Source organism: Lolium rigidum, chromosome 6, assembly GCF_022539505.1.
Source record: "Lolium rigidum isolate FL_2022 chromosome 6, APGP_CSIRO_Lrig_0.1, whole genome shotgun sequence".
Classification (NCBI taxonomy): Eukaryota; Viridiplantae; Streptophyta; class Magnoliopsida; order Poales; family Poaceae; genus Lolium; species Lolium rigidum.
In genome coordinates this window covers 193,699,923-193,772,011 of record NC_061513.1, presented here as the reverse complement: position 1 = coordinate 193,772,011, position 72,089 = coordinate 193,699,923, and the positions used below count along the sequence as shown (strand labels likewise).

Below are 72,089 nucleotides of genomic sequence, written 5' to 3'. Positions count from 1 at the left end.
AATGTATGGAAAAGACTCAATGAACTCAACCCACTTAGCGAGACGCTTATGCAAAGTAGATTGGGCTTTCAGATATTTTAAAGCTTCATGATCAGAATGTATGATAAATTCTTTTGGCCACAAATAATGTTGCCAAACCTCAAGAACTCTAATTAAAACATACAATTCTTTATCATAAATTGGATAGTTCAACTTAGCACCAGAAAGTTTCTCAGAAAAATATGCAATTGGGCGACCCTCTTGCATCAACACACCACCAATTCCAATACCACTAGCATCACATTCAATCTCAAATTGCTTATTGAAATCAGGAAGTGCAAGCAACGGTGCAGAAGTTAACAATCTCTTCAGTTCATCAAAAGCATGATCTTGGGCTGCGCCCCATTCAAGGACAACACCCTTTTTAGTTAAATCATTCAAAGGTGCAGCAATAGTACTAAAGTTGGGCACAAATCTTCTATAAAACCCAGCTAGACCATGAAAACTTCTAACTTGACTCACATTCATGGGAGTAGGCCAATTTTGAATAGCTTCAATTTTAGACACATCTACTTCTACGCCATGCTTAGAGACAACATAACCCAAAAGTATGACCTTATCTTTGCAAAATGTGCACTTCTTGATAAGGGGTTGCCCGATCTTCTCAGTAAGCGACGGGTGGTGATGAACACGTGATGGTAGCAGCGGATGAAATCGTTGATGATGAGGAGGATAACTTGTATGACGCCGACGAAGTCTCTCGATTGATTCCTGATGCCAATGCAACAGCTCTCAACCCTGCAAGATATTCGCAACTCCACACACTTGCGCACGTAGCCGCCGACCACGAAGCGGTAGATTGCAATCTTCTAATCCCCAATGGAACAAAGAGATCACACAAACTTTCAGTAGCATAAAACTCCAGATCGCAACGAATTGGAGAGTTGGGGAACAATAGTTTTGCTTAGCAAACAACTATGAACTAGGGTTTATCTTAAACGTGGTCTAAAGCAGCTAGGGGGTCGTCCAAGGCACTTATATAGGCGTCCGGGACGAGTTCCGGTCGAAAAATACAAGTAAAACCGACCCGGAATAGATCCGGTCGAGACAGACTCGGACCGGTCCGGTCCGGGATCCGGCCGACCGGGCCGTGGACCGGGCGGGCCGGCTCGTGGTCCGGTCAACCGGCCGGAAACCGGAAACTCGCGAAGTTTCCGGCTTCGCCCCGTACGATAAATTTCCTCCGGTTGGCGGCCGGTTGTCGACCGGTCGACCGGGCCGAGGACCGGGCTGTCCGGTCCGGGGCCGGTCTCGACCGGGTTCCGGACCGGCCCGGACTTCTTCTTCTCCTCTCGCGCATGCCTCCCGCTCCTCCCTCGCGCGTCCATGAGATATCTTCATGTCCAGCCTCCATGTCCAGCCTTCACGGCCCTCTTGACGTCCGTCTTCATGTCCAGCTGCTCCTCTCCTCGTGCGATGCTTGTCTCCTCTTGATACCCGATGATACATAAGTAATAGGACTTAGGCAGTATAAAGTTCTCATCAATCAAAGTATCGTTTAGGAACAAGTTCACCTGTTGTTTAAGTAGCTTCGCACGAGCTCTTGTAATTGGTCCAATCCGAACTTCATTGGACTTGAGCTTCACAGCGAGGTTCATCTTCATTTGCTAATGACGGAGGTAGTAGTGAGGTAGGGATGTCCTCATCATCTCCCCCCTTCAAAAGGCGTCGACCCCGACGCTCCAAGGTCTTCTCCGTCATATGGTGTCAAATCAGCAACATTGAAAGAATTACCGACACCAAACTCATCAACTCGGAAGATCTATCGAGTATGCATTATCATTGATCTTGGCAAGCACTTTGTAAGGACCAGCACCACGAGGCTTCAACTTAGACTTCCGCAGCTTCGGGAACCTATCCTTGCGAAAATGTACCCGCACCATATCACCAGGCTTGAACAACATCTCTTTGCGCTTCTTGTTCATCCTTGCAGCATTGCTCTTGCCTTTCTTCTCGATCAACTCTTTAGTCTTCACATGGATCTTACGCACAAAATCTGCCCTCTTGGATGCCTCCATATTAACTCTCTCATGTATGGGCAAAGGCAACAAGTCAAGTGGAGTAATGGGTTTGAAACCATACACCACCTCAAAAGGACACAGCTCCGTGGTAGAGTGTACCGCCCTGTTGTAAGCAAACTCCACATGCGGCAAACACTCTTCCCACTCCTTCGAGTTCTTCTTGATCATGGATCTCAACAATTGTGACAAGGTTCTATTCACCACTTCGGCTTGACCATCGGCTTGGGGATGACAAGTGGTACTGAAAAGTAGCTTTGTCCCCGCCTTTCTCCAAAGTGTCTTCCGAAGTAGCTCATGAACTTCACATCACGATCGAAACAATAGTCTTCGGAACTCCATGTAGTCGAACAATCTCCCCGAAAAACAGAGTTAGCAATATGCGACGCATCGTCGCTTTTGTGGCAGTGCAATAAAGTGTGACATTTTAGAAAATCTGTCCACTACCACAAATATAGAATCATGGCCTCTCTTAGTACGCGGCAAACCCAACACAAAATCCATACTAATATCCTCCCAAGGTGTAGTAGGTGCCGGTAACGGAGTATACAAACCGTGAGGCTTCAGCTTGGACTTGGACTTGTTGCAAGTAATGCACCTCTTCACATACCTGTCCACGTCCCGCCTCATCTTTGGCCAATAAAAGTGATCAGCGAGCATGAGTAGCGTCTTCTCACGCCCAAAGTGACCCATCAAACCTCCAAGCATGTGATTCCCGCAATAAGAGCAAACGCACGGACGATTCTCGGAACACATAGTTTGTTAGCTCTAAACAAGAACCCATCGTGTATGTGATATTTTTCCCATGCTTTACCCATAACACACAAGCGGTACGGTTCAGCAAAATCATGATCAGTCGCATATAAATCACATAACACCTCTAATCCAGGAATTTTAACATCAAGATGAGTTAATAGCATAGTCTTCCTAGATAGAGCATCAGCAACAATATTATCTTTTCCCTTCTTATGCTTAATAATGTATGGAAAAGACTCAATGAACTCAACCCACTTAGCAAGACGCCTATGCAAAGTAGATTGGGCTTTCAGATATTTCAAAGCTTCATGATCGAATGTATGATAAATTCTTTTGGCCACAAGTAATGTTGCCAAACCTCAAGAACTCTAATTAAAGCATACAATTCTTTATCATATATAGGATAGTTCAACTTAGCACCGGATAATTTCTCGAAAAATATGCAATTGGGCGACCCTCTTGCATCAACACACCACCAATTCCAATACCACTAGCATCACATTCAATCTCAAATTGCTTATTGAAATCAGGAAGTGCAAGCAACGGTGCAGAAGTTAACAATCGTTTCAGCTCATCAAAAGCATGATCTTGGGCAACGCCCCACTCAAAGACAACACCCTTTTTAGTCAATTCATTCAAAGGTGCAGCAATAGTAGAAAAATTGGGCACAAAACGGCGATAAAACCCAGCTAGACCATGAAAACTTCTAACTTGACTCACATTCATGGGAGTAGGCCAATTTTGAATAGCTTCAATTTTAGACACATCTACTTCTACTCCATGCTTAGAGACAACATAACCCGGAAATATGACCTTATCTTTGCAAAATGTGCACTTCTCAAGATTACCATAGAGTTTACTATCACGCAACACTTGCAAAACATGTCGAATATGTATAATATGATCGGATTCATTGCGGCTGTAGATTAATATGTCATCAAAATACACAACCACAAACTTGCCAATAAAATCACGCAAAACATGGTTCATCAGTCTCATGAAAGTGCTAGGTGCATTAGTTAAACCAAAAGGCATTACTAACCACTCATATAAACCAAATTTTGTTTTAAAGGCGGTTTTCCACTCATCCCCTTCTTTCATCCTAATTTGATGATAACCACTACGCAAATCAATTTTAGTGAAAACAAGCAGCACCACTCAATTCATCTAGCATATCCTCTAAACGGGGAATAGGATGACGATATCGAATAGTAATGTTGTTTATCGCTCTACAATCTACGCACATACGCCATGTACCATCTTTCTTAGGAACAAGAATAACACAAGGACTAAGGCTTATGCGGATATAACCTTTGTCGAGTAGCGCTTGTACTTGCTTCTGTATCTCCTTCGTCTCTTCGGGATTCGTTCTATATGGCGCCCTATTGGGCAGCGATGCTCCGGGGATCAAGTCAATTTGATGCTCAATACCTCGCAATGGTGGAAGTCCTGCGGGTACCTCTTCCGGAAACACGTCGCTGAATTCCCGCAAAACATTAGAAACACCAAGAGGAAGAGGGGTCATGTCGTTAGAAACCAAAACCGTACCCCCGTACATGAGCACAAGAGGCATGGCTGTAGGATCCTCACTAAATTCTCTCATGTCTTGTTTGGTGGCTAATGAGACTAAGGAATTCACTCTCTCACTTTTCGTTATATCACTCACGGCATTACAATTCTCTCGCCTATCTATGGATGCATCCTCCAAGTTCACTTCAATCTTCTGACGAGACTCATTGACAATTTGCTGTGGTGACATAGGCTGTAAGTTAATTTTCTTGCCCTTGAACTCCAAGTGATATGTATTGGCGCGGCCATTGTGTTGCACGGAACGGTCATAGAGCCATGGCCGGCCCAACAGCAGGTGACAAACCGTCATAGGAACCACATCAAAGTCAATGGAATCCTTATACGGTCCAATCTCAAAATCAACTCGCACCATGTGGCTCACCTTCATCTCACCATTATTGCTCAACCACTCGAATATAATATGGATGCGGGTGCGGTAGATACTTCAGTTTCAGCTTGGCACATAACTCTTTGCTTGCTAGATTGCGACAACTCCCGCCATCAATAATGACCTTGCAAGCTTTATCAGGACCAACTAGTGCCTTTGTTTGGAACAAATTACAGCGCTGTGTAGATGCACTTGATCGCACATTAAGAACACGCTGCGAGACAACAATAGTTTGAGCTTCAGAAGGAAAAGCATCAAAACCATCACTATCATAATCATCCTCATCCGGAGCATTTGGATCAACATCATCTCCAGCTTCATACTCATTGTCCTCATTAATGATCATAACTTTGCGATTAGGACAATCCTTCTTGAAGTGACCCTTGCCACCACATGTATGACAAACCATATCACGGTTGCGCGCTGTCGACATGTTAGAACTAGTTCCACTTGCTGCAGGAGCGGGCTTCTTTGTGTTGGTGACACTAGAGACCGGCTTGCTAGACGAAGAAGGAACATCCGCGGGGCGCGTAGATGGCGCCATGGAGGGCGGCGCGCGGGGTGTGTAACGCCCGGCGCCCGTAGCACGGCCCTTCATTTGCGCTTCTTCAGCCAACCGTGACTCAGCCTTCTCTTGCATGATGTAGCAACTCATTCATAGTAGCATAAGTGTGATGACGCACAATGCCCTTGATGTTAAATCCGAGACCATTCGTAAATCGCTGTAGTGTCATCTCAAGGGATTCTCGGACACGGGCACGCTGCATAAGCATCTCCATCTCCATGTAGTAAGCATCAACTCGTCAACACACCTTGTTTCAATTGGGTCAACTTGTCAAAGACGGAACGCAAGTAATTGGTAGGCACAAAACGAGCTCTCATTGCCGCCTTCATAGCACGCCATGTGATAATAGGCAGCTCACCATCTTCTTCTCGAGCACTCACAAGTCCATCCCACCAACGCAATGCATAGCCATCAAACTCAGAGGAAGCAAGCTTGATCTTCCTATCTTCAGTATAGTCAGGATGTAAACGCCATAATCTCTCAATCTTCAGCTCCCATGTAAGATATTCTTCAACATCAGCACCTCCTTCAAATCTGGGAATTGAGAACTTGGGCTTACCCAAACCATCGTCTTGTTGTTGTAGAACACGTTGGGCTCCGACGGGGACAAAACCACGACCACGGAACGCATCACCAACGCCACGTCCAAGACCACGACCAACACCACGCCCTTGAGCATGTGCAGCTTCGGCATTGTCACCTTGCACACCGCCATCTTCATCAAGTGGTGGTTGTTGTTGCACCATTGTACGTATCTCACCAACGGCGGTTGTCAAAGCTTGTATAGATGCTTGAAGAGTCGTCACCGATGTTTGAACGGTATTAACCGCCGTAGTAGTCTCATCGACCTTCAAGTGAACACTCTGAATATCCTTGTCCAACGCTTCATTGGCAACACGGATTTCACGTTGTAGGTGATCACGTAGTGCCTCATACTCCAGCCAAGTAACTCGTCGCTGCTGGATCCTTTTTCTCGCATCACATCAACATTCTCGGTAGAAGACATGATTAGTAGGTTAGTGCACTAAACAAAAATCTTTGGTGGTACTCTCACAACTCACTCAAAACTGATAAGAAAGGTAAATCTTACCGCTCCAAAGTGAATTAGTATTGCTTACCAACTTGGATTGACTGGACTAGTGCACGGATGTAGCGAAGCGAATATCAAGGGTATAAGAACAATCACACGACAAAGCAGGATATATGTGGGGCTGTAGGTGGGCTACCTATTTGCACCAATAACAAGCTCTAGCGCTGACCGTAGACAACCAATGATACTCACACAAGGCGATATAATGGGGCAATGCAACTATATGTGGGAAAAGTTGCAATGCACTAGAGAGACGCTAGCAAAGCTCAACGAGACAGGCACAAGATTGCTCAACTACGAGTGCAGGAAAGTAAACTTAGGCCTTCACTTGATTCAACTAGCACAACACTTTTCTTTTTGTATTTTTCTTTTTGTAGAACACACGCAGCTATGTAGCTCTTTTTGCTTCTTTTCAATTTTCTCTTTTTTTTTTTTGATTTTTTTGACACAACTCCTTGATAACACGGCCAACAGAAATTGCAAAGCACCAAAAACCTAACGAGCAGCCTGTCGAGCGGTAAAACTAGTCTCTTCTGGGGAAGTTCCTAGTCACTTTATATCGATAGGCTGTGTCTATGGTTGGGAACAAGCACACTGTATGCTATGTGGACTCGGAGTAACAAAACTGATACCACTAGATATAGTAAAACAAGATGATAGAGTAAACACAAACCCTAACAATTCTACTAGATGAAAGATAAAGAGACGCAAAAACAACTACGAAAAGCAACTAAAACTCGAAATTAGTGCAATCTAAGGCTATGGCAAACCCTAACCCTAACTTTTTATGGCTTTTTCTGGATAGGAAAACACTCACAACTCAACTATGGGGTGGATTGTGGATGGCTTACCGAGGAAAACTGGAAATCTGATACCAAGATGATAAGGGGTTGCCCGATCTTCTCGATAAGCGACGGGTGGTGATGAACACGTGATGGTAGCAATGGATGAAATCGATGATGATGAGGAGGATAACTTGTATGACGCCGACGAAGTCTCTCGATTGATTCCGGATGCCAATGCAACAGCTCTCAACCCTGCAAGATATTCGCAACTCCACACACTTGCGCACGTAGCCGCCGACCACGAAGCGGTAGATTGCAATCTTCTAATCCCCAATGGAACAACGAGATCACACAAACTTTCGGTAGCATAAAACTCCAGATCGCAACGAATTGGAGAGTTGGGGAACAATAGTTTTGCTTAGCAAACAACTATGAACTAGGGTTTATCTTAAACGTGGTCTAAAGCAGCTAGGGGTCGTCCAAGGCACTTATATAGGCGTCCGGGACGAGTTCTGGTCGAAAAATACAAGTAAAACCGACCCAGAATAGATCTGGTCGAGACAGACTCGGACTGGTCCGGTCTGGGATCCGGTCGACCGGGCTGTGGACCGGGCGGGCCGGTCTGTGGTCCGGTCAACCGGTCGGAAACCGGAAAACTGCGAAGTTTCCGGTTTCTGCCCGGTACGATAAATTTCCTCCGGTTGGCGGCCGGTTGTCGACCGGTCGACCGGGCCAGGGACCGGGCTGTCCGGTCTGGGGGCCGGTCCGACCGGTTCCGGACCGGCCCGGACTTCTTCTTCTCCTCTCGCGCATGCCTCCCGCTCCTCCCTCGCGCGTCCATGAGATATCTTCATGTCCAGCTCCATGTCCAGCTTCACGGCCCTCTTGACGTCCGTCTTCATGTCCAGCTGCTCCTCTCCTCGTGCGATGCTTGTCTCCTCTTGATACCCGATGATACATAAGTAATAGGACTTAGGCAGTATAAAGTTCTCATCAATCAAAGTATCGTTTAGGAACAAGTTCACCTGTTGTTTAAGTAGCTTCGCACGAGCTCTTGTAATTGGTCCAATCCGAACTTCATTGGACTTGAGCTTCACAGCAGGTTCATCTTCATTTACTAATGACGGAGGTAGTAGTGAGGTAGGGATGTCCTCATCACTTCTCAAGATTACCATAGAGTTGATTATCACGCAACACTTGCAAAACATGTCGAATATGAATAGTATGATTAGATTCATTGCGACTGTAGATTAATATGTCATCAAAGTACACAACCACAAATTTGCCAATAAAATCACGCAAAACATGGTTCATCAGTCTCATAAAAGTGCTAGGTGCATTAGTTAAACCAAAAGGCATTACTAACCACTCATATAAACCAAATTTTGTTTTAAAGGCTGTTTTCCACTCATCCTCTTCTTTCATCCTAATTTGATGATAACCACTACGCAAATTAATTTTAGAGAAAACAGCAGCACCACTCAATTCATCTAGCATATCCTCTAAACGGGGAATAGGATGACGATATCGAATAGTAATGTTGTTTATCGCTCTACAATCTACGCACATACGCCATGTACCATCTTTCTTAGGAACTAGAATAACAGGAACATCACAAGGACTAAGGCTTATACGGATATAACCTTTGTCGAGTAGCGCTTGGACTTGCTTCTGTATTTCCTTCGTCTCTTCGGGATTAGTGCGATATGGCGCCCTATTGGGCAGCGAAGCTCCGGGAATCAAGTCAATTTGATGCTCAATACCGTGCAATGGTGGTAGTCCTGCGGGTACCTCCTCCGGAAACACGTCGCCAAATTCCTGCAAAACATTAGAAACACCAAGAGGAAGAGGGGTCATGTCGTTAGAAACCAAAACCGTACCCCTGTACAAAAGTACAAGAGGCATGGCTATAGGATCCTCACTAAATTCTCTCATGTCTTCTTTGGTGGCTAATGAAACTAAGGAATGCACTCGCTCACTTTTCGTTATATCACTCACAACATTACAATTCTCTCGCCTATCTAGAGGTGCATCCTCCAAGTTTACTTCAATCTTCTGACGAGACTCATTGACAATTTGTTGCGGTGACATAGGCTGTAAGTTGATTTTCTTGACCTTGAACTCCAAGTGATATGTATTGGCACGGCCATTGTGTTGCACAGAACAGTCATATAGCCATGGCCGGCCCAACAATAGGTGACACACCGTCATAGGAACCACATCAAAGTCAATGGAATCCTTATACGGTCCAATCTCAAAATCAACACGCACCATGTGGCTCACCTTCATCTCACCATTATTGCTCAACCACTGAATATAATATGGATGCGGGTGCGGTAGATACTTCAGTTTCAGCTTGGCACATAACTCTTTGCTTGCTAAATTGCGACAACTTCCGCCATCAATAATAACCTTGCAAGCTTTATCAGGACCAACAAGTGCCTTTGTTTGGAACAAATTGCAGCGCTGCGTAGATGCACTAGGCTGCACATTGAGAACACGCTGTGACACTACAATAGTTTGAGCTTCAGAAGGATAAGCATCAAAACTATCGCTGTCATAATCATCATCTTCCGGAGCATCCGGATCAGCATCGTCTCCAGTTTCATATTCATTGTCCTCATTAATGATCATAACTTTGCGATTAGGACAATCCTTCTTGAAGTGACCCTTGCCACCACATGTATGACAAACCATATCACGGTTGCGCGTAGTAGACATGCTAGAACCACTCGTACTTGCAGCAGATTCGGACTTCTTTGCGTTAGACACATTGGAGACCGGTTTGCTAGGCGGAGTAGAGTAAGGACCGGAGCGTGTTGATGGCGCCGGCGCCGTAGGTGGGGGCGCACGAGGCGTGAAGCGCCCAGCTGTAGCATGTCCTCGCTGTTGTACTTCTTCAGCCAACTGTGACTCAGCTTCTCTTGCATGATGTAGTAGCTCATTCATTGTAGTGTAGCTGTGATGACGCACAATGCCCTTGATGTTAAACTTGAGACCGTTCAGAAATCTCTGCATTGTCATCTCCAAAGACTCACGGACACGGGCACGCTGCATAAGCATCTCCATCTCCATGTAATAAGCATCGACAGTCATAACACCTTGCTTCAATTGGGTCAACTTATCAAAAACTGAACGCAAGTAATTGGTAGGAACAAAACGAGCTCTCATTGCCGCCTTCATAGTACGCCATGTGATAATAGGCAGCTCACCATCCTCTTCTCGAGCACGAACAAGTCCATCCCACCAACGCAATGCATAGCCATCAAATTCAGAGGAAGCAAGTTTGATCTTCCTATCTTCAGTATAGTCATGTAATCTCCATAATCTCTCAATTTTCAGCTCCCATGTAAGATATTCTTCAACATCAGTAGTACCTTCAAATCTGGGAGTTGAGAACTTGGGCTTACCCAAACCATCGTCGAGCGGTTGTGGAGGAACACGGCGGGCTCCAATTTCAGCAAAGCCGCGATTAACTCCACGTGGAAGACCACGACCACGTCCAATGCCTTGAGCAGCAGCATCCGCATTGTCACCATTGACGCTGCCATCTTCGTCAAGCGGTTGTTGTGGTTGTTGTACCACAGTACGTATCTCATTGATAGCTTGAGTCAAAGTATTCATAGATGCTTGAAGAGTCGTCATCGATGTTTGAACGGTGTTAAGAGCCGTAGTAGCCTCATCGACCTTCAAGTTGACACCATGAATTTCAGTATCAAATGTCTCCGTAGTAACACGAAGTTCACGTGTTAGATGATCACGAAGTGCCTCATATTCCATCCAAGTAACCGGTGAGGCTGGATCCTTTTTCTGCATCACATCAAACTCAGAAGTAGACATGATTAGTAGGTTAGTGCACTAAACAAAAATCTTTGGTGGTACTCTCACAACTCACTCCAAACTGATAAGAAAGGTAAATCTTACCGCTCCAAGGTGAATTAGTATTGCTTACCAACTTGGATTGACGGACTAGTGCACGGATGTAGCGAAGCGAATATCAAGGGTATAAGAACAATCACACGGCTAAGCAGGATATATGTGGGGCTGTAGGTAGGCTACATAATTGCACCAATAACAAGCTCTAGCGCTGACCGTAGACAACCAAAGATACTCACACAAGGCGATAAATGTGGCAATGCAACTATATGGATGAAAGGTTGCAATGCTCTCGAGAGACGCTAGCAAAGCTCAACGAGACAGGCACAAGATTGCTCAACTACAGGTGCAGTAAAGAAAACTCAGGCCTTGCACTTGATTCAACTAGCACTTCACTTTTCTTTTTGGATTTTCTTTTTATAACACACGCAACTATGTAGCTCTTTTTGCTTGTTTTCAACTTTTTTTTTTTTTGATATTAGGACTCAACTCCTTGATAACACGGCCAACAAGATATGCAAAGCACCAAAACCCTAATGAGCAGCCTGTCGAGCGGTAAAACTAGTCTCTTCTGGGGAAGTTCCTAGTCACTTATATCAATAGGCTGTGTCTATGGTTGGGAACAAGCACACTATACGCTATGTGGACTCGGAGTAACAAAACTGACACTAAAAGATAAAACTAGATGATGTAGAGACACAAACCCTAACAAGTCTACTAGACGAAAGATAAAGTGACGCAAAAACAACTACAAAAAGCAACTAAAACTCGAAATTAGTGCGATCTAAGGCTATGGCAAACCCTAACCCTAATATTTTTGGCTTTTTCTGTATAGGAAAACACTCACAACTCAACTATGGGGTGGATTGTGGATGGCTTACCGAGGAAACGCTGAACTCTGATACCAAGATGATAAAGGGGTTGCCCGATCTTCTCAGTAAGCGACAGGTGGTGATGAACACGATGGTGTATGCAGCGGAGGGAATCGATGATATGGTGTAGATAACTTGTATGATGCTGACGAAGTCTCTCGATTGATTCCTGTAGCCAATGCAACAGATCTCAACCCTGCAAGATATTCGCCACTCCACACAATTGCGCACGTAGCCGCCGACCACGAAGCGGTAAATTGCAATCTTCTAATACCCAATGGAACAGCAGATCACACACAAACTTTCAGTAGCATAAAACTCCAGATCGATGCGAATTGGAGAGTAGTATTCAATAGGTTTGCATAGCAAACAACTAAGAACTAGGGTTTATCTTAAACGTGGTCTAAAGCAACTTTGGGGACGTCCCAGGGAGTTATATAGGCGTTCGGGACGACCTCAGGTCGAAAAAGTACGGAAATAACCGACCCAGAATAGATCTGGTCGAGACAGACTCGGACTCGGCCGGTCTGGAATCCGGTTGACCGGGTCTGGGACCGGGTGGTCCGGTCTAGACCGGGTCTGGGACCGGGTGGAAACCGGACGAAGCGTCCAAGTCCCCTGGATGGTTGCCCGGTTGGCACAAGCGCAGAATCCGGTTCTGACCGGGGCCATCCGGCGTGGAGGCCGGTCGACCGGGCCTGGGACCGGGTGGTCCGGTGCCACGGCCGGTCTGATCGGGCCTGGCGCCGACCTGAAGAACTCCTCCTCTCGCGTATGCCTCCCGCTCCTCCCTCGCGCGTCCATGGGATGTCTTCACGTCCAGCTCCATGTACACCTTCACGTCTAGCTTCTTATCCAGTTGCTCCTCTCCTCCTCGTGCGATGCTTGGTTCCTCCTCATACCTGATCATACATAAGTAATACGACTTAGGCAGTATAAAGTTCTCATCGATCAAAGTATCGTTTTGGAACAAGTTCACCTGTTGTTTAAGTAGCTTCGCACGAGCTCGTGTCATTGGTCCAATCCTAACTTCATTGGACTTGAGCTTCACAGCTTCATCTTCATCTTGCAATGACGGAGGTAGTAGTGAGGTAGGGATGTCCTCATCAAACTCGTATGTATGACTTATCGTGTCTTCATGCAGAGTAACAAATAACTCCCTTTAGGAATAAGGGCAACATTGGACAACTTCAAGTGCAACAACCAGGTGAGCTGCATGGGACTCGACAGTAATAAGTCTGCTGTTTCATTCTAACGTGCTCTGTTATATTGGCTGTTGGTAGGCGGCATGCACTCTTTGTTTGCTTATTGGTAGGCTATATTAGCCCCATACCGGTAGACTATCTGTGCGCATTACAATGATCTTGTTATAATGACGAAATGATGAGTTCCAAATTCTTTGGCAAACAACATTGTAGTGTCTTTGCCTTTCCATTGTTGCTGTCTTAACTTGTAATGTCTTTGTTTCAGATATAGGTGGTGCACCTACAACTTAAAAGATTGCTGAATCGCTTCATTGTATTGCAAGGTTTAATTGCCATTCAATTTCTCTGGGTTCTGTAATATTTTTTCAAAGCCTTGCAGCTGATGTAATATTTTTTCAAAGCCTTGTAGCTGATGTAATATTTAGTTAGTTTCTATGTTTCTTTTGGGTATTCTTTCTATGGTGCTTGTGGTAAGAGAGGCTATCCGACTGAAATTATGTGCGGCGTATCTTTCTATGTACTGCGCAATCTAAATCACAAATTCCCATCCCTTCAATGGCCCAATTAAGAGAAATCGCATGGCCCGGCCCAACAAGTAAAAACAGTTTTAACACACGTCGAACCACCAATTAAACGGGCCATCCCACAGGCTTACTAGGCCAACCCAATTGCGTTTGAAGTGGACCCCACCTACTAACCGGGCCGGCCCGCAAACAGAAAAATGGGGCCCACGTCCTTATTGGGCCAGCCCACTTGGTTTTAGGTGGACCCCACTCACTAACTGGGCCGGCCTGGTAACAGAATAGTGGGCCCCACATTTTGTTTTGGGTCGGCCCAATTGCTTTAAGGTGGACCCCACATACTAACTAGGCCGGCCCCATAACAGAAAGTGGGACCCACAGGCTTATTGGGCCGGCCCGCTAACTGATTAGGCCAACCCACTTGCTCTATGGTGGACCCCATTTACTAAATGGGCCAGCCCCATAACAAAAAGTGGGACCCACATACTTAATGGGCCGGCCCACTAACTTTGTTGGGCCAGCCCACTTGCTCTATGGTGGACCCCACCTACTAAATGGGCCGGCCCCATAACAGGAAAGTGGGACCCACATTCTTAATGGGCCGACCCACTAACTTATTGGGCCAGCCCACTTGCTCTATGGTGGACCCCACCTACTAAATGGGCCGCACCCATAACAGGAAAGTGGGCCCCACGTTCTTAATGGGCCAACCCACTACCTTATTGGGCCAGCCCACTTGCTTCATGGTGGACCCCACTCACTAATTGGGGCCGGCCCACTAACTTCTTGGGCCGGCCCACTTGCTTTACGGTGGACCCCACATGGTAAATGGGCCGGCCCGGTAACAAGAATGCGGGCCCCACATGCTTAGTGGGCCGGCCCTTTTGCCTGTTGATCGGTCAAACGAGTGCATTCGGCCTGGCCCACATGCTTAGTGGGCCGGCCCATTTAAATTTTGGCCAGTCAACCTTAGAGGTTAGGCCCGGCCCACGTACCTAATGGACCAGCCCAGCTATATAGTTGTCCGGTCAAACTAAGTCAGCTGGCCCGGCCCGCAAACTAAATGGGCCGGCCCGCTTAAGGCGTGGAGGCCTCGTGTGGGCCTACCTACCATCTACCACGGGGTTTCAGCCGGTTAACGCCGTTAACTACCAGTTAACGGCGTCTGCCACGTGTCAGTTTGCATGACGTCAGCAGTCAACGGGCTCCCGAAAACACTTCTGCAACAGTCCGATTTTCCGTGGCGGAAGGGCGCCCAAACGCGACGGACCGAAAAAACGTGGCAGGACTTTGCCTGACGCAGTTTCGATCACAGAACCCATATCGTCGGGTTAGACCCATAGACGACGAAAAATGGCCCTTAGTGGACGATTTTGGGACGTTGTGTATCAGAACTTTTCTTGTAGTGAGAGGGATATATATGGAGGAAGTGAAGGGATTTTCATCCACCAGCTAGGGTTGGCCGAAAATACACCTAAATGGGCCTTCCTCCACTCACATGGCATCTTAAAATCCCCTAAACTACCTAATCCGAAAATACATGGGTTTGGCCCATAAAATAAGGTGACGCAACACCAAAAATAACTCTTGGACGAATTTTATGATGGGGTAACTAGTAGAATTCGCCTAAGCCTCTTGACAATATTATATTGGCTTCGAAGTCCTGAAATCTCCACCCATATTATCAGCAGCGTCAACCCTCATAAGCTTGTGTTCTCCATGCACGATCATGCTCCAATGCGCGTCCTTCTCATCCTTGCTAGGTTCAACATTCCAGAGTAACGTAAATACATCTGATTTAGGCAACATCATATTCTCATGTACATTAGGAAGAGTTCCTAGAAACGAAAGTACCTAATAATTAAGTTGACGTTCACGAGCTCTTGTGAGAGGTCCATGTAATGGTGGTTGTATCAACGATAGAGATGTCCTCATCACCCTTGGCAGCTGGTTGGGCAGGACATGGTGATGAGGACATCTCTATGATAGATACAACCAATACTCCTACAATCACATCTCCGGTACATTCGTTACTATGAATCCTTCCTGATATATATGAGAATATGATGCTGCCTAAATCAAATGTATTTATATTATTTAGGAATGGATCTAGCATGGACGCCAAGCATTGGATTAGGAACGTGCATGGAGATGGCAGCAGACTCGCAAGGATTCGGGATGGCGTTGCAAGCGAGGATTTCGGAACATTGAAGCCACCATAGTGAAGCAATGATGATTGGATGAATTATACAAGTTACTCCATCATAAAATTCGTCCAAAGAGTTATTTATGGTGTTGCGTCACCTTATTTAATGGGCCAGGCCCATGTATTTTCGGATTAGGTATTTTAGGGTATTTTAAGAGGCCATATAAGTGGAGGAAGGCCCATTTAGGGGTGTTTTTGGCCAACCCTAGCTGGTTGGACGAAAATCCCTTCACTTCCCTCATATATATCCCTTTGTAGCCGTCATTAGAACTGGGATTTTGATTAGACTAAAACTTAGCCAATTGTTGCAACTTCGTGTACTTCTTTTGAGGCCAACGTCCAGAACAAGATCGACTATTCGGAATCCCACCATTATCAATCAAGCTTTCAGCTCTATTCGCAATATTCTAATTGCATCTTTAGTTCTTACTTGTTCTCGATTTCGGTAGGAATTAAGACCCTTGTCGGTCAGCCGATCGTGCTCCCGCAAGATCGGTAACTCCCGGAGATTGTCCTAGCGATTGCATTGGCGCACGAGCTTTGCACGTGTAGTCGGATCGTCAAGCACGAACTCCACCAACAAATCGAATTATCCTCGTCTCATCGAAAGATCGGCCACCTTTGCCCTATCAAGTGGTATCGGATTTCAGAGTTGCTCGGTGAGATTTACGGCTTTCCTAGTGTAGATTTGTTTTACCTATAACCCGAAAAAGCCCCACAAAAAGAAGTTAGATTAGATCATCCGTCCCATAGCCCCCGCCAAGCCATTGCATGATCTTTTCAGTTTTTGCTTTTTGAGTCTTCGTCTCGCAATCGTCGTGTCGCGTGCTCGGTCTTAGCGTCTAGAGTCGTTAGAGTTTCGAGTTCTGGTCATAGTAGTCACGTCGCCACCGCACCATCTCCGCTTGCAGTCCTCGCCATATCACCGCCACCATACACTTCCGCCACATCTGCCATCAACTCCTTGTTGTGCCTCTTTGGTTCCCATCATAGTAGGGTCTTTCTTGATCTTCGTTTCAGAGTTTTTTCGGGTTTTAGATCCGTTTTTCTGGTCAATTTCGCGTTTTCCGTCGGAATCCTGATAGCAGTCTAGCTGCAAAAAAAAAATCAAAAAAAAAATTTCTGGGCGGCCGACCATAGAGACCTCTATGGTCTAGCGCCAAGGGGTAGATTCCGCAAAAAAAAAAATCTGGGCGCCCTACCATAGAGACCTCTAGGGTCAAGCGCCAAGATTGAGTCCAAAAAAAAAAACCTGGGTGCCTTACCATAGGTGCCTCTATCCTCCATTGCCGGTCATCGCCTCTTGTATCTTGTGCCGCGTCGTGATCTCGTTGGTGATTTAGGCTCGCGTCTCTAATACGATCTAGCTTAGGACCAAGCACAAGTACCTTCGTTGAGCGTTTACTCAATTTGCATCGCCGATTTGATTATCGTGCCACCATATCACTATACTTTGCCTTCCCGCAGCTCCACAGATATCTCCACGTGCACTGTGTCGACCCCTGGTAATCGCTTTGGCAATCTTTGGAGAAGCTGATCTTTGCTGGTTGCCATATCGCCTTCCTCCTGTTTGGTAAGAACTTGTAAGAGCTTTGTATTTTGCTTGACGAATTGCGCGTGAACCACCATATTCCGTAGTTTGTAGGCATATACATTTGTGCTTTTTGGGTACTAACCATGACAGGAATTGAGGACCAAGCCATCGACCCGAGTACCATGACGACTACGGAGCTGCATGTGCAACCATTTACAGGAGATCATGATCAGGTTATATCTTTACCAGTTTATGAGGGTAGATATAATACGGATGCTTATTTTGATTGGGAGTTTGAGGTTGACAATATTTCTGGATGCCATGATTTTAGTGAACATGAGAAAGTAAGAATTGCCGCCCAAACTTTTATTGATCTTGCTTCCATTTGGTGGGACTGGAATTATAAAGAAAATGTTGATAATACACCTACTACTTGGGTAGATTTCAAATCTATTTTGAGACGTAGATTTGTGCCTCTTTATCATCAACGTGAAATGCTCCGAAAACTTGAACGATTAGAACAAGGTAGTAACACCGTGCATGTTTACTATCAGGAATTTAAATTTTACATGTACCGTTGTGATATAAATGAATTTGAGGAAAGTACTAGAAACATGTTTTTCAACGGCTTAAACCCTGATATTAAGGTTATGTTTAGGTATATTCCTCGTTCTACTATTGGTATATATGTTCGCGCTTGTGCTTTTGAGAAACACATACAGGAAAACACGGTGGACCATTTCAACTCCTTCAAGTCATGCACACTAGCACCGGTAGTTTCTTCCAACGTTCCACGCATGAATATTGTAGTGCGAGTCGCCCAGCCACAGACTTGTGACACGTCGCTGCGAACATCTTCTACGTTGGAGTCACAAGGTAAAAATGAAGGTACTGATTTTATCTCTCCACCTGAGATTGATGAATGCAATGTTGATATTAATATACCATGTGTTGAGTTCGCTGATGATTTGGCCACACCGCCTATGTTAGAGGATCATACTACTGAATTGCAAGTACCATGTAATAATACCACTGAGATTGATGTTGTTGTGCGCGCAATTAGTCATGTTTTCAGTTCTTCTTTGACTATGTGTGCGTCCACTAAAATTGTTAATACTAAAATGGATTCTTTTATTGATTTAAGTACACCCACTGAATTGCATGCTACAATACCAAATGTTTTGGGTGCTTCTTTTGCGGACATTCATGCATCTATCAATTCGAGTGGCCCAAATGAGTTATATGCTAAGAGATATTTTGGGTTGGGTGTACCAATTGATCACTTTAATCTGTCTTGGAATATGAATGCACCCACTAAAATTATCATTCATATGACTAGCAATCTTTTGGTTGACTCTAGTTATGATAGACCTACAGATTTTTGTGTACCATGTGCTGTTTTTCATTCCTCTATTGATATGAGTGTACCAACGAAGACTTTTGTTTCCAAGGAAGATCATGTGTTAGGAACTTGTGTAACTGATATTCCAACTATGTTAAACACACCTACTGTACAAGTTCATTCTTCCATATCTATGAGTGCACAAACTGAAATTCTTGCTCCTGATATCGCACCTTGTGACTTGAAAGATGACTCTAGTGTGGATCATATAAAACTGGTTATGAACAATGAAGTGTTGGCTAAGATTTCTCATGCTAATTCTTTGTTTTCTGTTGTGATGGATCCACCAATATCTTTGTCACATGCTAGACATAAAATTGATGAACTTCCCTATTTAAAGAGTGTCTACGCCCATGATGTTACTTTTAATTTGGTTGGGCAGTATGACATAGTGGATATTTTTATGGTACATAGGATTTGCATCATGTGTGATGATTCTTCTAGTCGATGTTCCAACAAACCTGAATTTGTGAATATGCTTTCTCATTTTGATATGACCTCCAATGTTGGTATTCATTCTATGCCAAATAACTTGCTGCAAAATTGTTTAATTCAACATTGTGTGGCTAGTAAATTTGAGACCTTACAGTTTGGTTTACCAACTTTGGGATGGTTTAATGATGAGCATTATCATTTGAAAGAAGTTAATATGTGCTTCACTTATATCTGCAAATTGAGTTGTGATAAATGTTTAATGGGGACTAATAAGCTTCTACGCTACTACAATACTGGAATATGTACAAACTTAAATGGGAAACATGAGAGATCTGTTAAAACGGATGACATATACATATACCATGCATATACCTTGTCTCTTTTATTAGCATGTTTACAGAATAAACATCGCCGAGGACTGGCTTTTCTTTCAAGAAAGGGAGGATGATGAGGACATGATTACCTCGCGATTTGAAGGCATATCTTGGTGAAAAAGATGAGACTACGTCGAGGACGACTTCAATTCAAGTAGGGGAGGATGATGAGGACATCTCTATGATAGATACAACCAATACTCCTACAATCACATCTCCGGTACATTCGTTACTAGGAATCCTTCCTGATATATGAGAATATGATGCTGCCTAAATCAAATGTATTTATATTATTTAGGAATGGATCTAGCATGGACGCCAAGCATTGGATTAGGAACGTGCATGGAGATGGCAGACAGACTCGCAAGGATTCAGGATGGCGTTGCAAGCGAGGATTTCGAACATTGAAGCCACCATAGTGAAGCAATGATGCTCGTATGAATTATACAAGTTACTCCATCATAAAATTCGTCCAAAGAGTTATTTATGGTGTTGCGTCACCTTATTTAATGGGCCATGCCCATGTATTTTCGGATTAGGTATTTTAGGGTATTTTAAGAGGCCATATAAGTGGAGGAAGGCCCATTTAGGGGTGTTTTTGGCCAACCCTAGCTGGTTGGACGAAAATCCCTTGACTTCCCCATATATATCCCTCTCGTAGCCGTCATTAGAACTTGGATTTTGATTAGATTAAAAGTTAGCCAATTGTTGCAACTACGTGTACTTCTTTTGAGGCCAACGCCCGTAACAAGACCGACTATTCAGAATCCCACCATTATCAATCAAGCTTTCATCTATATCCGCAATATTCTGATTGCATCTTTAGTTCTTACTTGTTCTCGATTTCAGGTAGGAATTAAGACCCTTGCTGGTCAGGCTGATCGTGCTCCCGCAAGATCAGTAACTCCCGGAGATTGTCCTAGCGATTGCATTGGCGCACGAGCTTTGCACGTGTAGTCGGATTGATGCGGGGTGGCTTTCGGACACCTCCGCCTCAAGACCGTCAAGTGCAACCCCGCCTATCGTCGATGCTACACCATGGCCAAAGAGTCCCCCAAGTGGACCTTCAACCCTAACCCACGCTACACGCGTCAAGGTGAACTCCTTCCTCTCGATACTCGACCTCGTAGATACCTTGAATGGAATGCTACCTCATGTCGGCATGTTATATGTCATTAGGTACAAGAGTCATCGAGGACCGGAGAGGAGGAACACCCATGGTGCAAGGAAGCGAGGGAAGGGAAGAGGAGCCATTCATCATGGTGCAAGGAAGAAGGAAGAAGAAGAAGAAGGAAGGAAGAATGAAGGAAGAAGGAAGGAAGAGGAAGAAGAAGAGGGAGGAGGGAGGCCGGCCGGTCACAGGCCCGGTTGACCGGCCCCCTGACCGGCCCACCCGGTCACGAGCCCGGTTGACCGGCCCCCTGACCGGCCCGGCCGGTTTTCGACCGGAACGACGACCGGTGCCATCCGGACGCAATCCCGGGGCTCCCGAAGCCTCGCCGGTCACCGCCGGTCCGAGGATCCGGTTGTGGACCGGATGGGCCGGTCCCGAGCCCGGTCGGACCGGCCTCGTGACCGGATTCGTCGGGTTTGACCCACCAACTTGTACCTTTTCGACCCATGCTGCCTTGTATGCCTATATAAGCCCCTAGGTCGCCCCCTTACCTCTTTAGACATGATTTAGGCTTAGATATGGATTTGAGCTTTGTCTCCCTAGGGTTTCATCCCCTTTGTATCAAGGCTACCCTTGTTGGATGTATGGATTTGTGAGTGTGAGATTCTAGTGCTACCCACTCTCTCTCCCACTCCTTGATTCATCTCCCTCACCGATCTCTCACTCGGGATTCTACCGCGCGTCTCTCCGGGTTGATTCTATTGGCGTGGTCCATCGAGCCACGGGGGTAAGTATCGATTGTATCGGGTTGGTGTGCGTGCGTGAGTTCCTCGTGTTCTTCGTGTTCATCGTGTTCTTCGCGCTCTCCCTCTCATCCCTCTTTGGATTTCGGGTCAACCGCAAGATCGGGCCACACACGGGGTCTTAGACCTCATCATATGGTATCAGCAGCCTTTGGTTTCCGCGGATTTGACCCCCCACCCATCCAATTTCGTCTCTAAAAATTTTCCCCAAAAATCCCCAAAAATAGCCCTAATTTGCCTCTTGACCGATCTGCGATTTCGTTGCGTTTTGAGTGGTTTTGGTCCATGGATTTGGTGTTGGAGTGCTTGATCTACTATCTCCACAACTTTTAGCCCCCAATTCCATCGTTTCCCCTCCGATTTGGTCATTTTGGCTTGGTTTTCGTGAAGAACAGGAGAGAGAAACTGCGTCCCGGTTGAGAATCCGGTCAACCGGGCTGCAGACCGGCCGGGCCAGCCCGGAACCCGGTCGACCGGCCGTGTGACCGGCCAGGCCGGTCCCAGGTCCGGCCCAACCGGCCCCTGGACCGGGCGCCACCCCTCCACCTCCACCGCCGACCACCGCCACTCCTCTCCTCCGCCGGCAAGCGCCGCCATCATCCCCAACCACCGGCAAACACCACCGCGGCCCCAACAAACACCGCCGCATCCGCAAGAGCATCGACACCACCACCACCGGCATACCACCGCCACCACCGCCAAGCTACTTTGACCGTTTTCTTCCGCTAACTTGTGTTTGCTTGTTCCGGTTTGAGTGCCTTGTTTGTGAAACTAACCCGCAGCTCCGAAGCAAGCGACGACATCCTCGGCACCCCGGACTTGCAAACGTACTCTTGACATCACCGCCTTCATCGCAAGTTGTGTGTTCCGACACCGCCTAACATCTAGGTATAACTTGCACCCCACCTTGTAACCCCTCTTCTTTTGCGATCTATCCTATCGAGCATTGCTTATCTAGTGTTGCGAGACATTGCACGTGGGCCCGATTGTGAGGTGTGTGTGTAGTGTGGAGTCAAGCTTCTAAGCAAAACTCGTGTGGCAAGATAGCAAGAGCGAGCTAACGCTAACATAGAGCGTGAAAAAGAAAGAAAAGCACAAAAGAGTGCAAGTGCCATCATACATACAAAAGTGTACAAAGTGCCACCATAGATACAAAAGAGTGCAAGTGTCACCGTGTACAAAAGAGTGTCATAAGCTTTTAAGCAAAAGAGAGATAAGAGAAGAGAGGCCACGTGTGAATCTTGTTGTCTCTTCCTTTGCAACCAAAGCTTTGATCTCTTCTTGTGTTAGTGTGACACCGAGCACCCTTGGTTAAGGGCTTCTTACACTTTTCCGCTCATTCCTTGGTCGCACTAACCCCGTCCATCTCGTGTGTGCGTTCCACATCTTTTCCGTGTTTATAGTGATCATCGCTTTGACATTTGAATTTTTGGATTTCCACCACTCTTGACAATACACTTGATTTCGGATGTCGTCTTTTGGCTTTCCACCATATTCACCTAACACCATATTTGCTAGCTTTTGCGTGTGTCTTTGTGTGAGTGCCCGATACAATTGTTCTAACTCTCGGTTTGTTGGATCACCCCAATCTTGTCATACCACGGTAAGATTGCGAGGTAGTGTTCTTCCACTAACATACACCATATAGATACCATCGTGCTAACATGGATAGCGAAGATGACGATACGGAGGAGTGCACGGAGCACTTCGAGGAGGATACCTCTTCAAGCACCGCGGATGTGGAGGAACATGTGGAGCTCTACACCGACTATGGCTCCGCGAGCATCGCCAACATGACCGACATCGAGGAGCTCTACACCGACTATGGCTCCGCGAGCATCGCCAACATGGACGACATGGTGGAGCACCACTTTGAGGACGACATCGACGAGCTCTACATCGACAATGGCTCATCAAGCATGGACGACATGGTGGAGCACCGCCACGCCTACGACATCGACACCATGGCGGAGCCTCACCTACGCTCCACGATGAGCAACGACGATGCTCCTACATACCCCTACTTGGCCAATGGAGCTACATATGAAGATAGAGGACCTCCACGATGGCACCATCATATGGATCATCAAGAGCGTCCCCAACATGATCGCCATCGACACACTTCTTCGAGCTCCACGAGGCGCCACCATGAGAGTGCTTATGCACATGATCATCTACGGCGAGTTCATCATATGGAGCATCAAGAGCGTCCTCATCATGATCGTCATCGACACTCGTCTACGAGCTCCACTAGGCGCCACCATGAGAGTGCTTATGCACAAGATCATCGACTTCAAGTACATCATATGGAGAATCAAGAGCGTCCACAACATGATCGTCATCGACACTCTTCTCCAAGCTCCACAAGGCGCCGCAAGCAACATGCCAAGTCGCATGAGCCATCATCTAGGCATGGCAAGGACCGTCATCGACTCACACCATCTCATGATCGTCGTCGACCACCACCACCTCATGGTCTACATCGACATCCGTCACCATGACTCCGCCACAAGCCACTTCATGATCGTCATCGACCAACATCCCAGATTTCACGACACTCATCAAGACATGGTGATGATGCACGAAGACGAGATCCTCGACATGAAGACGACAAACACCATCATACGGTGTCCATCACTACAAGGACGGCAAGTGCATATCGCGCATACTTTCCTCATGAGGCGACTTCCACCTCTTGTGCCACCACCACAATGGCCTCTACCTCGTCACGTGCCTATGGACTCCGATGCTACAAGTGCAAGCAACAAGGCCACCCTCCACGGGAATGTCCCAATCTCCTATGTGAGGTGTGCAAGGCCAAGGGTCACGTGGCATGGCAATGCACAACGCCAAGTGCCAAGACGCTCTACTTCGACAAGCTACAAGCACAAGTCCCCAAGATGCCTATTGCGCCAACACTTCAAGATGAAGATCGCCAAGGTGAACTCAAGGGTGAAATTGAGACGAGCCTAGCTCTCATCAACACTACGGCGCCACCGCTTGAGGATGACTTGGGAGTTAAGCATGGTGAGCATGGGATTCTCCCTTCACCTAAGGAGGCGCATGGAGTTGAGCATGGTGAGCATGGGATTCTCCCTTCACCTACGGAGGCGCATGGAGTTGAGATGGTTGAGCATGGGATTTTCCCTTCAACCAAGGAGGCGCATGGAGATGAGAAAGTCGAGCCTACTCCTATATGCTTGATTGATGAGTTGGTACCAATCCCATGTGAGGATGAGAGCCACTTAGCCCACTTGAGTGAGAGTGATAGTGAGTTGAGTGACTTCCACCCCATATGTGAGTGTGAGTGCTTCCATTTGGAGGACATGAGTGATACACAAAGTGAGTTGAGAGAGGTAGATGATAGGTCCATGGAGGACACCGCATTTGCTAACACATTAACCTCTCCCTCGTTTGTGTCTTCTTGTGTTGCACTAGGTTCCACGGAGGACGAGTTCCCGCTCATGGAGAAGATGTACATGGTGCATGAAGATGATGATATCTCACCATGCTTGCTCCACGATGGACATGTCGACCACATGGATCCTCCTACTTCCACAACACCTACCTCAAATGAGTCGGCCTACAAAGGTAACAACATAGGTGTTGATGATGCCATGATCCCACTAGTGGACATGATGACTCATGAATGCATGCATGATATTGATGACCCATTTGCTACGTCACATGCTACTTTCACTTTCCCATGTGATGCTTTGCTTGATAACATTGTTGATCATGTGAAATTGCTTGCTTGTGATACCATGAACATGCCATGCTATGAGAGCTTCAATTTTTCCACCATTGCTTGCAATATGTCGACCACTTGCTCTTTACCATGTATTGCTTGCAATGACAATGATGATATTAGCTTCCGCATGCTTTGCCCAAAATGTTTGCACTACTCCATGATCGTTGCATCCAAGATTGTGAACAATTCACCTTTCTTATGCTTGGTATGCAAAAATGCTTATTTCATTGTCCATGAGATGGCCCCCATAGCCTTCTCCATTTTTGATGATCATGAGTTACCACATACCACACATGCACCTTCATGCCATTTGCACTATCGCCATGCATTTCATACTATCTTGCTTGACACTAATGGTGATGTGCACAAGTCTTGGAACATCATGATGGATGATGTGTTCCTCTACCATGCACATACGCTCTTTGTTTTGCTCATTCCATTTGTAGGTACCCGACCATCAACTTCCACCGCTACGGAGCATGAGCTCACGAAACGCGCAATTGAGAGCTACCCCAACAAGGACCTAACCCGCGGGAATCACACCAAAGGGTATGTTCCCACAAGCCTTCGCCCTCATGTGTTTCCGACTTGCCTTGTCGAGTTTCCGGTTTGGTCCAACTCCTCGTCGCTCCTTTTGCCTCTTATGCAACTTATCTTGAAACATCTTGTTGGCACAATGATTGTTGTATGTCTTGATGCTTTCATCATACACTCCGAGAATCTCAAGGACCATGTCATACATGTGAGAGACAACTTATGCATCTTGTGCCACATGTCACACAAAAAGTTGCTCTTCTTTGGATTTTTCATTTCATCTTTGGCATTTGCAATGGATTCTTTCACACTTGAGGAGGCTCATACTCGGCTCACGCCAACCACAATCTCCCAAGCTCGAAGTATCCATCGTTTTGCCATTGCACATAACAATTTTGCGCCAAATTTTGCCGCCGACACTTGCCTTTTGTTTGTTCCACTTGTTTGGGACAATGCTACACCACATATTTTTGACACCATACAACTCTTACATGCACAAATTTTTGCCCTTCCACATGTTGGATACACCCACACACTTTTGTTTCCCATTTTTGCCAAATGCCTCTTGGAGAAACGACTTGATGCTTCGTATTTGATTGAGAGCCTCTTGTTCGCCGGTCACCCAATTGGCATCCACAAGCTTTCCTTTCGCAAGTTGTTTTTCCCCATGCTCTTCTTCGACCGAGACTTTGTCCCTCCACCACTACATGGGAGACCCGTCATGGACTACAACAAGGACGCCCGCACCACGACGAGCATCCATAAGGATACAAGGGCAACTATACAAGTCCTTCACCAATTCATCTCGGATCTCTCGCCACATCATGGAGATGAGGAGGAACAAGAGTCGAGGACGACTCTTCCCCAAGGGGGGGGAGATGATGCGGGGTGGCTTTCGGACACCTCCGCCTCAAGACCGTCAAGTGCAACCCCGCCTATCGTCGACGCTACACCATGGCCAAAGAGTCCCCCAAGTGGACCTTCAACCCTAACCCACGCTACACGCGTCAAGGTGAACTCCTTCCTCTCGATACTCGACCTCGTAGATACCTTGAATGGAATGCTACCTCATGTCGGCATGTTATATGTCATTAGGTACAAGAGTCATCGAGGACCGGAGAGGAGGAACACCCATGGTGCAAGGAAGCGAGGGAAGGGAAGAGGAGCCATTCATCATGGTGCAAGGAAGAAGGAAGAAGAAGAAGAAGGAAGGAAGAATGAAGGAAGAAGGAAGGAAGAGGAAGAAGAAGCGGGAGGAGGGAGGCCGGCCGGTCACAGGCCCGGTTGACCGGCCCCCTGACCGGCCCACCCGGTCACAGGCCCGGTTGACCGGCCCCCTGACCGGCCCGGCCGGTTTTCGACCGGAACGACGACCGGTGCCATCCGGACGCAATCCCGGGGCTCCCGAAGCCTCGCCCGGTCACCGCCCGGTCCAGGATCCGGTTGTGGACCGGATGGGCCGGTCCCGGGCCCGGTCAGACCGGCCCTGTGACCGGATTCGTCGGGTTTGACCCACCAACTTGTACCTTTTCGACCCATGCTGCCTTGTATGCCTATATAAGCCCCCAGGTCGCCCCCTTACCTCTTCAGACATGATTTAGGCTTAGATATGGAATTGAGCTTTGTCTCCCTAGGGTTTCATCCCCTTTGTATCAAGGCTACCCTTGTTGGATGTATGGATTTGGTGTGTGAGATTCTAGTGCTACCCACTCTCTCTCCCACTCCTTGATTCATCTCCCTCACCGATCTCTCACTCCGGGATTCTACCGCGCGTCTCTCCGGGTTGATTCTATTGGCGTGGTCCATCGAGCCACGGGGGTAAGTATCGATTGTATCGGGTTGGTGTGCGTGCGTGAGTTCCTCGTGTTCTTCGTGTTCATCGTGTTCTTCGCGCTCTCCCTCTCATCCCTCTTTGGATTTCGGGTCAACCGCAAGATCGGGCCACACACGGGGTCTTAGACCTCATCACGGATCGTCAAGCACGAACTCCACCAACAAATCGAATTATCCTCGTCTCATCGAAAGATCGACCACCTTTGCCCTATCACATGGTGTTCATGCCGGCAGGCTCGGGCATCGTCTTCTTCCTCAACATGCCCAACAAACCAATGATGAACAAGTTTCTCGCCTTCATGCAGCGGCCGCTGGCGTGTGTGCTGCTGCAACTGGAAATCAAGCCAAGAGAAGGGCATTCTGCTCACCGTTCTGAAGATGGCCTGCTTGTCAAAAAAATTAAGGATTCCATGCCAAGTGACGGCGACTGAGGCACAAGGCACAAGTATCTGATTGAGAGCATGATGATGCTGGTTGATAATATGCACATGAGGAATGATTCTCCTATTTCTTGTTTTTCTGCTCAATTCGTTGCGGATGCGCACCAATGTGTGGATGATGTTTTTACCCAATATATGGTTATGTGGTCAGATGCTTGGTGTTGTGACTGTCATCAGTTTCTCAGCGATCTAACTTCAGAAGTTGCCATCGGTCTACTGTTGATCTCCAACAATGGGTATGCTAAGTTAAACTTTTAATGTGCTTTGTTTTTGGAAATCCTGGATATATTCTTCTGGCCTATGGTTATGGTTGCTCAACTTTGAAATATCAGAACTAGAATAATTTTCATAGTGTGAGTTTGTGGAACCAAGCCAATATAGTAGCAGCAGTTTTCAAATATCAGTTACGCTCACACGCAATGAATGACATACATGAGCAGCAAAGATCTTGGAACTGCATGTATGTTTGCAGTGCCATCAACAGAGGCACCTCTTCATCTTACGAGCATGATTATCTCTTCATGAGTTCTATAGGCACATGGTTTTTATTGCTAGATGATCTTGTAGAAGATAATGTTCTTTTGCCGTTCGGGTTGTTTGACTTCTCTGTTATTGATCCCCAGATTTAACGGTGGAGCCTCTTTGTTTATGTATGTATAGGCACCTTTCATATTTGTTTGCCGCTTTGTCGCCGACACATGTTGTACTCTTGAGCCATAATGTTAATATATATTTTAATTAATGTTTAAAAAGAAAGTAACACAAAATTAATATAGTTAGATTTATCTTCACAGTTTACATAGTAGCACGTTAATTTAATATTACATTTGCTATTTTTTGTAAATATATAAAAAATGTTTAGCTTCAAAAAAGAAGAGGAAAAGGTTCATTCGCGGAGGAGGGAGTAGAAGGGAACGGAAATTCTCTTCGGACCGATACTTCTTGCGCACCCCTCTCTCTCCGTCTCACCGTCCGTATCTTTTTCTTGGTATATTGGAGGCGACGAGATCTGGCCGCCCTCGCGTGAGGTGAGCCCACGCCTACCTGATTTCATGCTGACTTCCGCTGAATTTGCTTTGCGATTTGTTGCTCCATTCTAGGGTTTTGCCGCCTGATGGCTTCGTCGGGAAAGATGGAGGGGCCGTCGGCGCCAGCGCTTCGGCGGGACCCATACGAGGTGCTCTCCGTATCAAGGGACTCCTCCGACCAGGAAATCAAGTCTGCCTATCGCAAGCTCGCGCTCAAGTTCGTGCTCACCCTCCTACGGTTTCTCATTCCACTGTTCCTGCTCTTTCTATTCGTCTAGGCAGAAGAACAATACGGCACCTTAGGGGAACATATTGCTCGGCTTCATTGGTCATTAGCGAAGTTGCGTGGTTTTTGTGTCGCAATGTTATCACGATGGTACAGACGTGATTGTGGTTCAGTTCATATTAGGTCTTGTATACTCCTAGTTTTTACACTGTTACCACAAAATTTAGTGCCTTTTTTTGGACAAAAGAGATCAATTATATTTACGTTGTTTTCAATATTTTTGTAGTGTCGATAACTGGATAACTCCTATTATGGGAAATGCATCGATTTGGCTCCCAGGCTCACTGGAACCCTTTATTTTTGACAAAAGTTTTTTTAAAGTTTCAAAAAACTCTTAAAAATATGCATATTCAAAGATTTATGCTTCAAGTTTGCAAAGTAGCAATCTGAAATACATTGTACTCTACTCTACACAAAAAGGACAAAATTATAGATCTAGATATGTGAATAGTGCACCTTCAGACCTTGTTAGATTTTTTTGTGTGTAGCCCATAATACGATGTATTTCAGATTGAGATATTGCATGCTTGAAGTATATCTACATTTGTACCTATACGGACATATTATTGAACTTTTTGAAACTTCAGTATGTTATTTTTGAATTTTTCAAAATAAAGGCCTCTAGTGAGCTCAGGCTCCAAATGTAGTTTCCGATGTTTATAGTCCCTATTATATTTGTCAGGTATCACCCGGACAAGAATGCTAGCAACCCAGAAGCGTCAGATCTCTTCAAAGAAGTTGCATATTCATACAGTATCCTTTCAGATCCTGAGAAACGAAGGCAATATGATACTGCTGGTTTTGAGGTGCGGTTCTCTCATCGAGTATAGACTACTTTTGAGTACCATTCTTTTATCTGTGCACATATTTTATTTTTACTCTTAATGGGTCTGCATTTTGTCACATTTTCTCATAATAATGAGGTCAGAAAGAAACCTGCTAGATACTATATTTTGTTACTGTGGTTTATTATTAAAATTTCAGAGTGGAATTTTTAATTGCTTTACTGAAGTTAAGATTGTGCTTTAGTTGGAGGCTTTGGGTTAGCACAAACGTCCCTACCTGTTTTGGACCAATGTTTGCATAAGCGGAATAGGTCTGCAAACATGTCGAGTTTGAGCAATCTAGTCTAACTTCAGCTCAACTCATATTATAAAATGAACGAGCTCAATTTGAGTCAATCTAGAGGCCAAGCTGCAAATTGTTTGGCAGGTTTGTATCCAGTAAAGCTCTACAGGTTTCTTTAACTTCAGTATCCAGTATAAGTCTATAGTGCTCTTTAACTATTCAATCACTGCCCATCTTTTTTAGAGTTACACCAGAAATGATTTATTTTGATTGACGAATTGGCCCTTTGGTAGCTTTGTAATTTGTTGGCTGTACGAAGAAACCTCTAGCCGAGCATTCACCTTCAAATTTTGTAGGGTTGGCTCTTGAGTGATACTACAATTGCCATATGATAAGATCTGTCATTTGGATGTGATTTCTGACTGCACTGTATCTACTAGAATCATGGTGTTGACTGTATTTATGAGACAGTGGCCGAAGATTCAGTCCTTTTCTTATGTTACAAGATGAACCTAAGCTGTGGTTAATGAAATACTGGGTGTCATGTCATAGACAGACATTTCTCTGTCAAAACTGCTGAAGGTGCAACAAGAACCTCTTTTGACCAGCAAGGGAGCACTTTCACTAACTTCTGCTATTGAATTATAACTATCTGACCGAATCCTCTTTTTTCTGGATAATTATGCAAGATAATGATTATACCAAGTAGCTTGACAAGTAGAACTCAGATCTACATCATTAAAATGAATTATTGCAGGATTACAGAAATGAAATTATATATACTGATGTTTTTTTTTGTTATTTTGTTAAGTCGTGTTTGCTAAATCTCACATATTCCGCATTTTAGTAGATCTCTTGTTGAAATGGAGAATATAAGATGTACTTGCTCTGTCCCAAAATATAAGCCGTATTTTTATGCATGCGGACAATGCTTTAAAACTTTGACTACTAATACGTGCGGAAGTATATGAATTGGGCATGTAAGAATAATATCTTTGATTTGTCTTGCAAAAGGCTTTTATGTCATATCTCCTTTTACTAATCCATTAGCATAATATAAATGAAAGTCGTGCATTGGAGACTCTGAAAAGTCAGACACGCCTTATTTTGGGACAAAAATAGTATTAGTTACAACTCTTGCATTTTTATTTTCAGGCGTTGGAAAATGAAGGAATGGATATGGAGATTGATTTGTCCAATCTTGGAACTGTCAACACAATGTTTGCTGCACTTTTTAGGTAATTGTAAAATTGATGAGAATTCTTTTGCAGTGACAGTTGAAGGTTCCTAATTACCTGCTGTTTTCCTTATACTACTTTTAGCAAGCTTGGAGTTCCAATCAAGACCACGGTATCTCCTACTGTTCTCGAAGAAGCTATGAATGGAACAGTTACAGTGCGACCACTCCCAGTTGGGACATCAGCTACGGGAAAGGTTCGGCTGCTGCCATTCTTGTGGTATTGTTTATGATAAGAAGGCTGTGAAATATCCTTTTTGTATGTAGGTTGAAAAACAATCTGCTCATTTTTTTGGTATAACAATAAGTGAAGAACAAGCTCATTTAGGAATAGTTATTAGAGTTGCCTCTGTTGCACAAAGTAAATTTAAGGTATGAGTTTGATTCTTCATTTTTCTCTTGAATTGAAGCTTTTCTGTGTTGGTTTTGGTGTGAGTTTTGAGATATTATTCACTCTTAGTTTCCCAATGCTGTGCACAGCTTCTTTTTTTCGAACACGAAGTTAGTGGAGGCTATGGACTAGCTCTGCAGGTACATTCTGCTTTACATCATTTTCTGGTTAATGTGTTTTACAGCCTGCCATTGTTTGGCAATGGACTTCCATGGATATTATCATACCAAGGACGTTCATGTGATGGGCGCTAGAGAAATACGAAGTTCCGATAAAGTGTATTACCCTTATAAGAGATAAGTATGATAATGTTGTGACAAGTGTTCTCGTAGGTGATAGTGACACGATACCGTCCAATCGCGATAGGACTACATCAAGGGTCAACTCAACCTTAAGCCCATACATGTTTTCCTTAGTGATGGATGACGTGACAAATAATATACAAGGAGATATTCCTTGGTGTATGCTCTTTGCTGATGATGTGGTGGCAGTGGGTAAAACAAGAGTTGGCGTAAATATGAAGTTAGAGCTATGGAGGCAGACTTTTAATCAGAGGGGTTTAGACTTAGGACCAAGGCCGAGTACTTGCGATGTGACTTTAGTGCTGTTAGGTGCGAAAACGGAGATGTTAGTTTAGAAGAACAAATAGTGTCTAAGAGGGACATGTCGGGATGAGGGTGGCCGCAGGCTTCCGCAGGCCCGCGAAGCCGCGCCACGAAAAAAACGCATCGTGGCGTTGCGGACAACCTGCTAGTCCAAAGTGGGCTTTGTGGCCCAGTCCTGTTTTGTCCTCTCGGCCCGCCTCCCGCACCGCATTCCCCACCAGTTAATTCTAATTTGCTAAAACAGACTGGGACCCACTTATCTGCTCACAAAAAAAATCCACGGAAAAGAGGCCGAAGACTCAGGATCCCGAGCAATGCGCGCCTACGAACCCGGATGCGCCGGTGACGTGGACCGACATGCCGGCGCCGGCGGCGGAGCCCGGAGGGTGGCGTGGGGCCGCGGAGGCCCGGATCTGGCGCTCCCAGTGGAGGCCGCCCCAGGATGCTTGGAATTACTTGGAGGAGGTGTCGACGAAGGAATGGAAGCTGAGGTAGGAGGCGGTCATGGCGAGGAGGAAGAGCGCCCAGATGGAGGCGAAGCAGCGGTGCAGCTGGCGGTTCATGGCGCTGCCGGCGCGCTTGATCTTGACCTTGCCCGGGTGGACGGGAAGAGCTCGTCCTCCAGCACCCGCATCTTCTTGGCGCACGACGCCGTTGTTGCTGCTCGGACCTGACCTGGCCGGCCACCGTCGTGCTCTCCTCCTCTCTGCCGGCATGGCGAGCCGCCCACTGCGCTGATGTCCCGCTCGAACGCCGCCAGCGCGAACACCAGCCCGCCAATCCCGCGCAACCAGGACGCGCGGCAAGTCGTCCCCCACGGCGCCGGCGTGGTCTCCGTTCCGTAGCAGGACGCAGGTTCCTGCGAAACCTGCACCTGTCCGCGTACGGCGTCCACAGGCAACTGCTTGTCCTGCGTTTTCCACACGCGGCTCACGCGGCCAGAGCGGGCTCTTCCGTGGACTTGTCTACTTGCATCCGGAGGGACATGCTCCGATACATGGGATCAATGTTGCAAATCAATGGTGATATCGATGAGGATTTTTGCCACATGTTCTAGGCAAGATGGATGAAGTGGCGAGAATCATCTTGCATCCTATGTTACAAGGTCTCACAAAGGCTAAAAGAATGTTGGCCCAATAAAAGACAACACATCCAATAAATGAGTTTTTTTTTTGACAACTTTACCGTAGGGGAATCCCCTACGGTGTGGAATTTTTATATAAATATATCTAACCGGATGCGGTCACAAAGTTTAAAAGAATACAATCAGGGGGTAGAAATGTGCTAGTGACATTGAAAAGACTAAAAAGATAAGGCCAGAATCCAGTCAAGGAGGGCTTGAACTTGATCTTCCTTGACTTTGTACCTATGAATCATCAAATCATTTGAAAGTTTATTTTCCAGCGAGCAAGTGAAGCGGAAATCCCTCTGAAAATAACATCATTACGTAGCTTCCAAATATTCCACGCAGCGCATGCCAAAATTTCCATAAAACATGGACCGGTGAACTGTGTACGTGCAGCAAGGAATACCCACTGAGTTTCAGCAATTAATTGCAAAGCCACATTCAAAGAAGAGGTGATTTCTAGATTCAAGCATTGCCTCGGAGCATAAAACACAATGCTACGGTGGCTGTATGTCCAAACAAGGAAGGACCGGACTAGGAACGAGGTAATATGTGATAGACTAGGGGTGGCACCGATGGAAGAAAAGCTAGTCCAACATCGACTAAGGTGGTTTGGTCATATCCAATGGAGGCTCCAGAAGGAATTCTAAGTACTATGGAAAATACAAGGAGAGGCAAAGGACGACCAAAGTTGACATGGGCGGAGGCGGTAAAAAGAGACCGGAGGGACTGGAATGTCTAAAGATTTGATTCTTGATAGGACCGCATGGAAATCAGCGATCCATGTGCCGGAATCTTAGTTTACTTGTTTTTTTTTCTCTCTCTCTCTCCTTGTTTTCTGTTTCCTTATGTTTTCCTAAGGTTTCATATCTAGACTACCCTAACTTGCTTGGAAAAAAGGCTCTGTTGTTGCTGCTGTTGTTGTTGTTGCTGCTGCTGTTCCTTAGGTGGGGGAAGCGCACCTGGTAGGCTACCTCCCCAGTCATCCAATCCCACTTAAGTGTCAAATATGGACTGCCTGATCATTGTGACATGGAAACTCTCGCAACACGCACACAAAATCATTGTAGATACTGCTTGTGTGTACAAATAAAAAAATAGGTATGTTTGCATATGTCAGAACAAGCAATGCAACATTGAAAAATCGATCATTGGTCTATAATGACATGGAGGATGAGGTCATTATGTATTTTCTTATGATGTTTCTAGTATCTGTACGGCTATTTCGATCCGCATTGTCAATATATACAAAATTCAGAAAGGGAGCCATGTCGTTGAGAACTAAATCAAATATGCACATACAGCAGTACAATCACCAACCCTGCAAATCTACAACTAATTTAGGCTAGCAGCCATCGGTATAAGAGACACATCCAGAGTTGTTGGCGATTAGAAATGTGGGATCTGCAACAAATAACAAGTAATAAGAAAATTTGCAAATCCTATAAGTAAATCAAGCATCCAGCCATCCACATACAACAACCAAATGAATTCCTGCGAATCTGGCAACCAATTGAGGAACTAAATTCCCTGATTAATTTTAAAACAGTAACATTAAGAGATAATGTTGAGTTGCGTAAAAAGTTTGTACAAGAGAAGTTAATCGACATACAAATAGTGACTACAGCTTAAAGCATAAGCCAAACAACTAACCACAAGTCATCATGTCATTATGCTAGCGGTGATGGTTTAGCCCTAGGCTGACATCGACGTGGGGAAAGGAGGAGGACAGGCATCTTTCATCAGGTTGAATTAGTCGTTGACGCATGATTGATTACTCCAATCGATGCTAGACGGGCTTCTGTGGCTGCAGCCCGTTTACATATATTCTCCGCCCGATTAATAAGAAAAAGCATAACTCAACCTTCAAAGTAGAAACCCTGCAATGTTTGGCTGGCCTTTTTGACGCGATCGACGATCGAACCGGATCCAGTGATGTTTCAGTATGCGGGGAAGATCTGGACTCTTGTCTCTTGGTGTTAGATCCTACGGTGTAGAATCCAAAATCGCTGTGGAGGCTCGTAGGTAGGCAAGTTATATTTGTTGAAGGACAAATCTTATATGTCAGAAGAAACATTTTCTTACAAGTTAAGATGCATCTCTTGAAACTGCATACCGGTGGAATTGGTAATGAAATTTGGCACTTGAATTACCATGCTTTTCCTCCGAGTCAGTTCAGTCTGCACCTTAGCAATGAAACACAGTTTTTGCTATGCATATTACTGACTTGGGAAGACACACTGCTAGATAGAATGCAGCCCATATACTCTCCAACACTCCCCCTCAAGATGGGTGATAGATATCTATCATCCCCATCTTGTCACAAGCTTGATCACACTCCTTGGCAGCCAAACCTTTTGTCAGACAAACAACAATTTGCTCCCCGGTGCTTAGATAGTTGATCTTGATAATTTCAGCATCTAGCTTCTCTCTAATGAAGAATATGTCAATCTCAATGTGCTTTGTCCTATCATGCTGGACTGAATTGTTTGCTATGCATATTGCTGACCTGTTATCACACCACACGTTCAAGTGTCCATCCTTTATGATCTTCAACTCACTCAAAAGGTTTCTTACCCATAGCATCTCACTTAATCCTAGAGACATGGCTCTGTGTTGTTTTTTTGCTTCTCCATGCTACCAAGTCCCCCCCCCCCAACAAATACACAATAACCAGAAGTTGACCTTCTATCGTCTAAACAAATTGCCCAATCAGCATCACTATAACCATCAACTGTTAGATGTCCATTTGCTTTAAACCATAACCCTTTTCCTGGAGTTCCTTTTAAGTATCTTAGGATCCGATGAACAACATCCATGTGTCCACTTCTTGGCTCATGCATATATCTGCTCACTACACTAGCTGCATATGCAATATCTGGTCTTGTGTGACACAAGTATAACAATCTTCCCACCACTTTCTGATATTTCTCCTTGTCCACGAGTTTGCCGCATTGAGCTGTTACCTTTTGATTTTGATCCATGGGTGTTGGAGCTACACGGCAATCCATCATCCCCATGTCACTCAGAAGGTCCTAGATGTACTTCCCTTCTTTAACCTTGCAACCTGTATTCCAAGAAAGTATCTAAGTTGCCCCTGATCTTTGACTTCAAAGGCTTTGCTTAAACAATTATTTACCCTGTTTATTTGTGCTACATCATCTCTTGTGATTATAATGTCATCCAGGTAGACTGCTAGAATTGTTATTTTTTTATTTGAATGTCTATAGAATACAATGCGGTCTCCATTCAGCTCTTCTAAATCGATCGAACCAAGCTCTAGGAGATTGTTTTAAACCATACAACGACTTCTTTAGCCTGCACACTTTACCTTCAGTTTCAGCTCAGCTCGGGCGAATCTCCATGTAAACATCTTGTAGATCACCATGTAGGAACATATTTTTCACATCATGATGGTGTAAGGGCCATCCAAAGTTTGTTGCACATGAAATCAGGACCCTTACTATATTCATCTTTGCCATAGGTGCAAATGTTTCATCATAGTCAATTTCATACGTTTGACTGTACCCTCTAGCTACCAATCTCGCTTTGTAGTTCTCATATACCCATGCATTCTTTCCTCTAGGAAGAATAGTCAATTCCCAAGTTTTGTTCTTCCTTAGTGCCTCCAATTCTTCGTTCATAGCTTGCTGCCCTCCAATCTGTTGGAATTGCAATAGACTGGAGAGACTACAAATGCCTTGTATGACGGGAATAAAGCTTCATATGATAAATAGTTATTGATGTTGTGTACCAAGCCATATCTATCAATTTCTTTCAAGGTAGCTGCTCTTGTCCCCTTCCTTAAAGCAATTGGCAAATCCAACGATTCCATTGTATTGCGTGTTGACCTTTGTTTAGGCACATCAGCCTCAACCTGTAACTCCCCCCGCCTGCGGTTGTTGCTCCCAATCCTTGGTCTCCGTGAGTACACACGAAGATCCTGCTCTTCATTTGGCTTTTGCCAACTTCTAGCATGTGGCAATTCTGGTACAACAAGTGGTATAGACCCAACAATCATAGGCTGTTGTGGTTGTTGTTGCTCCACATGAGGAGAGCTGCTGCCACTTGCACTGCTGCCACTTGCATTCTCCCCCTCTTGACCAACAATATCAAGTGGCTGGTCAAGCCCTTCAAATATAGCACTCAAATCTGTTTTTTCACCATGTGCGTCGCTTAGAGGGATTCCAACATTTATATCCTCGTTGTCTAGCAGGATAGCCAATGAAGATGCACTTAATAGCTTAGGGTCAAGTTTTGTCACTGAGGGCCTGTGATCACGGACAAAGCAAGTGCAGCCAAACACCTTTGGAGGAACCACAAACTTGTCCTCTCCTAGCAATAATTCACAAGGAGATTTCATATCTAGTATTCTTGAGGGCATGCGATTGATAAGAAGAAACGTAGCAGTCATCACCTCACTCCGGAGGAATTGTGGGACATTCATGGTATACATCAATGATCGAGCCACTTCTTCTAAAATGTGGTGATTCTTTCTCTCAGCCACTCCGTTTTGAGGTGGTGTCTGGACATGATGTCTGATGTAGATGTAGGCTTTTGGGGAAATTGTGGATGGGTTGGTCCCTTGGACCTCCACACCCTCTCATATATATAGCTCAACTTAGGCTTACATGTTAACTCATACACTAGAATAGTCTAGACACTACTACTATACTAACACTCCCTAGAATACTCTAGACTTTGCTAATAAACTAACTTAGATTCTAGCACACTACCTGGAATATTCTAGACTTTCCTAGGAGACTACTAATCTCCAATTCCCCTAGAGCATTCTAGACTCTACTAGAGTACTATTACACTAATCTTAGATTCCAACACTCCCCCTCAAGATGGGCGATGGATATCTGTCATTCCCATCTTGTTACATGCCAACGAACATTCCTTACTACCTAATCCTTTGGTTAGACAATCTGCTATTTGTTCTCTAGAGGTTACATAGCTTAACTTCAAGGTTCCTTCGTCAAGCCGTTCTTTAATGAAGAATCGATCTATTTCCACATGCTTTGTTCGGTCATGCTTGAACGGGATTGTTAGCAATGTTTATTGCCGACTTGTTGTCGCACCAAAGATTCAATGGCCCTCTCCGCAGTAGCTTCAATTCCGATAGGAGGCCTTTCATCCATAACATCTCACACAAACACACCGCCATTGCTCTATACTCGCTTCGCAGCTTGATCTTGAGACCACATGCTCGCTTCTTGCTCCTCCAAGATACCAAGTTTCCTCCTACGAAGACACAAAAGCCTCGATGTTGACCTTCTATCATCAAGGCAACTTGCCCAATCGACGTCACAATATCCCTCCACACTCAAGTGCCCATTGGCTTTGAACCATAGACCTTTTCCAGGACTTCCTTTCAGATAGCGTAAAATTCTATAAGCTGCCTCTAGATGTCCACTTCTTGGGTCATGCATGTAGCGGCTCACCACACTCACGGCATAAGATATATCGGGTCTCGTATGGCATAAATAGATAAGTCGACCAACAAGCCGTTGGTAGCGCTCTCTATTAACTCGGATCTCCCGACCGAGCACATAGTCGGTGATTTTGCTCAATAGGAGTTGAAGCAGGCCGACACCCAAGCATACCGAGTCTCATTGAGTAGATCCAACACATATTTCCGTTGAGAGATAACTATTCCTTTAGGAGATCTCGCAATCTCAATACCCAAGAAATACTTGAGTTGTCCTAGATCCTTAACCTCAAATTCTCTCGCTCAATCTCATCTTCAACTCGGCTTATTTCATCATTATCGTCTCCAGTGATAACAATGTCATCCACATAAACCGCAAGGATGGTAATACGACGCCCCGAATGCCTATAGAACACGGTATGATCCCTATTACATTGCTTGTAACCCATATTGCGCATGGCTCTCCGGAACCTATCAAACCATGCCCTTGGTGACCGCTTGAGACCATATAAAGACTTCTTCAATCCGCACACCTTCCCCGGGTGTTGGAGTTACTAAAGCCGAGTGGAATGTCCATATAAACTTCTTCCCGGAGATCTCCATGCAAGAAAGCATTCTTGACATCCAACTGATGCAAGGGCCAACCGAAGTTAGCAAGACAAGAAATAAGAGTTCTTATAGTACTCATCTTTGCAACGAGCGCAAAGGTCTCGTCATAGTCAATCCCATATGTTTGATCGTAACCCCTTCCCACCAACCTTGCCTTGTATCGTTCTATTTTCCCTTCGGGGATTGCTTCACGGAATACACCCATTTGCAAGTAACTCGGACGTTTTCCAGCTGGAAGAGTAACAAGATCCCATGTATTGTTCTTCTCAAGAGCTTTCATTTCCTCCAACATGGCCTCGTACCACTTTGGGTCTTGTTTTGCTTCTTTCCAATCTCTTGGGATCACCACGGATTGCAATGATGCGATGAAGGCCCCGTAGTTCGTAGATAGAGATGCATATGATACATAATTAGCAATGTCATGCTCCTCCCGGTACCAATTTGGAGGTTTTCTAGCCTGCAGCTCGGGTTCCTTTTCTTAAGGCAATGGGCAAGTCCATTGAATCCCTCGTAATAGATGGACTGCGTCATCGGACAATTCATCGGCTTCAACACTCGTTGGAGCATGTTGCTCCCCGCACTCGTGTGTCACTTGTCGTGGGAACTCGTTGTTGCACATGTTGCTCCCCCGCACTCGTGTGTCACTTGTCGTGGGAACTCGTTGTTGCTGCCGCTGCTCATGCTGCGACTTTCTCCGTGTATACACTTTCAAGTTCTCTTCCTCGTTTGGCTTTCTCCATCTCTCTTCACTTGTAGCTTGTCTCCTTGTAGACACCCTTAGATTTTCTTCCTCATTTGGCTTTGTCCATCTCTCTTCACTCGTAGGAGATGGAATTGAACCAACAACAACTCCGGATGGTTCATGTTCCTTTGTCCTCAAAAGTTCACTCTCCCCTCTCGACTAGCTTCGATTGTGCTAGGAGAGTCAAAGTCAAACAACGAGCCGAGGTCCGTCTTCTCTCCATAGAACGGCTCGGACTCTCTAAATGTCATATCCATGCTAACAAATGTTCTCCGCTCACTAGGGCTCCAACACTTGTAGCCCTTTTGTCCGGATGGGTATCCAATGAAGATGCACTTCACAAGCACGAGGATCCAATTTTCCCACCGAAGGTCTATGGTCTCTAACAAAGCAAGTACACCCAAACACCTTTGGCGGAATGATGAACTCATTTTGGCCATAGATCATTTCATATGGAGTCTTCATCCCAAGCACTCTTGAGGGCATCCGGTTGATGAGATAAGTAGCAGTCATAACCGCTTCACTCCACAAGAATTTGGGCACATTCATGGTAAACATAAGTGATCGAGCCACCTCCAGCAGATGACGATTCTTCCTTTCAGCTACTCCATTCCGTGGAGAAGTATCGGGACATGAAGTTTGATGAAGTATTCCTTTTTGGGAAAGAAAATTGCCAAATTCATTGTTCACATACTCCGTCCCATTATCTGTCCTGATAATTTGAATACTAGCGTTGAAGCGATTTTGGACATATGCATAGAAGTCCTTGAAGCATGTAAGCACCTCACTTTTATGTTTCAGAAGATATATCCAAGTCATTCGGGAGTAGCAATCAATGAAGGTGAGAAAATACTTCATCCCGCTAACGAGACCACCGGGGAAGTCCATACATCGAGTGAATCGAGTACAAAGGGCAACGTGCTCCGCAGTCCACGACTCACATATGATGTCCTGGTGTGTTTTCCAAACTCACATGCATCACACACAAGTTTTTCTTTGTCCACCTTCTTCATTTCTTCAGGGAATATCTTACTCATAGTATCAAAGGACATATGGCCCAATCGACAATGTTGGAGTATCAACCTTGCCTCATCATCATTGGTAACAACTGTGAGTGCAGTGCACAACGCTTCATCGGTTTCCCTTCTATCCAAGTACCACAATCCCTTATGTCTCACACCTATCCCAAGCATCCTTCCAGTCTTCCTCTCTTTAATTATACAATTATATCGATCGGCAATTATTCGACAATCAATATCATCAACCAAAGAGCTCATAGACACCAAACTCACCGGAAACGATGGAGCATATAATACCGAAGACAATGTAATGGACGGAGTGCATTTCACCGTGCTGATCCCGACCCCTTTCATAGGTTGATAAGTTCCATCGGCTGTTTGGATTGTCTCTTTATGCATGGGTGGATGTGGAGTATATGATGCAAACTCACTCCACTTACCCGTGACATGTGCCGATGCTCCCGAATCCGTAATCCAATTTGAACAAGTTCCATTTAATGCAGGAGCCCGACTTGAGATTGCTTCTTCGTTTGTGCAAGATTCACACAATTTCCTAGGACAGCTTGTTTTTCCACTTTGTTTTGGAATTTCTGCACTCTCCCTTGATTGTCTCAACTTCTCAATCTCCTTGAGCAATTGAGTCATTTTCTCAAGTAGCTTCTCAATTGTTTGATTCTCCCCCATTGCTCAATATTGCTGAAAATCACCAACAAACCAGTTTATGTGCTTCTTCTCTTCTCTGCTATATTTGACCTACACGCAGAAATCAGCACCTTTGCTTCTCCCTCTTCACTGCAAGCCACAAGCAGCTGCACCTCACCCAGCTGCTCCCTTCACCACCACACCGAACTTTGCAAGATTCACCACCACTCCGAACGCTGCAGACGGTTGGCTCCGCACCTCTGCAGCAGCCTCACATCAACACTTCTACCCGGGCAGCACTCCACTCCTCTCGCCCGTCCGTTGTATTTCCCCGGATTTTGCGGAACTCCACCTCACTCCACCGAATCACCACAGGCAGCCCGTAGCACACACCATCACCGCCTCTAGCTCGATACCATGTAGGCTTTTGGGAAAATTGTGGATGGGTTGGTCCCTTGGACCTCCACACCCTCTCATATATATAGCTCAACTTAGGCTTACATGTTAACTCATACACTAGAATAGTCTAGACACTACTACTATACTAACACTCCCTAGAATACTCTAGACTTTGCTAATAAACTAACTTAGATTCTAGCACACTACTGGAATATTCTAGATTTCCTAGGAGACTACTAATCTCCAATTCCCCTAGAGCATTCTAGACTCTACTAGAGTACTATTACACTAATCTTAGATTCCAACAGTAGAATACCATGATTAGATAGGAATCCACCAAACTTCTTGTTAATATATTCTGTCCCATTATCTGACTGAGCGTTTGGGCCTGCTCCTTGAACTGGGTTTTAACATATGCATAGAAATTCTGGAAGCAAGAAAGCACTTCATCCTTATGCTTCATAAGGTACACCCAAGTCATTTGAGAATAACAATCAATGAATGTCACAAAATACTTCATCCCTTTGATAGAGGAAACAGGACATATCCACACATCAGAATGCACAAGCATAAATGGGGATATACTTCTGAGTCCCTTACTCACATAGAGTCCCTTACTCACATAGGTGTTTCTAGTATGTTTAGCATACTCACATGCTTCACACTTCAGATTGTTCTTATCAAAAGCAACATGCCCATTCTACAATGATACATCATAGCAATTTTCTCCTTCTCCAACTAGTGCTGAACCTTCTAGCTTGCATGATTCATCACGGTCCATGTACCAAAGGCCTCTACGTTTGGTTCCGGTTCCAATCTTCCATCCACTCAGCCTCTCCTGTATAAAGAGTATGTATCTATCAACGATTACACGACAGTCTATTTGATCAACCAGTGCACTTAGAGAGACTAAATTCACAGGAAATGCAGGCTGATGGTAGCTTAATATTTCTCGTGCACTGAACAACTCCTCCAGTTCCTTTGATTGGTTGAGCTATACCATCATCGGTCTGAATTGTTTCTTGATGCATTGGAGTGGCTGGCCTATATGATTTGAACTCTCCAATGCTACTAGCAACATATTTGGAGGCTCCAGAGTCTAGTATCCATTCTGAATTTAGTCTATGCATAGCTATAGAGGCACTTTCAGTATTACCTTCATCCGAGTAGACAAAGTGGGCAAAGTGCCCAAAACTTGCATAAGCTTGCTGCTCTCCCATCTTCACTTCACTCTGGCTTGAACTAGGCTGTTCTTGCCCTTCATTCATGGCTGACATGTTTGCTCTAGCACTCACTTGATGGTTGGAATACCTTGCATTCCTGCCTCTAACTCCCCTGGAATTTCCTCGGCCATACACCCTTCCGTGGCCACGTCTTGGAGCAAAACAATTATGACTCAGATGCCCTTTTATGCCACAATTGTGGCAATCACGTGTGTCTCTTGCCTATTTGACACATAGTAAGCTGGTTTAGGATCAACCTCCACTTTGTCCATTAGTTTCAGCCTAGTTTCTTCTTGTGCCATAGCTGCAATTGCCTCTTCCAGTGTAGGCAGCTGATGAAGATGCATCAGCGCAACCCTCCTGCCCTCAAATGCAAGATTTAGTCCCTTCAAAAATTTCATCACCCTTCTATCCTCAATCCACTTCTTCACTGCTGCCACACATTCTAAATGAGGCAGCACCAAGGGGGCAAGGTGATCCAGATCTGCCCATGCATGTCTCTACTCTCCCACATATGTCATCACTGATTTTTCACCTTGAATTAAATCGTGTATTGTGTCTTCAATTTGAGAGACTAGCATGACATTTCCCTTGCCCGAATAGATCTTTGACAGGGCATCTCATACCTCTGTTGATGTGGAAAGAGCTTCCACTGGTGTCAAAGAATTCAACAACCAAGTGAGAACTAGTGAATCTGTAGCACTCCATTCTTCCACTCCCGCCCCTCCTTTTCTTCAGGCTCAAGAACCTTTCCTAACACGTACCCTTCCATCGACTTTGTCCTTAGAATCAACATCCCCCTCCTAGACCAACTCAGATAACTTCCAATTCCATCGAGCTTGATCTCATTTGGCATGAGCTCAAGCTTATACTGCATCTCCCCATGCTGGCCAGCTCGTCAAGCACCTTGGTCATGGCCAGATCCTCCTCCGCCATCTCCAATCAAGCAGTGCCTTCAACCTTCTTTGGATCTGCTGCCACGAGATCCTGCACCACCCCACGCTTGCCCCTCAGAGGAGCACCATCATCGTCCCCCTGGTTGTCGCCGGTGCCGCCACCACCGCCGCCGGTGGCTCTGATACCATGTAGAAGAGGAAGAGTGGCTAACCTGGAGGCAACAGCCTCACTTATATACCATCGTAGGTCACTTGGGCTAATGGGCCACATGGTCCAGAATAGGAAGACAGACTGCTAGATAGAATGCAACCCATATACTGTCCAACAAAAACTATATTGCTAGATGAAGCAAGTTAAGATAGGAAGATTAACATGAAAAGTTACTACTGAACTAGTTCATATTTTTTTGGGAAATCATAAAATATATTTGGTGAATCTAGACAACATTGTTCAGACAGTCAATATGAGTGGAGGTTTTTGCGCCGGCACCAGTGATCCCGTTGTCAAAACTCACGTTTACGAGTTTCAAAAAAAGTTCTTTTTTTCCGGATGTAGCCAATGATTTATCCCACAAACGTGCCAAATATTAACTTCAAATACTTTGTATGCTGAGCTACATAAAAAATAACAAACATGTGGATCTGAGTATGTATATTTTCAAATCTCCAAATTTGATTTTGTCATTTTTGTGTAGCCCATAATACAAAGAATTTTGTATTGCGATTTTTCATGCTTGTATAGGTTACATCATTGACAATGCCCATATTTTTTCAGAATTTTTTAAAACATGTAAATATGTATTTTGAATTTTTTAGAAACGAAAAGATCACTAGAGCTCGGGAGCCAAAGATGCTTTCTGCAGTCAATATTCACAGTTTTTAGATAATATAAATGTATGCATTTCTCAGCTAATATAATCGATGAATGGATATGCTCCTTGCTGTTCCAACCTGTATAGCCTTTAGTCATGTTGGCAAACTGGCACATTTTGTGACCAGAAGTATTATAAACCAGCAATGTAATAAAAACTGTATAAAAGACAACAAAGCTGTGCAAATAACCGTTTATCAAATGATAACATTATCAGAGCTCCTCAAACTAGTCAGTGGCTTGCATCAAGTAAGTTGTAGAAGCCTCATTCGAAGTGTTGAAAAATGAACATATCCAATCTTATTACATAAAAAAACAGGGAAGCCCGAAGAGCATTTACTCAAGGATGTTGGTGGCCTGGAGCTTTGCCGGACAAAACTTCAGTAGTAAAAAAACAGATCAATGTCACCCATATTCTCAAATTACATATGAAACAAAAGAGGGATAAATCTCAACAACATACCATTTATTTAGTGTCAATCAGCGAGCAACAAATAAAGTTCCATTTATTTACATTCTGGCAGTGAGCAGCAACAGAAGAGGGTCAATGTATCGTCAGCATCAGTCATTCGTTTTATGTAATTTGCCAACTCCCAGAAATGTACAATCATGCTTCTGCCTGCATCTAACAAAGGACTAAGCAATAAACTTACAATTCAACATAAAAAGATCGATAAGGAATGGGGAGTGGTATTGGAACACCGTTGATTGTTTTTCAAATTTGAGTGAGACACTGTATGCATGGCATGGAGAAAACTATTACAATGCAACAGGAGCGCCATAAATTTCAAGCCACAAGTAGTATTCAAACTATCAAGATTTTTTTACTGACGCACAACCATGGAAAAGGACCTTCAAGGCTTCAACTGCGTTTCTTCGCCTCATCTACTCCATTAAGATGCATCCATTTGCATGGAATTTCGTCGATTAATCTACATTTAGTTGCGAACGCATGCCTCAGATGAGAATTTTATCAAGCACCTAGCTAGCACAAAACAACCAAAACGGAAGATAAGATGGAGATTATATCATTAGGTTGGCCCACATGTGGAGGATCAATCAAGTGACTGTCCGACTTTGGAACGAGGCATTGCAGATTGAAGTAGCAAATTGAATTAAATACAATGGCTGTCTTGCAGGGCATTCCTTTGTCGTTACATCTCTCAGAATGGTGCATATACAACTTTCAGTTTGAAAAGTTGTACAAAAATTTCCTCACTATTTTTCCACACCATTAATTAATTTTGGGCAAAATACGTGCAAAGTTCATAACTTGAGTACACATGTACCACACTCTAAATTTCTTTAGATTCTCAAACAAATAGATGCAGCGAAGCACATGTTCCACTCCATGCAAAATTTTGATATCAAACTGGGACTTGAGAGGTACGAAAGGACAAGTTCTTGCCGAACTAGTATTTTCACTTGTTTTTAACTGTTACATGTACTTTATGTAATTTCTTTTTTGATCTTCATTTTTTTTCTCTGTATAGCAAACACCTTCACATACATCTGATAATGTTTTGAATTTTTGAAACTTTGGAAGTTTGGTTCTATCTGGATTTGTTTAGTTGTTGTAAGGGAGACCACTGTATCTTAGGGAATAGAGCATGCGGGTTATCGTGGCAAAATGATCACTCGCCGACATTCGTCTGCGTCCAGCGTTAGGCCCACCACTTACCCTCTCTCATCTCTCCTGTTCTCGTTCTCTCTCCTTTATCCCTTCATCTTCTTCCTATGTGACCACTCCAGCACCTGCACGAGAGAGAGAGCCAGAGAGAGGGAGAGCATGCGGCAACCGTCCACCTTGCTAGAGCTGGTGACGCCACGGTCGACAACGAGCCTGGACCTCACCGGAAGCGACGGCGCCAGCGGAGGCGAAGGGCAGTCAGGCTTAGAGCGATGGCTGGGGGTGGCGGCGGACCGATGGAGGTGGAGATTTGGGCAGGGTGGGGTGGCGAGGCGTCATGGCAGCGTGCCGGCAGCGGGTGGTGGTGGGTGGCGGTTCGGCTGGTGATGGCGGTAGGGGAGATGGAGGTGGTGGCGGTGCGGTGTCTTACCTTTTTCTTCTCTCCAGCAGGCGGCAGCGGTGCCTCTCCCTCCTCTTCTCCCCCTCTGTTCAGACAGCTAAACAACACCCGTGGGCTATTGGAGTTTTGACCATGCCCACGGGTGCCCCCTAGCTAGCTTTGCCCCCCTTTGGGAATCAAGCAGTAAGGTTATCTTCTTCCCATTCTTTTATTTTCAGATCCCGCTAAATCTCCAATTCTCTGCCTAATGTTCCTACCTTCTGATGAATTGCTGCCGACAATGGCATCAAAGTATCAAACAGTGGCCCTGGCCTCTGGTGGTTCATCCCCAGAACCTTCATGGCAAAATGCCGGCATCACCTGTTCTGTAGTCTGCACACACTGTTTGTTATGAACACATTTCATGTAAGATTTCAGATGAAAATAAAAACCAGAGGTCTAGTTTAATAATATCTTGTCTATTGTCTCTTACCTCCAGGAAGATAGTCAGAAGACTGGCAAGGTGACATCTGCTGGCATGTATTTCTTGCACTTTCAAGTGTACCGTATGGACTCGACAGTGAATGCGGTATGTATGTTCTATTTTGTGGCTTTAGTCCTTTTATGCTTATTGGAACTAAAGGGAGTTGCTGTGTACTACAGTTGGCAATGGCTAAGGATCCCGAGGCTGCGTTCTTTAAAAGATTGGAAGGTCTCCAACCTTGTGAAGTGTCGACTCTCAAACCCGGAACTCATATATTTGCTGTATATGGTATGCATTCCTGTTTTCTCTGTTTATATCCATGGCATTCTCTGTTCTGACCTATCCTAATTTATATGTTTATTAGGTGACAATTTTTTCAAGCCAGCTAGCTATACAATTGAAGCAATGTGTGCAAAGAGTTATGAAGAGACAACGGAGAGGCTAAAAGAGATAGAGTCTAAAATTCTAGAGAAAAGAAATGATCTGCGCCAGTTCGAAACGGAGTACAGAAAAGTCAGTTCCATTATTTTTGTTACGAATATAACAATAATGTGACACATTTTCCCCATTTGAGGAAAGCATTGACAGAATAAAACGGCTATGCAGGCTTTGGCACGGTTTCAGGAAGTGACCACCAGATATACGCAGGAAAAAGAAGCGGTATTGCCCCCCCCCCCCCCCCAACCTCTGAATGTGTCTACAAATTATTGTAGAATTGTGAATGTTGTGGTCATAAGAAAGGGATTTCCTGTTGTTACCCTCTAATTGTACATTGGGTTGAAGCAGATTACATGTAGGTATAGAAGATCTAATCCATATGGTACCATATTGACTAAGGTTAACGAACCATGTTGTGCTGTACTTACTTTATAACCTGCTGTGAGAGTACGTGCAGTAATAGGCAAGTAGGTTAGTAAACAGCAGAGTATAGAGCATCCTCTCCCAAACGTCTAAATAATTCGCCCGCCCCCCAAGTGGTGTCAGCCGGCATTGTTGCCGGACAGACTTTTGGGAGGCCTAGTATTTTATTATTTTTTGTTTTTCTTTAGCTATCTATTTCATTGGCATTGCCACAAACAGCTTGACAATGGCATGGCAACGAGGTAGTGCACAAGGCAGACACGCCTGCAGCAGCGCGAGGGGAACGTGCGGAGGCAGCCGCAGCGTGGTGCCCGCATCCGCCACTTCCTGTTCGCCGCTATGGAGGCCGCTTCAGAACAGCGGCAGAGTCGAGCTCAAGGATGGAGGCCTCCTTGTGCATGTCTGCGTCAGGGAAGGAGATTCCCTGGCACGCGCACGACACCAGTGGGCACGCTCGGCCAGCTGCAGCAGGAGCAGCATGATGCCTGGCGGATGCGCACGACGCCCACGCAGCAGGAGGCGCCACCCACCGCTGACACGCCCCAGGCCGGCAACGCGGGCGAGCGCACGAACAAGTGTGGGCGGGTGCAGCAACTCGTCAGAGGCAGCAGGAGATGCGTCCGGCGGTGAGCTGCTGAGCTGCCCCTGTGGTGCCAGCCAGGGGCAGCAGGAGTGCGGGGAGCTTCTGTCCATGGTCGGGTTGATCTCTGGGGCGGCGGTGGTGGGAGAAGAATGGACTTTTGTTTTCTTCAGTTGTATCCATCCCTTTGGACAACGACACTCTGCTCTCGATCTCTTCCGTTTGGGGTCGCCGCAGAACGCCGACGAGCCTGCGCCGCGCACCCTCAATGGCCATGGACACATCCATCGCCGCGGTGGTGGGCAGCAGGCTGTCCGTTGCGCTGCGCAAGCGGGCGGACTGCGAGCAGCATCGCCTCCGACAGCTGCATCCTCCTTGGGCAGCCAGAGCGTGGCTGGAGCCAGCGTTCCAGCTCTCCTCGCGCGGTTCTGTGTGCTAGGTGGGAAAGATGAGAAAACGAGAGGAGAGAGGGGTGGGTGGGGAACAGAGAGTGTGGGTTGCTGGTGGTGGGCCACAGGCCACAGGCCACAGCTGCATGCAGCTGAGCTGGAGTTGCTGCCGGCACTCCCAAAAACCACACTATGTGCCTGGGGTGAAGCGGGATGCCGGACAGTGATTTGGGACTGGCCCAACTACCAGCAGTAACTTGGGGAGTTGGGGGTAACGGTGTGATCTGTTTCTTCGTCCGGCCCCCAAATAGGCCTATTTTCCATTGGGGGCATTTAGGAGGACTGGTGGAGATGCTCTTATCAGGCAAACAATATCATAGTCCATTACCATGCCAAACGGAGCTAAATAGATGTGGTCATGTAGCCTCTTTTAAATAAAAAGATCTTAATCTAGCATTCAGAAAATGTCTGCGCTATGTTTTTTCTTACATGGCGGCATTTTACTTGGCCCTCTTGTACAAATGATTGCTTTTCTTACCTAGGAAACAAGTTAAACTATGACATGATTTGAAACTGGCCTACATAAGGTACTTTCGAAAGCTATTAACAGTGTTGTTCTACTTCAGAAAAGGCACATCCTTTGCTAGGGGAAGAAGTCTTTTGTAACTGTGTTGCCTATGTGTTTTTAACTATCATATGGGATGCCCTTTTTCTTGTTGCTTTGCGTATATCTCTTGTTATGTCCTTTAGTTATTTTCATTGTTATAGCATTTGCAGATACCAGCCAGTCGCTGGTAATATTGATTGCCAGCAATTATGGTGATTTATACCTGTCCACTCATATTTAGAATGAGTTATGTTTAGGCATCCTTGGTGAGATTATGCACGAGAAGTGCACTTAATAATTGAACTAGAGGCAACTAATATTTAAACAGTATTCTTACGACTTGGCTTGTGAAAGAGTAGCATTTGACATGCAGTCAACCTCAACTTATTACGAGTAGCATACTAATACCATAGTTTTCATCAACTGCCGCTTTGGAATGTATAGTCTAGCAGCTTACTGAACTGTGCAAATGGGAAAAGGTAGACATAACTATCGTATTTGTTTCCAGCCATCAGGATCAGCTTACTGATGTCTTCCTCGCACAAAATTGTCTGAGATAGTGATCCACCTACCAGTACGCCCACAAATACGATCTTTTAATTACAATTTGTATGTTGATCTTGATGATTGAACACAATATATTGTGACATTCAGTACATACATTTGATGAACATGTTGGTAAAGATTCTCAATCTCTACAGGTTGATGATATGTTGAGAGAAAGGGATGACATCCACTCTGCGTTCACAACAGAACGAACTATCCTGAGCTCTGTTGGGCCTTCTAGCAGCAGCAGTAGATATCCAGCTGAGCAGAGCAGAACCGAGAGTCCTGAGAATGGTAACATAGACGGCAGAGACAAATCGAGCAAAAAGAAGTGGTTTAATCTAAATCTAAATAGATCAGACAAGAGAGCCTGAAATTTTTATCATTCATCTATATCAGCATGTGCGCCCCAATATTGTACATTAAGCATTGTGTCTTGTGAGCTGTACCCTTGTTCTTGGATTTTTGTAGCATAACAGTTTTGAGTAAAATCATGTATGCATTATACTGAGTACTCAGAAAGGTGTCAGGCCTTTCCCACATACCTCAAGATTTAAATGCCATTTCTTTGTACGTTCAGTAAACCCATTGCACTTCAGAGCATTTCCCCATTTCCATCTGTGTCCCCCCCCCAAGGGATTCGCGGCACGGTAGACGTTTCACCACTCCTAGCTGCTGGTGTCCCAAATCCCTTTTCCATCCGGCGCGACCCAATACGGTATCTGGCGCCTTGAGCCTATCTCCACTACACAGGGGTCGCTGGATGGAACCAAAACTGACGTGGTGAGTGATGGGCCCGATTCGTTAGAGGCACAAAGCAATTTTGTCCCTCCATCCACTCCCTCCTACCGATTACTCATTTCTCCCTCCTGGTTACTCATTTCTTCCTCTTGTTTCTCCCTCCCACTGCTGATCTCTCCCACCTAGACTGCTGTCAGCAGTCGTACATATGCCACCAAAAACCCCAAGAGCAAGAAAGCGGTCGGCAAGGCGACAACCAATCCATGGGGCAGAGCGCTCGCCAAGAAGGGGGCGAAGACGCCTTTCACAAAGCCACGGAAGGCGCCAGCGCTGAAGAGGAAGTCAGAGGGGTGCACCCACGAGGAGTGGGAGGCGGACAGTGTCCATCGCAATTTTGCGACAATGGAGCGGCGAAGAAGGCGAAAACTGCTAATGCGAAGCACATCGTTGCGCTGACTACTGCCGTTACCGCGAGCCCGTGAATGGCTTGCTACTTCATTCCAATGTTCTATGCGTGCTTAGGTACAAGTCTCGAGAAGGATTGACAAAGGAACCACAAGGTGTGTTCGAGGAAGAAGAGGAAAAAGGGAGAAAAGAGGAAGAAGGGTCGGTAGTACTAACCACCACCACTGGTAGTACCGGCCAAACCGACCGAGCCACAACCTAACCTGGTGGACTGAGAACCGACCGGAGGAGCACGGTCTGGCTCGACCCCGACCCACAACCATCGGCACATGCACGCACACCAGAGGAGACCGACCGGAGCTGCAATGAGCCCGACCGCGAGCCATCGACTGGCCATGGACCGGTACTACCGGCACAACCAGACCGGTACTACCGCCGAGGGTTGGCCGGTACCACCGGCCTTGATACCGGCCTTGGTACCGCTCCTCGCGTGAGCATACTGGATACCATGCATATTTGACCGGTACCAACACCGGTGGTGACTCCAGTACTACCAGCCGCATCAAGAGGACCTCGAGATCTAAACTGTTCATCTCCCTATAAATGGCTATGATTAGTATCTTTGTAATACATGAAATACCCTTGCTCTAAATTGGCCTATATGTGCCCCCGTACCTGCATGAACTAGGGTTAGACATAGATTTGGGATTTCTCGCTTGAGCTTTGCTCTACTACCTCTAGGATCTCAACTCCTATGTAATTCAAGGCCACCTATGTTGGATTTGGTACTTATTGTGTGTGATTCTAGTGGTTCTCCACTCTCTCTCACATAGTTTTGTATTGGATTCATCACCAATCTCTCCCCCAAGACTCTACCTCTTGGTATTTCTTGGGTGATTCTATTGGAGTAGTTAATCGAGCTACGAACGTAAAACTCGATTTGTATCCCGGTGTGTGTGTTTGTTCTTGTGTTCTTGTGTTTATCCCCATTTCCCCCAATCTCCCTCATCACCCACTTGGTCAATTCGTGGATCTGGGCGTCAATAGGTGGCTCAAGCCACATCATATGGTATTAGCAGCTCTTGGTTGACACAAATTTGACCCCCACCCACCCAATTTCGTTTCGAGAAAATTTCCAAAAAATCCCCAAAAATAGCCCTAATTCTACCTCTTAATGGATCTGAGATTTTGTTGCGTTTTTAGTGGTTTTAGTCCAATGATTTCATGTTCCTAGTGTTGATCTTCCATTTCCCCACTTTTAGCCTTTCAATTCCATCATTTGCTTCGATTTTCGTTGGATTTGGATCAAGAAACGTGAATAAGAGGGACACACGCGCGAGGAAGAAGAAAGCTCCCATATTTTTTTTTCACCGGTACTACCGGCCAACCTCAACCGATATTACCGACCGGGCCCGACCGGCTCCACTACCACCAGCTACCGTTCGCCACCAATCATATTTATAAGGGGTGACCCAATCTTCTCAGTAAGCGAGGTGGATGGTGATGAACACGGCGATGAACTCGATGAATTTAGTGGAAGATAACTTTTATGACGCTGACAATTCTCTCAATCGATCCGTGTCGCCAATGCAACAACTCTCAATCCTGCAAGATATTCGCAACTCCCCACACTTGCGCACATAGCCGTAGACCACGAAGCGGTTAATCTGCAATCTCCCAATTCCCAGTGGAACGATAGATCACACAACATTTCAGTAGCAAAACACTAGATCGATGCGAATTGGTGTACACAATTCAGTAGTATTGTGTAGCAATCAACTATGAACTAGGGTTTATCTTAAACGTAGTCTAAACCTAATTTGGGGGCGTCCCAGTAGCTTATATAGGCGTCCGGGATGACCATGGGTCGAAACTAGGGGATACAAACTGACCTGAAACAGGTTCGACCAAAACGGTTCGGACTTAATAGGCCGGCAATGTCGGGGTGGGAAGGCCAGTAGTGCCAGGGTACTCCCAGCGGCAGTGCCGTGATGCTCAGGCCAGCAGTGCCCGGGTGCTCCGGGCGGTAGTGCCGCTGGCAGCAGGCCGGCAGTGCCGGTGTCGACTTCCTCCTTCGCGCATGCCTCCCTATAATCCCTCGCACATCCGTGGATTGTCTTCACATCCAACACCATGTTCAAATATTCCTCTTCTCCGCGTGCAATGTTCAATCCATCTTCATACCTGATCATACATAAGTGCAAAGATTTATGCAGTATAAAGTTCTCAACATTTACACCGACGATATCATTTAGGAGCGAATTCACATGTTGTTTGAGTAGCTTCGCACGAGCTCTTGTAATGGGTCCAATCCTAACTTCATTGTACTTGAGCTTCACAGCAACATCTTGATCATCATGTAGTGATAGAGATAATAGTTCAGTAGGGATGTCCTCATCATCTCCCCCCTTCAAAAGGCGTTGACCTCGACGCTCCAAGGTCTTCATCATACGGTATCAAATCAGCAACATTGAAAGAATTACTGACACCAAACTCATCAGTTGGAAGATCTATAACATATGCATTATAATTGATCTTGGCAAGCACTGTGTAAGGATCAACACCATGATGAAGCAACTTTGATCGCCTTAACTTGGGAAACATGTCCTTGCGAAAATGAACCCAGACCATATCACCTGGCTTGAACAACATTTCTTTGCGCTTCTTGTTCACTCTTGCAACATTGTTCTTGCCCTTCTTCTTGATTAGCTCTTTAGTCTTCACATGTATCTCCCGTACAAAATCTGCTCTCTTTGATGCCTCCATATTAACTCTCTCTTGTATAAGAAGAGTGATGTAGCCCCGCCCAAGGACGACACTACACAAATACTTTCATGGGCATACCTTTCGGGTACCCATTATTACCATACCCGGCTCGGCCCAATATAGAGAAGGCCCAAGAAGGCAACCTGAAGAAGTAGTCGACTAGGACTCTTTTTTTTGACGTGGACTAGGACTCTTGTAAAATCCTAGGCTGGTTGCATATATAAAGCCAGCCAGGGCACCCATATAGAGGGAAAATAAGATGGACAAGATAGACAACATAGTTTCGCCTACGGCGGCCCCCTGTAAACATACTTATGATCATATACTAGATTGCTAGCAGCACGTAGGGATCCTCCACCGAGGGGACCTGAAGCTGGGTATATCGTGTGCCCAATCTCACTCCCAGAATCTCCATCGTCGCTCTTTTCTGAAACCCAAATCTACAATCTATAGGCATTGGTGAGGTGATACCTCGTCAATGGGCGCCGTCTGTGGGAAGCGCGGCGATTGGATTTCGTTATCCGGACGAGATCCTACATCGTCAACAAAGAACAAGATCAGATCTAGCCGATCCATCCTCTTCAGCAGCGTGTTAAGATCGTATTTGTCTTCGTCACACCAAAGCAGGAGCTGCCGAAAAAGGGCGAACCAGATCGCCAATAGCAACGCCACCAGAAGAAGTCTCAATAAAAAAAAGTCGATGAGCTCTGCCCGATCCCAACTCGGTTCATCGGATCTTTCACATTCTTGACGACCGGTCTCCGACTTGCTCTCCCTCGCCCTTATCTCTTCTACAGTAGAGAGGCGAAAAGGGAGGAGCTTAGTTTCCCTCCGTCCACCGCCGCCGGCGAGGGCGCTGGCTCCCTCTCTCTTCTCTCGTCGCTCCGGCGGCGGGGGGAGAGTGGGGGAGCTCCAGCTCCTTTGGCCGCCTGGCGTGTAGATAGCTGTAGGGTAGGTATTTTGGGTGGTGGCGCTCCGTCGGTGCCGTCGCCGCCGCGAATAAGGTGTTCCGGGCCTCTGCCTCGACGGCGCACTGCGGCGACGAGGAGGAGCCGCGGACATGTATCTTCGCCGCTCGATCTGGACGGCGGAGGTTGGGTTTCCAGGCGAGTTCTTCGAGGCGCCGGCGGAGCTCTGACGAGATTATTTTGTTCTTCTGCTTCTACCGCGCCACGGCGTCGTCTCCTCCAGCGCCGCCGGGAAGCTAGAAGAAGGTGTACATGAGTGAAGTTGGCTGCTGCTGACGCTGCCCTTAGTGGCGGTCTCGGTAGGCGGGAGAGGATTGCTGTTCGGGAGCGGACTGAAGGCCCGTCGGCGGCAGCTCCGCCGATTTTCCCCGCTTTGTTCGGTGTGTTTCGGTGGAGTTGGGATCCGATCTACAGCATGGGGATGATCCCTGGTCGATGCGCCCCAACGTCAACGGCTCCTCCGTGCGGGGAGCTTCTCCTTCGACTCGTAAAGCCAGCGACGGCGAGGTGCTGGCTCGGATCCGGTGAGATGTGGAGAAGATGGTGTGCAGGGACTCCCAGTGGCCTTTTTGTTTTTTCCTCTTTGTTCGGGAGTCTTTCTGCATTTGTTCCTGGACGCGTGTGCTTTCCCGTGTCTTCTGGTGGTTTCCGCGTGTGTTGTATTGCTGTTGTTTTAAATTAAGGACACGGCTAGGTGGCATCCGGTGCTGGGTTGTCAATCCCAGCATCCGGATGCTGGTTTGTCTGACCCAACATCCGGATGCTGGTTTGTTTGGCCCAGCACTCAATCAAGAAAAGGTACGTACTGAACACCCCAAACACGTCAGTGAAAGTAATAGACAACCTTGCATGACCGACTTAACCCAACGCATCAAAAGCATAACCACCACGTAACCCTCTCTCTCTCTCTCGTCCTCTCCTCTCCCCTAGATACTTGTGCAAAGACAAACTGATCCGGCTCTTCTTCCTCCCTCCGTATCTGCAAGAATCTCCATGGAGCACCTGCAGCAGTTAAACTCAGATGTCCGACAAATCTGGTCCTTCTTCCTCTTCCTCCAAATCTCCATGGATCCAAGCACATGACTGAAGCTTGCAAATTCCCCAGATCAGCGAGAACAAAGTTTTCCCCTAAAAAAGAACATACAAGAACCAATTATCGTAGATGACGAGACATAAAGAATAAACCGCGAGCTAAAATGTTGACTAGCCAACTTATGGCAGATTAAGTAAGTAAACTTAGCCGTGTTTAGAAGCCAACTTGATTAAATTTAAAAACCAACTACTAGAAGATGAGACACAGATAGTTGGTTTGATTCGGTAACCTAACATAAATAGAAAATGTAATCAAACTTAGTCGCGTTCAAAAGCCAACTTAACCTCACATTTGCAATGAAAAAGGGAGAGATTTCAATTCATTGTGAGAAAACTACTATGTTCATGTTAGTATGCAACTTAACCAGATTCAATAACCAAACTTAGCCTTGTTCAGAGGCCAACTTAATTAAATTAAGTAACCAACTAACCTAGAAGACGAGACACAAAGAACAAACATAGTTTAAAATTTTGAGAACAAGTTAAAAATTTAGATTCAGTCACCAAACTTAGCCATGTTTCATGAGACAACTTACTAAGGTACAGTAACCAACTAACCTATTTGATGAAAACACAAATGAAATCCAATTTAAAATTTTCAAGGAGCCAAACTTAGTTAGGTTCAGTGACCAGCTTTAAAACCATGTGTTCAGAAGTCAACTTAGTTACATTCGAATAACCAACTAAACTAGAAGATGAACACACAAATAAAGCTAAAAGTATAGATTGAGAAGCCAACTTAGTTAGATTCAGTAAACAATTTAACTGTGCTGATGACCCAACTTATTTTGATTCGCTAACCAACTAAGCTACCGATACAACTTAAAAAGGTACCAGTACAACTTAAGATGGTGTTGAGCACCAGCTAGGACTGTAACGTGAGTAGGGTTCGAGATGGTAATACCAACTTTAGCAACCATTATCATGCAATTTAGGCTTGTTAATTGATCAACTTGGTTAAAAGATGCGTAAGGAACTTATTCTTTGTAGTAAACCCAAGTTGGGACTGATACTAGAGAGGGCAATTTAAGCATGCTAAAACCAACTTAATTCATTTGGGTAGCCAACTTAGGCATGTTGACAATACAACTTAATTAATTAACCAAAGTAGCCAACTTAATGCATGTTGCGCCAAAAAAGAAAGTACCTACACTATAAAACTCAACTTAAACATGATGGTGGAAACCAACTTAATTCATACCCAACTTAGGCATATTGACCAATACAACTTAACTAACCCGAGTAGCCAACTAGTGCATGTTGATTAAAAAAATCCAAGTAGACTATAAACACAACTTAAGAATGTTGGTAGAACCAACTTAATTTTCATTTCGGTATCCAACTTAGTCATATTGTAAAAAACAACTTGTGCATGTTACTTCAAAAAAAACTGAAAGATAACCAAATAGACTATAAAACACAACTAAAGCATGCTGGTAGAACTTAATTCATTTCAGTCGCCAAGTTAGGCATATTGACAATACAACTCAATTAACCCAAAGTAGCCAAATTGTGCATGTTGCTCCAAAAAAGAAAACCAGCTAGACTATAAAACACAACTTAAGCTTGTTGGTAGAGCCAACTTAATTCATTTCGGTAGCCAACTTAGGCATGTTGACAATACAACATAATTAACTCAAGGTAGCCAACTTGTGCATGTTGCTCCAAAAAAAAAGGAAACCAACTAGACAATAAAACACAACTTAAGCATGTTAGTAGAATCAACTTAATTTATTTTGGTAGTCAATTTAGGAATGTTGAGAATACAAATTAATTAACTCATAGTAACCAGCTTGTGCATGTTGCTCCAAAAAATAAAAATAAAATAACATAGACTATACAAAGATAACTTGGGCACTTCTTTGGGTTTATGCTTACAGCGAAGCAAGCTTATGGATTACAGCGAAGCAAGCTCCTAAAAACTATTATGTCCCACCTTTTGGACTTATAGGGCTTGGGCTAATGAGATAGGTAATGTCTATATTGCCCCTGAATTTGTTATTTCATGTAGATAAGTGAAGATCGGACAGTTGGGACTTGACGAATCAAATATCACAATGAACACAATCTTGAACACATAGCAGACAAAGTGTTTCCATTCAGAGTTGTAACTTACTGTGGTGCATACTACATGTCATATTACAAATTTGTCGCGAGGACATCGCGCATAGTAATGATACAACATCAGGTTCGAATAGTGAGTTGTCTCCAAATAATATAAATCAGAAATACAGATAGTTCAGTACTACATGCTGCAGCTGAATGACACACTACTAGATTGATGAATGAATTTCAATGTAAATGCCAGATATCACCAGTTGCATCATTCACAATATCAATGGAAACAAGATGCAAAGTGCAATGGCTCGAACAGTTTCATCTAGGTAGCTAGCAAATAAATTCCACCTGAAACTAGATGTACTAGTAGTTGCCTTTTGGTTTTAGTGAAGATGTAGTACTAGCAATTTACATGGCTCATACATGAGCAACCACTGTTGCAGCTCGATCCATCCATGCAGAGCACTACGCAAAGCGTGCTCTGGACGAGTCCGATTACCACATGTTTCCATATTGTAAAATTGAGAAGCCTACTTACTTAGATTCAAAAAAGAATCTCTCCATTATTGAAGCTTGCCACTTTAAATTAATGAACGCGGTTTACCTCTCAAAAAAAAACTCGGTTCATCGGTTAGTGATTTCACGGTGCGGTGGCGGCTGTTTGCCCGAGAAGCAGCATCCAACGCAACGGATCGGTGACAGTGACACACTTCTCTATTCTTTAATTCATTTAGTTCTTTATAATCTACAAAAGCATGCTTGTCAGGCTGGAGGATGCGCGGTCATCCTTCACGATCCCAGTAGAAATAGTACTAGTAGCCTAATAGCCGCACTTGCAGTCTCAAAATATTCATGTGTCCTGCATTGATTAGAGTATCTAATTGATTGTACATACTAACTCCTTCATGTTTTGGATTCGCGGCGGAGAAACTTACAACCTTTGATCGTCGAAGCGGTCAGGACCCGATAGCGCACACTCGTCATCGAGGAATCCCTAGGCCCGGGGGCTAGCCATCACGCACCCGCCATGTTCGAGGACCCGACAACATATTTGCGCTACAAGTCGTGGCTTTGATTTCATCTGACACATTTTTTTCGCTTCAGTACAATTGCAGATCAAAATGAGCTCCGACCATTCGCTATCGCGCACTCGTCACGCTCGGGGCTCGCCTGTCGTGGACTCAAAACACTCGGGTTGATGCAGCTCGACCTTCGGTCTCCACCGCATCATGTGCGTCAACACCGACACGTCACACAAAGGTGAATCTTCTCCTTCATGCGTGCCTACACTCGTCTATATGGAATGGTATGCTACTTCATACTTCGTCTTATGTCTATCATAGGGACACTTCGACAAGTACAGAGGGAAGCAAGGATGTTCATGGAGACCCGAGGACTCAAGCCGATGTCATGGAAGCATGAAACAGGAGACGAAGAAGACCTGGTAAAAGGGCGCACAAACCGGCGCCGCCGGCCCCCACGCCGAACCCAACCGGCGCATGAACCGCCACGTCGAAACGCTCGCCGACCCATACCGGCGCCTAGCCCGGCACTGCCGATCTTACCGCCGGAATGCACCGCACTATGTACCTTTATCCCCTTGTATGCCTAAACTACCCCTCCTTTAGCGGATCCCTATATAAAGGCTCCCACCTCCCCCTTCATGAGGTCAGACTAGGATGAACCAACTTAGGCTTATGCCTCCACCATCCATAGAGGATTAGGGTATCCCCTCCTCTCTTAGACATCGATCTAGAGTTGTATCAAGGCACTCCTTATATGATCAGTCTTTCATACTTGTGATTCTACAGCGGTCTTTCACACGTGTGACTCTACCGATTGTATACCGATCTTTCTCTTGGGGATTCTACCTCGTGTCTTTCTCTCGAGAGATTTTATCGGGATAGTGGTTTGGGCTATCGGGAGTAAACCGAAATTGTATCGGGTGATGTTGCGTGCGTCCACCGTGTTCTTCGTGTTCATCCCTCTCCCCCTCGTGTTCTTGGTCAATTCGTGAGATCAGGCAACCCACGTGGCCTTAGGCCCCATCATATGGTATCCGAGCAAAGGTTGCCACGAATTTGACCCCCAATTTCACCAATTTCGCCCAAAAAAATTCCCAAAAATTGCTCGAAATTTGATCTCCGGATTTGTTGCGTTTTTCGTGATTTTAGTCCACAGATATGATGTTATAGTGGTTTATCTACCTTTTCTCCAATTTTCGCAGCTAGATTCTTCCTATTTCTCTCGAATCGGAATTTTGACCCCATTTTTCGTGTTGTTCCTGCGTGTTCATCGGGGGAACGAACAACAGCCCCCTGGAACACGCCGCCAGATAATGGGCGGAAGAATTACCCTCAGTACTATGGGGCATACGTATGACTCCAAATAGGTCGACGGGCTACACGCCCTTCTTCCTAGTTTACGGAGCGAAATCCGTCATGCCCACGGACATCCACCACGACTCGCCACACATCGTAAACTACTCGGAGAAAGAAAACGAGCTCGCCCGCCAAGACAGAGTCAACCTCCTCGACGAGGACACAGAACCCGCTCTCTCCAGAACGGCCATATACCAACAGGGTCTCCGGCGGTATCATAGTCGCCGCGTCCACAGCCGCTCCTTTCAAGAAGGCGACCTCGTCCTCAGGCTAATCCAGGACAAGAAAGGCATGCATAAGCTATCTCCACCTTGGGAGGGTCCATTCGCCGTCGACCGCGCGCTCGGCAATGATGCCTACTACCTCACGGACGTGCGCAAGGATGACGACGGCAACCAGCTCACCCGGGAGGTCGAGCGCCCGTGGAACGTCAACCTCCTTCGCCGCTACTACACGTAAGTCGCCATGTAACGCGCCATAAGATCATCAATAAAGATATTGCTCGCCCCATTCGATCTCCAAACCGCCGACCTAATCGCCGATACGAGCTTGACGCCAAGCTGCGCTACTCCGGAACCGGGAGACTTTCGCTTGCTTCTACTGACAGAGCAATCCAGAAACAGCTAAGTAACTCGGTTAAAAAGAGTAGCAGCTGACAGGCCAGTCGCAACACCAGGGCTGGACCAGTCACCGCCCTTTACACCGCAAAGTGAAAACAGCGATTGGATCCATCAGTAGGATCGCTCGCCCGGCCAGCCCCACGGGCACTAGCAATCGATCAGTGCTACGCTATACATCACCCATTCGCCCTCCTCTACCTCAGGATCGGTGACTTGTAAAGCCAAGAACCACTACCGGGGACTCCGCAAAACGGACCCACAACTCGTCAGGGAAAAACACCGATACAAGAACCTCCTTTGGGGTCGCCTAGCGATTGCCCCCCAGGCCACGACGAGAGGCACGCTACTAAAATAGCGCATGGTCAATCACCTTTCTCCTCCGACTCCATAACAGCGACTCGGGCCAATTACTACATACTGCGACTGGGGACGCCCAGCTCGAACAGAAAAACAGTCTTGCCGAGAGTCTTCACCGAGGTCGCCAAGCGACCGGCCTGTCGGGCCTCGACGAGTACACACAACTATCAAAACAGCATTTAAACGCAAAAAACTCCACAATCACCCTCGACGACTAGAATTCACCGACTCGGGACTTGGCCAAAATCAACAAGGTATAACAGGTTCCAAACTAATATATTGTTATTATTCCAAAAGACCCGCGAGTCGCTACTGTCGACTCGCGGACAAAAGCTGTTTTATTACAGGGCAAAGGGGGGACATTCCCCCCATGAATCCAAGATCTTCTACTTGGAAGCGCCGGCCTCGGGGTCGATCACTGGCTCCATGCCACTGTCGCCATAGGTGAACTTCGGATCATACCTCACAACGGGGCACGACGTCAGTGCCTTGTTCGCAGCAGCATGAAATAGTAGCTCGGCAGGAAAGTCCCGTGGCTTCTCCTCGGACTGCTGCCCTTCGGCGTCTTCTGGAGCGGTCTGACTCGTGATGTGCGACTCCAGATCAGCCGTCGCTAACACGCGGTCGGCATACGACCGAACGATCTCCATCAGCCGCAACACCTCCGCCACGTCAAAATCGCTGATCTCGGAGGGGAAGCCTGCTGTCACCTCCTCCACATCGAATCCCTCGGAGTAGTGGGCCAAAAGCATGCTCAGAGCCATGGTAATGCCCACCCGGCACGACGAGCGCCGTAACCAATCAACTACGGTGGGGATGTGATGAGGTCTAAGACCCCGTGTGTGGCCCGATCTTGCGGTTGACCCGAAATCCAAAGGGGAAAGGGAGGGAGAGCGCGAACAACACGAAGAACACGAGGAACTCACTCACGCACACCAACCCGATACAATCGATACTTACCCCCGTGGCTCGATGGACCACGCCAATAGAATCAACCCGGAAGAGACGCGCGGTAGAATTCCGAGGTGAGAGATCGGTGAAGGAGATGAATCTAGGAGTGGGAGAGAGAGAGTGGTAGCACTAGAATCTCACACACCAAATCCAATCATCCAACAAGGGTAGCCTTGATACAAAGGGGATGAAACCCTAGGGAGACAAAGCTCAAATCCATGTCTAAGCCTAAAATCTTGTCTAAGGGGTAAAGGAGGGGTCTAGGGTCCTTATATAGGCATACATGGCCAGCAAGGCGAAAAGGTACGCAAATGGATAACTTAGGCAGTTTGGTGAGTCATTCCCGTCGGATCCGGTTTGGGGCCGGTCAGATCGGGCCTATGACCGGGTGGTCCGGTCCTGGGGCCGGTCGACCGGTCGCCAACCGGAAACCTCGCAAGTTTCTGTCCGGTTGCTTCCCGGTACGATGCAGGGAAATCCGGTTGGGCGCCCGGTTGACCGGGCCTGGGACCGGATGGTCCGGTTGTGGGGCCGGTCCGACCGGGTCCTAGGCCGGCCAGCTGGGCCTCTTCCTCCCGCCTCTTCTTCCTCTTCGTTCCTCCCTTCTTTCCTTCTTCTTCTCCTCTCTTCCTTGCACCATGGGAGTTCCTTCTCTCCGGTTCCTCGATGACTCTTGTACCTAATGACATGTAACACACCGACATGAGGTAGCATTCCATCCAAGGTATTGACGAGGTCGAGTGTCGAGAGGAAGGAGTTCACCTTGACATATATGGCGGGGGTTTGTGTTGTTGGTCCACTTGGGGGACTCCTTGGCCATGGTGTAGCGTCGATGATAGTCGGGGCTGCACTTGTTGGTCTTGAGGCGTAGGTGTCCAAAGGCCACCCCGCATCATCTTCCCCCCTTGGGGAAGAGTCGTCCTCGACTCTTGTTCCTCCTCACCGATGATGTAGACGTTGATCCTTGTAGCTTGGTGAAGGACTTGTATAAGTGCCATTGTATCCTTATGGATGCTCGTCGTAGTGCGGGCGTCTTTGTTGTAGTCCATAATGGGTCTCCCATGTAGTGGTGGAGGGACAAAGTCTCGGTCGAAGAAGAACGTGGGGAAAAACAACTTGCGAATGGAAAGCTTGTGGATGCCAATCGGCGAACAAGAGGCTCTCAATCAAATACGAAGCATCAAGTCGTTTCTCCAAGAGGCAATTTGCAAAAATGGAAACCAAAAGAGTGTCGATATATCCAAAATTTGGTGGGGCAAAAGTTTGTGCATGTAAAAGTTTGGTTTGTAAAGTTTCAAAAATGTGATGTGTAGCATTGTCCCACACAAATGGAACAATCAAAAGGCAAATATCGGCGGCAAAATTTGGGGCAAAATTGTTATGTGCAATGGCAAAGCTATGGAGACCTCTAGCTTGGGAAAGTATGGTTGGCATGAGCCGATTATGGGTATCCTCAAGTGTCAAAGAATCCATTGCAAATGCCAAAGATGAAATGAGAAATCCAAAGGAGAGCAACTTTTGGTGTAACATGTGGCACAAGATGCATAGGGTGTCTCTCACATGTATGACATGGTCCTTGAGATTCTCGGAGTGTATGATGATATCATCAATACATACAACAACCATTGTGCCAACAAGATGTTTCAAGATATGTTGCATAAGAAGCACAAGAGGTGACGAGGAATTGGACCAAACCGGAAGCTCGACAAGAAATGTCGGAAACACACGATGGCGAAGGCGTTGGGAAACATACCCTTTGGTTTGAATCCCATGGGTAAGGCCCTTGTTGGGGTAGCTCTCAATTGCGCGTTTCGTCAACTCATGTTCCGTGGCGGTGGAAGCGGTCGTCCGTGTACCTACACATGGAAGAAGCAAAACAAAAAGCGTGTGTGCATGGTAGATGAATACATCATCCATCATGATGTTCCATGTCTTGTGCACATCACCATTAGTGTCAAGCAAGATATTATGAAATGCATGGCGATGGTGCATATGGCAAGAAGGTGCATTCATTGCATGTGGTAACTTAGGATCATCAAAAATTGAGAAGGCTATGGGGGCCATCTCATGGACAATGAAATAAGCATTCTTGCATACCAAGCATAAGAAAGAGCAATTGTTCACAATCTTGGATGCAAGGAACATGGAATAGTGCAAACATTTTGGGCAAAGCATGTTCAACATGTTATTATTGTTGTCGACAACCCTACGGAAAGAGCAAGTGTTCATCAAGGGTGTCACAACACAAGCATTATCATAATCATTATCATTGCAAGCAATCGGAGAAAATATGAAACTCTCGTAGCATGGCATGTTCATGGTATCACAATCAATCAATTCCACATGATCAACAATGTTATCAAGCAAAGCATCACATGGGAATATGAAGGAAGCATGTGACGTGGCAAATGTATCATCAAGATCATGCATGCACTCATAAGTCATCATGTCCCCTAGTGGGATCATGGCATCATCAACACCTATGTTGTTACCTTTGTAGGCCGACTCATGTGAAGTAGGTGTTGTGGAAGTAGGAGGATCCATGTGGTCGACATGTCCATCTTGGAGCAAGCAAGGTGAGATATCATCATCTTCATGCACCATGTACATCTTCTCCATGAGCGGGAACTCGTCCTCCGTGGAACCTAGTGCAACATAAGAAGACACAAACGAGGGAGAGGTTAATGTGTTAGCAAATGCGATGTCCTCCATGGACCTATCATCTACCTCTCTCAACTCACTTTGTGTATCACTCATGTCCTCCAAATGGAAGCACTCAAACTCACATATGGGGTGGAAGTCACTCAACTCACTATCACTCTCGCTCAAGTGGGCTAAGTGGCTCTCATGCTCACATGGGATTGGTACCAACTCATCAATCAAGCATATAGGAGTAGGCTCTACTTTCTCATCTCCATGCGCCTCCTTGGTTGAAGGGAAAATCCCATGCTCAACCATCTCAACTCCATGCGCCTCCGTAGGTGAAGGGAGAATCCCATGCTCACCATACTCAACTCCATGCGCCTCCGTAGGTGAAGGGAGAATCCCATGCTCACCATGCTCAACTCCATGCGCCTCCGTAGGTGAAGGGAGAATCCCATGCTCACCATGCTCAACTCCTTCGCCTCCTAAGTCGTCCTCAAGTGGTGGCATCTTGGAGACTTGTGTATTGAGCTCGTCGAAGTAGAGCTTCTTGGCGCTTGGCGTTGTGCATTGCCATGCCATGTGACCCTTTGCCTTGCACACCTCACATAGGAGATTGGGACATTCCCGTGGAGGATGGCCTTGTTGCTTGCACTTGTAGCATCGGAGTACATAGGCGTATGGCGAAGTAGGGGCCATTGTGGTGGTGGCACAAGAGGTAGAAATCGCCGTATGAGGAAGGTCTTCATGTCGAGGTTCTCGTCTTCTTGCCTCATCACCATGTCTTGAGTGGTGTCGTCGAAGATCATGTGTGGACGGATGTCGATGTAGATCATGAGGTGGTGGTGGTCGACGACGATCATGAGATGGTGTGAGTCGATGACGGTCCTTGCCATGCCTAGATGATGGCTCATGCGACTTGGCATGTTGCTTGTTGTGCCTTGTGGAGCTTGGAGAAGCGTGTCGATGGCGATCATGTTGGGGGCGCTCTTGATGCTCCATATGATGTCCTTGATGTCGATGATCTTGTGCATAAGCACTCTCGTGATGGCGCCTTGGGAAGCTCGGAGACCAATGTCGAAGACGATCAAGTTGGGGACGCTCTTGATGATCCATGAGATGGTGCCATCGTGGAGGTCCTCGATCTTCATATGTAGCTCCATTGGCCAAGTATGGGTATGTGGGCGCCTCGGCGTTGTTCAAGGTGGAGTCGAGGTGAGGCTCCGCCATGGTGTCGATGTCGTAGTCGTGGCGTTGCTCCACCATGACGTCCATGCTTGATGAGCCATTGTCGATGTAGAGCTCGTCGATGTCGTCCTCAAGGTGGTACTCCACCATGTCGTCCATGTTGGCGATGCTCGCGGAGCCATAGTCGGTGTAGAGCTCCTCGATGTCGGTCATGTTGGCGATGCTCGCGGAGCCATAGTCGGTGTAGAGCTCCACATGTTCCTCCACATCCTCGGTGCTTGAAGAGGTATCCTCCTCGAAGTGCTCCGTGTACTCCTCCGTATCTTCTTCGTCGCTATACATGTTAGCACGATGGTATCTATATGGTGGGTGTTAGTGGAAGAACACTACCTCGCAACCTTACCGTGGTATGATAAGATCGGGGTGATCCAACAAGCCGAGGTCGAAATCAATTGTATCGGGCACTCACACAAAAGCACACGCAAAAGCTAGCAAATATGGTGTTAGGTGAGTATGGTGGAAAGCCAAAAGACGAAATCCGAAATCAAGTGTATTGTCAAGAGTGGGTAAAATCCAAAAATATGAAATGTCAAAGTGATGATCACTATAAACACGGAAAAGATATGGAACGCACACACGAGATGAATGGGGTTAGTGCGACCAAGGAATGAGCGGAAAAGTGTAAGAAGCCCTTAATCAAGGGTGCTCGGTGTCACACTAACACAAGAAGAGATCAAAGCTTTGGTTGCAAACGAAGAGACAACAAGATTCACACGTGGCCTCTCTTCTCTTTTTCTCTCTTTTGCTTAAAAGCTTTTTCTCTTTTGTATTTGGTGGCACTTGCACTCTTTTGTATGTATGGTGGCTCTTTGTACACTTTGGTATGTATGATGGCACTTGCACTCTTTTTGTGCTTTTCTTTCTTTTTCTCGCTCTATGTTAGCGTTAGCTCGCTTTTGCTATTTTGCCACACGAGTACTTGCTTATAAGCTTGACTCCACACTACACACACACCTCACAATCGGGGCCACGTGCAATGTCTCGCAACACTCAATAAGCAATGCTCGATAGGATAGATCGCAAAAGAAGAGGGGTTACAAGGGGAATGCAAGTTATACCTAAGATGTTAGGCGGCGATGAACACACAACTTGCGATGATGGCGGTGGTGTCAAGAGTACGGTTGCAAGTTCGGGGTGCCTCGGATGTCGTCGCTTGCTTCGGAGCTGCGGGTTAGTTTCACAAACAAGGCACTCAAACCGGAACAAGCAAACACAAGTTAGCGGAAGAAAAGGGTCAAAGTAGCTTGGCGGTGGTGGCGGTGGTAAGCCGGTGGTGGGTGGTGTCGCTGCTCTTGCGGTTGCGGCGGTGTTTATGGGGCCGCAGTGGTGTGTACCGGTGGTCTGCGGGGGTGGCGGGGCTTGCCGGCGGAGGGGGGAGTGGTGGTGGTCGGCGGCGGAGGTGGGAGTGGTGGCGCCCGGTCTGGGGCCCGGTTGGACCGGACTGTGGACCGGCTGGTCCGGTTGGCGCCCGGTTGACCGGCTCTGGCGCCGGCCGGCCCGGTCTGCAGCCCGGTTGACCGGATTTCTCAACCGGCTGCACGTGTTCTTGAGCCAAATCGTCCAAATCGACCCAAATCGAAGGAAAACGATGGAATTGGGGGCTAGAAAGTGGGGGAAATAGTAGATCAAGCACCTCAACACCGAATCCATGGACCAAAACCACTCAAAACGCAACCAAATCGCAGATCCATCCAAAGGCAATTTTAGGGCTATTTTTGGGGATTTTTGGGGAAAATTTTTCAGAGATGAAATTGGGTGCGTGGGGGGTCAAATCCGCGGAAACCAAAGGCTCTGATACCATATGATGAGGTCTAAGACCCCGTGTGTGGCCCGATCTTGTGGTTGACCCGAAATCCAAAGGGGAAAGGGAGGGAGAGCGCGAAGAACACGAAGAACACGAGGAACTCACTCACGCACACCAACCCGATACAATCGATACTTACCCCCGTGGCTCGATGGACCACGCCAATAGAATCAACCCGGAAGAGACGCGCGGTAGAATTCCGAGGTGAGAGATCGGTGAAGGAGATGAATCTAGGAGTGGGAGAGAGAGTGGTAGCACTAGAATCTCACACACCAAATCCAATCATCCAACAAGGGTAGCCTTGATACAAAGGGGATGAAACCCTAGGGAGACAAAGCTCAAATCCATGTCTAAGCCTAAAATCTTGTCTAAGGGGTAAAGGAAGGGTCTAGGGTCCTTATATAGGCATACATGGCCAGCAAGGCGAAAAGGTACGCAAATGGATAACTTAGGCAGTTTGGTGAGTCATTCCCGTCGGATCCGGTTTGGGGCCGGTCAGACCGGGCCTGTGACCGGGTGGTCCGGTCCTGGGTCCGGTCGACCGGTCGCCAACCGGAAACCTCGCAAGTTTCTGTCCGGTTGCTTCCTGGTACGATGCAGGGAAATCCGGTTGGGCGCCCGGTTGACCGGGCCTGGGACCGGATGGTCCGGTTGTGGGGCCGGTCCGACCGGGTCCTAGGCCGGCCAGCTGGGCCTCTTCCTCCCGCCTCTTCTTCCTCTTCCTTCCTCCCTTCTTTCCTTCTTCTTCTTCTCCTCTCTTCCTTGCACCATGGGAGTTCCTTCTCTCCGGTTCCTCGATGACTCTTGTACCTAATGACATGTAACACACCGACATGAGGTAGCATTCCATCCAAGGTATTGACGAGGTCGAGTGTCGAGAGGAAGGAGTTCACCTTGACATATATGGCGGGGGTTTGTGTTGTTGGTCCACTTGGGGGACTCCTTGGCCATGGTGTAGCGTCGATGATAGTCGGGGCTGCACTTGTTGGTCTTGAGGCGTAGGTGTCCAAAGGCCACCCCGCATCAGGATGTCAGTGACAACCTTGAACACCGACGCCGCATCATGCGGAATCCGCTCCCGCGGACTCAGGTACTTCAGCGCCGCCATGATGTCCGCCGTGCACTAGATGATGCGCGTCGTCGCAGTCTCCAAACACTCGCGAGGAGTCGTCGTTTCCACGAAGTCGCACGTCCCTGCCAAAGAAAAACAACTGAAGTCAGCACTCGCACAAAAGAGGATCATCTCCGGGCTCGCCAAGCTCGGGGACTGGGCGCCCCAAGCGGACTCGCCACGCTCGGGGACTGGGCACCCCAAGCGGACTCGCTAAGCCCGGGGACAGGGAGCCCCAAGCGGACTCACCACACTCGGTGACTGGGAGCCCCAAGCGAACTCGCCACACTCGGGGACTGGGAGCCCCAAGCGGACTCGGCACGCTCGGGGACTGGGTGCCCCAAGCGGACTCGCCGCGCTCGGGGACTGGGAGCCCCAAGTGGACTCGCCACGCTCGGGGACTGGGAGCCCCAAGCGGGCTCGCCACGCCCGGGGACTTGCCAAGCGAGGCTCACCCCACTAAAGGCATCAACCAAAATGGAAAAGGAGAAAACAAAAAATAAAAAAACGCGAGTAAGCACCAAGGAGTTGCCGCGACATCTCCCGGACAAACGCCTCGTAGGTGGTCTTCTCCTTCTGCAGCGTTAGGATGGTCGAAGATGAGGCCTCCCTCTCGATGGCAATCTCGTCGGCGTGCTTCTTCTTCCACGCGGCCAGCTGCTTCTGCGCCGCGGTGGTCGCCGTGCGCGCCGTGTCCCTCTCCTCCAACGCCGCCGCGAGCTTGCCCTTATAATCGGCAATGACATCCTCCAGCTCCTTGCCTTTGTCGTTAAGGACCTGCGTGAGGTCCGTCACCTCCGAATTGGAGCGCTTCACCGCCACTTCGGCCGCAGTCGCCCGTTCCTCGGCCTCCTTTAGCAGCGTCTCCTTCACATACCCAGCTCGAGCCTGGGCGATCGTCTTCTCACGCGCCTCTGCTACAAAAAAAACAAGGTTGAGAGAAAGCCCACTCGACTCAAACGAAATAAGAAAGTACAAGCGACGAACTACTTACTACCAATAGCGATGATGGAGCGATTCTTCTTCGCCGCTTTCTCCACCAGCGCGTTCAGGTGCTTCACCTCGGCCTGCCAGAGCAAACAACAGGGAAAAAATTAGTCGCTTGGCCCCCAAAAATACTAGGATCGAGACTCGACTCGCCCCTTCATCCCAAGTCGACCCTCGGGGACTGGGAGGAGGCCATACTCCACAAGTGTGTCACTTACCACATGAAGATCGCCGAGAGCTCGGTGCATCTCGGCAATGTCAGGGAGGCCATTGGCATCTAACTGGCCGTGCGCAGCTCCTCTCCGTCTTCTAGGCGGGAAGCGTGCATTGCCACCTCGATCGACACCGTGTCTACCTCAGGCGTGGGTGGATTGCTGGCCCGTGCGGGGTCTGCCGCCAACTTCGTTCGCCGCTCCCTGTGTGACGTCGTCGACGCTGCGCCAGAGCCCCTTGGCGCCCTGGCCCCCTTGGGAACCATCTGCTCCTTGAGCACCGAGGTCGCCACGTCAGGCGACTCGGCCTCGGAACCTTTCGACGCTGCGGTCCCCTCAGCCTCGGTCGCGCTCTTCGCCGCCTCGGCTTCGGCGGACTCCTTTGTTGCTTTGGCCTCGACGGCTTTCTGTGCCGCGTCGGCCTCGGCGACTTCGACGGCTTTCCTCGCTGCTACCGCTTCCGCCTCTGACACCGTCGAAGCCCCAGCGAATTCGTCGGCCGCTTTCTTTGATGTCGCGGCCTCGTCGGCTGCCTTCTTCTTCGCCTCCGCCGCTTTCGTCACAGCCACCCCGCGCGCAGGCG

At 46.5% G+C, this 72,089-nt stretch overlaps 1 protein-coding gene across 3 annotated transcripts; it reads left to right on the top strand.

The window, feature by feature from the left end:
* Positions 1 to 29,006: 29,006 nt before the first annotated feature.
* LOC124660763 (chaperone protein dnaJ 15) lies at positions 29,007 to 51,741 on the top strand. Of its 3 annotated transcripts, XM_047198590.1 has the most exons (13): positions 29,007 to 29,138; positions 29,211 to 29,355; positions 30,107 to 30,230; positions 31,648 to 31,730; positions 31,815 to 31,926; positions 31,997 to 32,101; positions 32,210 to 32,260; positions 48,195 to 48,284; positions 48,359 to 48,467; positions 48,544 to 48,692; positions 48,786 to 48,839; positions 51,125 to 51,190; positions 51,318 to 51,433. In XM_047198590.1, the coding sequence occupies exons 2-12, from the start codon at positions 29,225 to 29,227 to the stop codon at positions 51,143 to 51,145; spliced, it is 1,029 nt and encodes a 342-aa protein (XP_047054546.1). In that variant the 5' UTR covers positions 29,007 to 29,138; positions 29,211 to 29,224; the 3' UTR covers positions 51,146 to 51,190; positions 51,318 to 51,433. The 3 variants fall into 3 exon arrangements, with proteins under 3 accessions (XP_047054546.1, XP_047054544.1, XP_047054545.1); XM_047198588.1 differs by lacking the exon at positions 51,125 to 51,190 and having other exon boundaries at positions 51,318 to 51,741; XM_047198589.1 differs by lacking the exons at positions 31,997 to 32,101; positions 32,210 to 32,260; positions 51,125 to 51,190 and having other exon boundaries at positions 51,318 to 51,741.
* The last annotated feature ends 20,348 nt before the right edge of the window (positions 51,742 to 72,089 follow it).

What these genes read in the sequence shown, in the direction of transcription:
- LOC124660763 (XM_047198588.1), top strand. Translation starts at nt 29,225, where the DNA reads ATGGCTTCGTCGGGAAAGATGGAGGGGCCGTCGGCGCCAGCGCTTCGG. An exon ending in ATGTTTGCTGCACTTTTTAG is followed by an intron (nt 31,731 to 31,814) that starts GTAATTGTAAAA and finishes TACTACTTTTAG; the next exon opens with CAAGCTTGGAGTTCCAATCA. An exon ending in TCGAAACGGAGTACAGAAAA is followed by an intron (nt 48,693 to 48,785) that starts GTCAGTTCCATT and finishes ACGGCTATGCAG; the next exon opens with GCTTTGGCACGGTTTCAGGA.